The 72,089-nt window shown below is 35.3% G+C and overlaps 1 long non-coding RNA gene across 1 annotated transcript; it reads left to right on the forward strand.

Annotated features, from left to right (window-relative positions):
* The first annotated feature begins 48,665 nt into the window (after positions 1–48,665).
* On the forward strand, positions 48,666–59,682 carry LOC132693341 (uncharacterized). The gene is made up of 3 exons (XR_009616738.2): positions 48,666–48,744; positions 51,992–52,073; positions 59,520–59,682. It is a non-coding gene; the product is annotated as an uncharacterized LOC132693341 (long non-coding RNA).
* Positions 59,683–72,089: the final 12,407 nt, after the last annotated feature.

A 72,089-nucleotide genomic window follows, 5' to 3' on the forward strand; every position in this document is an offset into this window, starting at 1 on the left:
GGCAAGACTCTGATAAAGAATTGTCTATATAATGTGTGTAAGCAAGCTGATCCTTATAAATGGTGTTTTCTATTTGTTAGACTGTTCAGGGGGCAAAAGGATTCAAACACAGCCAGTTGGAGCAAGGTAGTAATCAAGGTACCTACAATCCTGTAAGAGCTAGAAAAAAAATATGAATAGAGAGCATCTTTACAGCATTTTGGGTGGATCAATGGCCAGTGACTAGAGACCATTATGGATATCTTAGTATAAATATTTTTTTTTATTTTTTTTTATTTTTTTTTTTAGTATAAATATTATATTGCGGATATTTGACTTAGAAAACAAGATTTACTACCTTCCTTACTGATCCCATGACACAGTCTACACATCCAGAAGTAACACTAAGAGAAAAAAATTGATTTCAAATTAAAAATGTATTTCCACTGTGGCAGTGAGATGAGGATTAAAGATGAGTTTTGAAGTAAGACTTCTACTCACCACATATACTAAGTATTTTTTTTTTGCAACTTAACCCAATGAGATCTCAAGATGAAAGAACATTTATGCCTTGTTTAATTTCAGCATAAACAGATAAAACCACATTTTCAAAACAAAGATAAAGGAGCACCTTGGGAATGGTATGGTTGGCATTCTGTGTTTAAATCAGAACTATTGGGCATCACTACATGTATTGTAGTTATAATAATGGCTAAAAATGGCTTAGTTAACTCCGAATTTTCTGATCATAAGTCTCTGTAGGAAGACTGGAAAGAAATCTTTAATTCTGAAGAAATAAGAAGTTAAGGATTTCACTGTTTCAGTGAAATAATTATCTAGAATAAGATCATGAAAGATGCCAGGTTTTCTGAGAACAATCGAGATTTTATAAATATTATCATTTTCTTCTAATCAAGTAACACACACAAACTCCTGACACATAATTGTTCCAAATACCCCAAGCATCAGCAAAATTGCAGATAGCGACACACTCCTATTAGTTCCAAGATGTGTTTGCCTAGTTTGCTTCCTTGTGCAAATGAAAGAAGTTAGGCCTTTTCATGCAACTAATTTGTGTCTAAAGGACAGTCTTCCATGCATTCTTAAATTAGTTTAAGTTTTCCCTCGAAACCGCTACCATTGCTCAGCGCTGGCAGATCAAGTTACCACTGCAGCAACCACCATTATCCTTTTGTTTCAACTTTCAACCATATGCTTTGCCCTGCTGTTTGCTAAAAATTAAGTTCTTCTATGAGTTTTCCTATTTGTTGCCTCCCAGATCTCATTTTTGAGGCTATTGAGAAGAACTTTGTTCTTTTGAGACAATGTAATTCAAGGGTTTTCAGTCCATCTTCATAATTTTACTCTATTATCTCACCCTCCAACACTTCACTCACCATGACCTATGCCTCTATGTATCTGAACACCACTTGTGGCACTGATTTTGATTATTTTATGTGAAGACTGTTTAACCATTATGCATTTCAATCGATATATATATGGTAAAGTCAAAGAGGAAATAATCAACATAAGATGGGTGATTATGTATTCTAGCTCGAGCCAACCTAGTGACCCTTTTTGTATGTATGCTTTAGCTGTCCTGTGTTATAGTCACAAAAAATATAAAATATCTTTGTGAATATAATTCACTCTAATTTCAATTTATTTCACTTCTATTAAAAAGAACTAGTCATACAATATATCATTAAAACTGAGTTGAGGTAAAAGTTTGAGGATACAGATGCTATGAATTGATAAATGCCTGTATGTAATATTAAAAAGATTGAAAATAAGTTTATTTCTGAATCTCTGAGATGTTCACTAACCCAAGCAATGTACAAATTTCAATCTCATATATGTTTCAAACCTGAAAGATTCCTTGAGTAGACAACTTATAAATCAACAGGAAAAGGCATTTAGTACAATAGAGTGCTTAAAAGGGACAATCTAAACTCATTTTAAACTTATAGATGATATAGATATAGATGACATAGATACAAATGTAGATGATAGATTATAGAGATAGAGATATATAAAATTATTTGCATAAAAAGAATGGTCTTTAAAAGCTAGTTGACACTTTCAGATGTTTTGGTTCATAACATTTGGGTAACAAACGTACTCAAAGTTAGCACCAGTTAGCAAGAAACAAACAGATTTGAATTTCCTTAACAAAGTCTCCCAAGATTCATATATCCTGTTTCTTTGGCTATTTCTGATTGTTGGTGACTTTTAATGTATGTTCTGAGTTATTCCTTCTGTACCTTTTCCCCAAATTCACTTAACCTTCATTGTTCACGATGACCATGTCTTTAGCTTACAACCTGAATCCGATCCCTGATTGCTACCGAAAGACTTCAATGTTCCAATAGTTATGATGACATAAAGTGGAATATTTGTACATGCTATATTTTGAAACCATGAAAGACAAAACAACCCCCCACAGCAATATTTTTCTAGGATAACAGTAGTGACGTATTGATAGAGATAAATTATATGAAAGTTCAAATCCTGTAAATTTATTATTTATTTACATAACAATAAATTTAATGTAATAAACTATATTTATTATTATTACATTTCAAGTTATCTATACACTAAAGCTTTAATATAATAATTCGGTGCATTTGATATTGTTGCTTTATTGCTCAGTCTGAAACCAGATACTTTTAATGTTAGCTAAAAATTTAATAATTGTATTGATTTACGCTACAATTCTTAATATTGCAATATGGTAAGCTATTCTTTTGTTCAATATATTCTTTTTGGGTAAACAGTATAGGTGTTTGTTTTTTTGTTTTTTGTTTTTTGTTTTTGCTTATTTTTGTACCTCAGTCTCAGAGATTTGAACATCTTTCACATTAGAAATATTTTGAGTTAATTCTAGGCACCAGAAGCGGAAAGTAGCTCTCAACTCCGTGTCCCAACTTTTAGCAAACCTATGCTAAAGGTCACTGCCTTGGAGAAGCTAATTTGCCCTGTGGCTGCTCTGCAGACTTGCCCTGTGACATTGGAGTCACTTTTATATTCATGATCTTGCCATTCAAGAAACTCACAAGTATTCCTTTGTCACATAATGCAGTATGACAAATGTGAGGTATAATTATTAATTCTTCTTCAGGAAGCACTCATTGTTTATAGTCATCCATGATAGAAAAAGTGTTGCACATGCAGAATTTGCCACTGACTCTTCCCCAAGGAAAGTCTAACACTTACCCTTCTGGTGTCCTCAGTCATTAGGACATTCTTTAAGTCTTTTCCCACTGAAAATTTTGAAAGACTCAAGCCTTCAAAAGTGTCCTATGCTTATTATGGGTAAAGGATACATTATTTTATATTCCCAATGCAATAGATATTATGGAATATTTTAGGCTTAAAGTGAGAAAACTTTTCCATACCAATTTTCTTTTCCATTTATATGAAGTACAAAGTACAATTGCCTGAATTCAGAACACTTGTTTTTTTTCATTTAGTTTATGAAGTTCCATAGTTTTTCTTAATGTGAACTTACACATTGGACACACACGAATTGTCTTTAAACAATAAAATAAGACCTTTTCTTTGAAGTAAACTAAAGATAAATGATCACTGGGTCAGTTTCAAGAACAATAGAATTTTTCCATGAATCTCAGCTTCAGATCTGGACTGTCTTATACTCACAGGCTTTATTATCTTTTTCTCAGGTTAACAAAGATCAGCCAGTTGAATCCATAAATAGGATTTCCATCCATATCATTTCAAATGCACTGTCAAAGAATGTTTGCAACTGTACTCTTTAGTAAAGCAGTACAGATAAACAATGAGGCATCTGCTATTCTCTTTATCAATTCTATTTATCATCACTCTCTTGCTTCCTGTGCTGTAGCATTAAATCAAAACCCAAACTCACTGAATCATTTTAGCAATTATTAGAAAAAAAATTCCAAGGTCTAGGTTCAATTTATTTAATATATACTCAGAATTTTGATTTGTGATTTATTTTAGTCATAAAATGACTTTAATCTATCTAGTAAAATATATATTCTGATGGATATTATATACCAGTTTATATAGGTTTCAGACATTTCTGTATTTTAACATGGGCTGGCTAGTAGGGTATTAAAAGTGAATTTTCAATTATGTTTAGACAAAAAATATTAGCAACTAAGTCTTACTTCTCTACTGACGAAAATGACATAGACTACTTTAAATAATTGAGAGATTGTGTGTATGTAATGTATATGACAAAATTATCCCCCATTTGTGTCAGTAATGTTGTCTGAGATGTACCTTAAATAGGGTGACACACAAAAAAGCTATCTGCCAAAAATTCACGAATGTGCTAGCCAAAAAAAGAAGTTCCTAGTGTATTATTGAATTATTTATTTAATGCATATGATTAGGAGATTAGGATGATAACCTATTTAACTATAGCAGTATATAGTTAAATATGGAATTTCTACTATACTATTTGGTAGAAGATAACAATAGCAATTAAAAATGCCATGATTTTAAGGCAAAAATAAATAACTAGATGTGCTTAGTTTATACATGATTTCATTTTCTCAGGAAAAACTAACGGTGATTTCAGGATCCGTACTAAGTTTTAAAACATAATTTTAACATCGATAGAGTTATCAAATTTTTCTTTTATTCTAAGTAGAAAAGAGCTTACGGAAACAATTTTGTAAGACCTAAATTAATGTAATTAGTTAAATAAAATAATTTCAGAATTTCAAATCATTTGGGCTCTCTTTCTTGTAATAAATGTCTATATATGTATATAAAATTTTAATACCTTTAGTTATGCTGTACAATAAATATTCATGTATATGATTATATGAAATAAGATGTTTTCCTTTTATAAATAAATTAATGTGAATAGTTCTAACCAAATTGTTATGAGGCCCTCTCTGTATTCTTTGTGGTCCTTAACTATTCTATAATTCAATAAACATGCTTGGCTTGCATGAACATTGGTCCCCACCACCACACTACAGAATTCATGAGCCAGAAAATCAGTTACACTTGATTGCCACCTGCCAAGTGATTACACTTGGTGCCATGTCCCATGCCTGCCTCATAATAGGTGCTCGACAATCATTGGTTAAATAAATGAATACAAAAAACTATGTTAAACATGCATTGTACAGTACAAGGTACATTCGTGTGTGTGTATGTATGTGGGAGTGTATTCAGACTCCTGTGTAAATAAGTATGATCCAGCTAAACTTATTCGCTGTCTTTTCAAATACAGAATAATGGCCATTCCCAAAGATGAAACTTAATGCAATTTTACTCAAGAAATTAATTGACTACCTGCAATGCATGCTACTGTGATGGCCACTCAAAGATTTGGGAGCCAGTAAGACAGCTAGGATTTCAAAGTGTTTTACTCCAGGCACAGGGATCAGGGTAAACAACAAAAAGAAGTAAAACGAAAATCTCAGAAACTATAATTATGTTTCTAAGAATGGTATAGAGAGGTCTATAATTTTTTTAAATGGCCTAAAGTTCTCTGACCCTCTTTTGATCTAGAAGTAGGATGTTACTGTCTGCGCCTTGAATCTCAACTGGCCTTAGATAACACTATTAGCCAAGCTATAGTGCATAACTTCTGAAACAAGACAAAACACACTATTCACCTTTCACTTTGATACCACAATCACTCTTGGAGCCCTGAGTTGCAAGGTAACGTCTGATTATCCTGACGATAGCATCTTTGAGGAAGACGCTGGCACATGAAGTGCTCTCATGTAGATGCTTAGGTCAACAGTCTCAATTGAGCCCGATCTTTGAGCTTTCTAAGCTCAGGCTGTAGACGAGTAAATAAAATCACGTCAAAATGATTCTAGCCCCACCTTTTGAATCATTTTTAGTCATTCAGGTCTCCATCCTGAAGCCCCAGACACTGAGAAACAGAGATAAGCCATATTCACTGTGACTTGTCATAATTCCTCACCCACAAAATCTGCAAGTTTGTTTTTTATGCCCGTAAGTATGTAGATGCTTGTTATACCTTAATAGAAACATGAAAAAAAGAGTTCAAATGAATGAGATATATCAACTAATTTGAGGAAGTCCTGAAAGGCTTCATGAACACAGTTACCCAAATTTGTCATCTGTAGTTTCTGTTGAAGAATTTTTAGTAGTGGGAATAGAAAGTGATCAATTCAAGAGGACAGAGCAACTTTCACCCAAACCGTGGCAATCCAGTCTGGCTACAAGATAGGACACACGTAGATACTAGTGAAGAATCAGGTCAGCACAGTAGGTTGTGACAAAGTTATGAAGGACTTTGATAGCAGGAGTCTGGAATTAATGTAGTACGCACTGGAATGTCACAAGAGATATTTGAATAGTGAGTAACGATACGAAACACACACCCATATATTTACATATATCTCTGTAAATGTATCTATATATTTGACAAAACATATATATGCACACATGGCATATTTATATATAAAATGTATATATAAAAACAAATATGCATCGCATTAAGTAAAACTAGAAAACTAATAACATAATTAATGTTTAAAAATTCCAGTTAAAGTGTGTTCCTATGTAAATTTTACTGTGTTGGTTTCAAACAACTAAATTTATTTATTTATCTACTTGTTTATTTATTTATTTATGTATTTTTCAAGGAGAGAAGCAGAGAGCGAGGAGGGGAGGAGCAGAGAGCGAGGGAGACACAGAATCTGAAGCAGGCTCCAGGCTCCGAGCTCTCAGCACAGAGCCCTATGTGGGGCTCGAACCCACGAACTGTGAGATCATGACCTGAGAGGAAGTCAGATGCTCAACTGACTGAGCCACCTAGGAGCCCCTCAAACAACTAAAGTTTTAAAGAATAGATTTTTTCCTTTTGCCATCTTCATTGAACTTTATTGGTATGCATGCATTTAAGCTCATCTTAATATTTGACCAAGTCAATTTTTTACAGCTGAGACATAAAATTAGTTATGTAAGAATGATTTTAGATTTTGCGACTTTATTCTAAATATTTTCTTTATTAATATTGCCATATAAATTTTAAGTATGCCTTTAAAGATATGCAGCATGAATTCAGGCACCTGAATCAAACATTCGATTATCAACTCTTTGCTTCTTTTGTCTTCCCATGCATAAGTAATTGGAGAGCGTTGCTAAGATTTTCTTATAAAAATTTTGAGAAAAGCTAATAGATCAGTCATTTCATCATATAAACAAAACTGAAGCTTGACAGAAAACATTATTATAGTCTCAAGATCCATGGAATTTTTTTTAATGTTTATGAAAAATAAAAATGTGTTCATTCTTCAGTTTAGTGGACTGGATATAGTCCACCATCCCTGAAGCACTAAATACAATAGAAATGCAGTCTTGGGGCGCCTGGGTGGCTCAGTTGGTTAAGCATCCGACTTCAGCTCAGGTCACGATCTCGCAGTCCGCAAGTTCGAGCCCCGCATCGGGCTCTGGCCTGATGGCTCAGAGCCTGGAGCCTGCTTCCGATTCTGTGTCTCCCTCTCTCTCTGCCCCTACCCCGTTCATGCTGTGTCTCTCTCTGTCTCAAAAATAAATAAAACGTTAAAAAAAAAAAAAAGAAATGCAGTCTTGTTTGTAATTACCCTAAAAAAGTACATGACAACAACAATAGAGAAAGTTAGTTGAGATAAAAAAAAAAATCTTTGAGAAATATAACTTTAAAAATATATAACTTTCACTTTAATAGAATTTACTAAATTCCTTTTTAAAAATTTTTTAATGGTTATTTATTCTTTGAGAGAGAGAGACAGAGACAGAGAGAGACAGAGAGACAGAGCATGAATGGGGGAGGAGCAGAGAGAGGGAGACACAGAATCTGAAGCAGGTTCCAGGCTCTGAACTGAGCACAGAGCCCGATGCAGGGCTTGAACTCACAAGCTGTGAGATCATGACCTGAGCCAAAGTCAGTCACTCAACCAACTGAGCCACCAGGTGCCCCAGAATTTACTAAATTCTTATCATTTTTATTTTAAATACTCCCACAAACAGGCCATAAATTTATAAATAATAGCATACATCATGCTAGATTTTAAATTTTTGTTTGTTTAATTTCTTTCCCCATCTTACAGATAATAAATTCTTTATGGACAGCAATTTTGTCATCTTCAGTGTTATATCCTTGGAACCATATTGTATTGTTATTAAAGTTATAAACAAGGATCTGCTATTCAATTTCCAATGCAATGGGATTTTAAACACTGAGAGAATCTTTTATTCCTGTAGTTCTCCTCTGCCTCCATTCTCTGCCTGAAATTTCAGGAATCCTTGTATTTATCTTAAGCCTTTAATGCAGGGTAAAATCAAAATACTTTATAATCTTCATGGGGACAGAGATGATTCAACTTTTTCATTTTAATTTCCAGTGTATAAGGTAGGGACTGACAAACGTTAATTAATGTTTGTTGCATAAACGGATGGATGGATGGATGAATGAATACAAAAATGAGTGAAAGACTTTATACTTTTCCTCTTATCTTCTGCCACATTTGATATAAAAAGATTTGTAATTACCATGGATTGGATTGCACATTGAAATATTAAAAAAAATAAAGGCTAAAAACAAAAGAGAGAAATATGAATAATATTAAAATGAAAATTTTTCAAATAAAAATGCATTTATTAATAATGCATGGACAGGGAGACATAGTATGGAGACACTGAGTGTGGGTTAGTTTTAAGTATGTTGAAACCATTATAAAGAATGCAAGGAAAAAAACTGATCTGTATTCATTAATGACTAAGTAGCCAGAATGGTGCTCGATATCCTTCAACAAATTGTTACATTAAGTGGTAAGTGATAGTCTTTCTATTTTACAGGTAAGAAAACTTTAATAAAACCAGGATTCCAAACATGTTTGTATGACATGGGTCTTTGTTAAACCACATATTCAATCATACACAATTTAAATTTTATAAATGACTACTCCTTCAGAAACAATGCTGTGATTCTTCTCAGTCATGCTGGAATGCCCGGGAAACTTGTCTGTAGATATCTTTATTTGACCTACCAGATGAACGCGTTACAAAGTGTAATCCATCTTTATTTTCTGAAAGATTTTATACTTCAATTTCCTAGCTCTCTTATTTTACATTCTATTTCAATTCTATTATTACTCAAAACTGATCTTGTAGATTTACTTAGTTAATTAGGACTGTCAACTACTCAAAGTATAGAAAAATGGGAGCAAGTAAGACATTAATACCAGAAAAGAATAGCTACTATTTGGGGAATAAAATATAATTCTTATGTAAGCTAGTGGGAAAATGGTTTAATATTTTAAAAAATACCTACTTTAGATCATAAAAATTTGAATTAAGATACTAGAACTTTTTATAATTAGATAAGAGGTATTTTAAACCTAATTGAAAATTAATAAATATTTTCAAGACTATCCATCAATTGTAGTATAAACCTTACTTTAAATGGGTCCGAAGTAATATGAAAACAGGAATACAGTACTTTTATTATCAAATGGTATAAGGGAAAAAAAAACAAAAACAAAAACAAAAACTACAGCACATGGTTATTTTGAAATAATTCAGTTAAAATCATCATGATAGTATAAGAACACTTAAAAAGAAACCTAATAAATTGTGTAGACGTCCCCCCCCCCCTTTTTAGAGAGAGAAAGCATGGGTGAGGGAGAGGGGAAAAGGGAGAGAGACAGAACCTTAAGCAGGCTCCTCACTGAGCAATGCTAGGCTTGATCCCATGGCCTATGTCTCATGAATTGAACCGAAAACAAGAGTTGTATGCTCAATCAACTGAGCCATCCAGGTGCCCCTTAAGTAAACATGTTTATCATTATTGTGACAATATGGCCACAAAATTAGATCTTATAAAAATATCAGGCTGGACTATTATGCTGGATCATTAGTTACCATGACCCTAGAAATAGTAGGATAGATAACTTTTTTATCCAGATATTTCCAGTGTTATATGACTGTAACTGGTCACATGAAATCTTAACATTTGTTGTAATATTGTTTTTTTCTGCCTATGTAAAAATGCTTATTAGTACCAGAGAAAACTTTCTATTTAGATTAAAAACAATCTGTTTTATGGGCATAAGAGATGAAGGAAAGCCCTACTGAATTTACATAAAGTTATCATGAAATAAATAATTGAACATATCAAATAGATTTATGCAAATAGTATTGGTTTTATTTTATCTTTAAACATTGTTTTAAGTCTTGCATTATATAACAGGGTTATTAAAACCTGAAATAAATATTGACAATATAACATTGCAAAAGTTAGATTCTAATAGTTCTAAGTGTAGCTTTTAGATCTTACAGTGCAAACTTCATTTTATGTCTACTGCAGAATAAGGTGAATGAATTTAGAGAAATAGAACTAGCACTTGTTTTGAAATGAATTGATGTTAGTTTAGAAAAAAAGGCTACCCATATCCTGAAAGCTTAGTAATTCCACCAAGATATACCTTAATATTAATATTTTATTTTTAATAAGGCATGTCGTATTGATTTATAAATTCAAATCTATACATCTTAAACATATTTCTGTATGTCCTCTTTCTTGGGATAACCTTCTATTTTTACATTGAATTTTTATCATCTATGTTGTATGGCAATAATCTTATTTACTATCATTTTTATATCCATTTCTTACAATTTCTGGAGGGAAAGGATGGGTTTCTAAAATCTAACCACGAAGCTTTTCAGTTTAAAGTAATGTGTATTCTATCCCATTGCTCAAACAGTAAATTTTATATTTCTCTTTCAATTATTTCCTAAAGTTGGCTTTATTTGTTAAAAATAGTGAAACTGATGTCAAGGAATTAAGAGTTTATTTTAAAGTTAACTATCATTAGGAAATAATTAGTAAGTACCTCATTAGCTAAAAGGTCATTCTAAAAGAAGCACAAAAATATGCATCCATTTATTCACTCAAAAAAAATTATTGAGCTGGTCTAACACAAAGATGGAGAATAACAGCTACTAAAACACATGCTGGGGATATAATAATATATAAAGATATGGACTTGCTTTCAAGAAAGGGATAAAATACTAATAAAATAAAGGCTTTCAATCATTATAGTCCAAGGAGATCTCAACAAGTAGCGAACATCTAAAATCTAGAAAGTGGTTACAAAACTTATGGTATTTTCAGTGTTGAAATTTTAAAATACTTTTTACATTTCTATCCCAGCTATGGAATATACACTTAAGAGATAAATATCAATTTTTAATTTTGACCAACTTCAGCTTCCCTGATCTCATACTTAGAAACGTGACTTAGGGCAAGGTAGTTACCCTTCTTAATCTTCAATTTCATCTTTTGCAAACAATAATGATGGTCAACTTTTCTGAAGTGCTTATATGTGGCTGGAATGTTATTAAGCATTGGATCATTTAATTCTTTCAATTGCAAGGTAAGTGTGTGTGTGAATTGAAACACAATAGATAAGATATAAAAACACCACAACTGAAAAGTGGTGAAGTTGAAATTTGAATCTATTCTTGTCTAGATACACGACTTACGATCATAATAACTCTACATGGCTCCTACTGAAAAATATTTATGACAATTCAATGAAATAACAAAAATTAAGTGTTTAACATAGTGTCTAGCATGTAGAAAATTCTCAGTTAATTAGCTGCAATTATGCTTATCTTAATATATGGTTTATTATTGATATATATTATTTATATTATGTGATTATATGTATTAAATATATAAATATAACAGCAAAACAATAATTTTGCATATTAATTTTAGAGTTTTCTTTAGGCTGCCATAAGTACTTAGCAATATTATCATGAAAACTAATGCGATCCAGATATAATGCCTATACCAGAGTTCTAGTAAGTGTTGAGTGAGTAACCAAAGAGGCATTCAAAACAACTCATTGAAATACAAATTAGAATATTCTGGATCCCAGTGTCCAAAAATATAGAGGGATTGGATAGGTACTGAAGATAGTGGATATGGGATATTGTTTTGTTTGAACAAATATATAAATTAATTGAACAAAAGAAATAAATGTGTTGAAGATAATTGAAGCCATTTCTCATTGCCAAAGAATATATTTTAAAACATCACAAGGAGAGGGGCATCTGGGTAGCTCGGTTGATAAAGCATTTGACACTTGATTTCAGTTCAGGTCATGATCTCATGGTCCTGAGATCAAGTCCTGAGTCAGGCTCTGTGCTGAGTGTGGATCCTACTTGGATTTTCTTTCTTCCTCTCCCTATGCCCCTCCCCCACTTGCTCTCTCTCTCTCTCTCTCTCTTTCTCTCCCTCAAAAAATAAATATTAAAAAAAATTACAAAAAGAAAGAATAAAACCGGAAATATTGAATTAAAATTATAGATATTATTTCATTATGGGTAGAAAATAGAGAAAAATGCAGAGGTATATAAATATGTATACATACTTAACACACTTGTGTATAAATACATTCCAAGATGTATTTTCTAGTTTTGCCCACTGAGAGAGTGTAGAGGCCCTTAAAACCCCGTAACGATGAGCATTTTGAGAGCCCTGGTCCTGATTTCAAAGTGACATCTTCCATTAAATGGAATTAAGGATACTTGGCAAAAACATTAATTCTGGATGGAGGCATTAAGACAAGGGAGTAGTAAGAGGGCCCTTGGTTTGTCTCATCCCTTAAAGATAGCTAGATCAACATCAAATCATTTTGAACATCTACGAAATTGATCTGAGGATTAAGAGAACAATCTGCATAATTTGAGTGAGAAACCATGACAGGCATGCAGTGCAGAGAGGGGATATGGGGGAAAGAAAATTCATGATACCAAAGAGGGGTGGGAGTCCTTTTCACAGAGAGGACAAAGAGAGAATAGAGAGAATAGCACATCAGGTTCATGAAAAACAAAACAAAACAAAACAAAAACACTCCCCCCAAACCTTTGATGAGGGAACAGTGAGGACATGAAAATCACAAGTTTTTCCAAACCATGGAGCTGAAATTTTGAGTTTTTGAAACTCTGTGCCATCTGCTAGAGTAGATCTGTGAGGGTGGGGATGCTCCCGGGGATGGGGGGAGGTTCAGGGACAGACAGTAGACAGCATGGTATGAGGATACCCTGGGTGACACTGGGAGAGAAAGTTCCATTTCCTGAAGTGCATTTGGAAGAGGATGTATTGACTCTCCATGGTCAGAAGACCGAGCTGGCACCTTTGAGCAGCCATTCAACAGCAGAGGACAAGGGTGCACATTGAGCGTAGATAAGGTAGTTAAAGCTTTTCGCTATGCGTCACTATAAACTCCAGGTGCAGCCACGTGACTGTTTTTCCTGGACAGAACTGGACCAGAAGCAGTGCTGGGAGGCTTTTCTCAGGAGGAGGGGAGTGGGTCTACGCCTTGCTGGGTTCTTTAAGATTTGGAGTTTTGAATCCCAGTCGCACATCAAAGTAAAATACAGAAGAGCTAAGGCGCTAGACATGTGGATGGCCCAGGCACAGAAGGATTGAGAGCAGGGATCTGATGGAAGCCTGGGGCACAGGAAGGAAGATTTTTCACTTGTCTATGAGGGCTCCCTGAACTGCAGTGCACACAAGTTCCCCCTACCTGCAGACAAGAGAGCAGGCTGATGCCATCTTCTCCCCCTCCCCCCACACCCACCCCCCAGCAAGACTGGACTTCAGTGAACAGCATAGAGACCCCAGTGGAGGTTGGAGCAGCTTACACAGACTCCACCCACCTGTGCCCTAAAGGGATATTTTTCAAAAGTAGGTCTGATTGTGAGCCAGTGCAACAGACCTCTCCCCCAGACGACCAACACAGGACCCCGGTATGGACCAAATCTACTGATCATAGAGGGCTCCAAAGTGCCCGCTTCGGTTCTGGTGGAAATAGGAACAGACTTTCTTCTTTCTTTTCTTTCTTTCTTTCTTTCTTTCTTTCTTTCTTTCTTTCTTTCGTTTTAATTCAGGCTTATAGTTTTTTGTTCATTTGGTTTTGTTGTTGTTTCTTTTCTTTTGGATCAGGCCTCTTTTCTTTCCGCCTTCATTTTCTTTGGCATCAGGCTTTTAGTTTTTTTGTTCATCTGTTTGGTTGTTTGGTTTTTTATTTGTTCCTTTTTATTTTCTCTTTTTTTGGATCAGCACCCCCCCTTTTTTTTTAATCAGGCATATTTTAAAAACAAATCATAACACACCTACTTAAAGTCCAAATACTCCCCACTGCAATCAAGGAGGAACTCTGCAGAGGACTGACCTGGGGAAAAGACTAGCCAAATAACAACAGCAGAGTGCATATAAAATACACCAGAAACACTCCCTGAAGTGCCAGGTCCTGGACAGTGTAAAATTATTTCTTAATGTAGCATTACACTCAGGAGCAAGAAACATAACAATCTTTCATAATATGCAAAAGACAAACTTAGACAAAATGACAAGATGGAGGAATTCTCCCTCAAAGAAAGATCAAGAAGAAACCAGGGACAGGGATCTGCTGAAAACAGATATAAGTAATATAGCTGAATAATAATTTAGAACAAAAGTCATAAAAATATGAACAGGGCTTGAAAAAACATAGAAAATTCCAGAGAAACTCTTGCTGAAGATAAGTGACTGAAAAACTAGTCAGGCCAAATGTGGAAAGTGCTATAGCTGAGATGCAAAACCAACTGGATGTAATTACAATGAGGATGGAAAAAAGCAGAGAAATAAATAGGTGACATAGAAAATAAAATTATGGGAAAAAATGAAGCTGAACAGGAGAGGGAAAGAAAACTATTAGATCATGAATATAGACTTAGGGAAATCAGTGATTCTATGAGGTGCAAAAATATCTGTAGCATAGGGTTCCCAGAAGCAGAGCATGAAATAGGGACAGGAGGTTTATTGGAACAAATTAAAGCTGAGACCTTCCCTAATCTGGGGAAGGAAACAGGCATTCAAGTCCACGAGGCACAGAGTACTACCCTCAAAAATCAAAACAGGTCCACAACAAGACATATCATAGTGAAACTTTCAAAATAGAAAGATAAAGAGAGAATTCTAAAAGCACCTAGGAGCAAAAGGTCCTTAACCTATAAGGACAGGCACATAAGATTAGCAGCAGGCTGTCAAGAGAAACTTGACAGAACAGGAGGGAGTAGCATAATATATTCAACATGCTAAACTGAAAAATATGCAGCCAAGAATACTTTATAAAGCAAGGCTGTCATTCAGGATAGAAGGAGACATAAAAATGTTCTAAGGTAAGAAAACACTAGAGGAATTTTAAACCCCAAACCAGCTCTGCAAAAAATTGTTAAGGGGAAATTTGAGTGGAGAAAAAAAAAAAAAGATCAAAGCAACAAAGACTAGAGAAGACCAAAAAACATCACCAGAAACACCTAGTCTATAGGTATCACAATGGCACTAAATTCTTATCTTTCAATAATCACTCTGAATGTAAATGGACTAAATGGTCCAAGAAGAAGACATAGGATATCAGAATGTAAACAAACAAACACACAAACAGTAAGACCTGCTTACAAGAGACTCATTTTAGATAAAGACACCTCCAGATTGAAATTGAGTGGTTAGAGAACCATGTATCATGTTAATGGACATCAAAAGAAAGCTGCAGTAGTCATACTTATATCAGAAAAACAAGATTTTAAGCCAAAGACTGTAATAAAATATGAAGAACACCATGTTATAATCAAAAGGTTTATTGAAATAGAAGATCTAAATTTTGTAAATATTTATGACCCCAACTTTGAGAAGCCAAATATATAAATCAATAACAAAGTTAAAGAAACTCATTGATAACAATACAATAACAGTAGGGGACTCTAATGCCCTACTTACAACAATGGATAGATCATCTAAGAAGGAGAAAGATCAACAAGAAAACAATGGCTTTAAATGACGCACTGAATCAGATGGACTTAAAAGATATAATCAGAGCATTTCACCATAAAGCAGCAGAAAACACGTTCTTTTCAAGAGCACATGGAACATTCTCTAGAATAGATCACATCTTAGGTCACAAATCAGTCCTCAACTGGTACAAAAAAAAAATTGAGATCATACCATACATATTTTCCAGGAAATCAATCACAAGAAAAATTTTCAAGGGTCCTCCAATACATGGAGGTTGAAGAACATTCTATTAAAGAATAAATAGGTTAACCAGGAAATTAAAGAAGATATAAAAAAAAAAAATACATGGAAACCAATGAAAATGAAAACACAACAGCCCAAAACCTTTGGTGTGCAGAAAAGGTGGTCATAAAAGGGAAGTATATAGCAAGACAGGCCCTCCTTGAGCTAAAAGAAGTCTCACACCTATAAGACTGGGAAAAGGACATCAAATAAAGCCTGACACAGGCAGAAGAAGGGAAATAATGAAGATTAGAGCAGAAATAAATGATATAGAAATTTCAAAAAATAATAGAACACATCAATCAAAGTTACTTCTTTTAAAGAAGTAACAAATTTGATAAAACCCTGGCCAGACTTCTCAAAAAGAAAAGAGAAAGGGCCCACATAAATAAAATCATGAATGATAAGGGAGTGATCACAACCAATATCACAGAAATACAATTATAACACAATGTTATGAGCAATTAATTATATACCAACAAATTTGGCAATCTTGAAGAAATGGATAAATTCTTAGAAACATATAAACTCCCAAAACTGAAATGGGAAGAAAGAGAAATTTTGAATAGACCCATAACCAGCAAAGAAATTGGGTCAGTAATCAGAAATCTCCCAACAAACATGATGGCTAAGACCAGATCTATGAATCTAAGACTGGCTGGCTTTCAAGTGGAACTCTACCAAACATTTAAATAAGAATTGATACTTAGGCATTAATAGTGGGTGGCTCAACTGGTTAAGCATCTGACTTCAGCTCAGTTCATGATCTCACCGTTTGTGAGTTCTAGCCCCATGTTGGGCTCTGCGCTGACAGCTCTGAGCCTGGAGCCTGCTTCAGATTCTTGTGTCTTCCTCTCTCTCTCTGTCCCTCCCCTGCTTGTTCTCTCTCTCTCTCTCTCTCTCTCTCTCAGAAATAAATTTAAAAAGTCTAACTTTTTTAAATAAATAAATAAATAAATAAATAAGAATATCGATTCTTTTGAAACTGTTCCAAAAAACAGAAATGGAGGCAAGACTTCCAAACTCATTCTATGAAGCCAGCATTACCTTGAATCCAAAACCAGACAAAAACCCCATTGAAAAGAAAAATTCAAAACCAATATACCCAATGAACATTGATGCAAAAATTTTCAACAAGATAATAGCGAATTGAATCCAACAGTACATTAAAAGAATTATTCACCATGATCAAATGGGATTTATTCCTGGGATGCAGGATTAGTTCAATATCTGCAATTTGATCAACACGATACATCACATTAATATAAGAAAGGAGAAGAACCATCTGATCCTCTAAATAGATGCAGAAAAAGTATTTGACAAAACACATATCCTTTCTTGATAAAAATCCTCAAGAAAGTAGGGATAGAAGGAACATACCTCAACATCATAAGGGCCATATATGAAAGACCCATAGCTAATATCATCCTCAATGGGGAAAAATAAAGAGCTTTCCCCTAAAGGTCAGAAACACTACAGGGATGTCCACTCTCACCACTGTTGCTCAACATAGTACTGGAAGTCCTAGCCTTAGCAATCAGACAACAAAAAGAAATAAAAGGATTCCAAATCAGCAAGGAAGAAGTCAAACTTTCAGTACTTGCAGAAGACATGACACTCTACATGGAAAATCTGAAAAACCCTAACAAAAAATTACTAGAAGTGATACATGAATTCATCAAAGTCACAGGATATAAAATCAACTTACAGAAATCTGTTACATTTCTATACAAGACAGCAGAGAGAGAAATCCATTCCATTTATAATTGCACCAAAAACCATAAGATACCTAGGAACAAACCTAGCCAAAGAGGTTAAAGAACTGTCCTCTGCAAACTATAGAACACTTAATGAAAGAAATTGAAGAAGACACAAAGAAATGGAAAAACATTCCATGCTCATGGACTGGAAGAACAAATATTATTAAAATGTCTACCCAAAAGCAATCTACACATTCAATGAAATCCCTATCAAAATAACACCAGCATTCTTCACAGAGCCAAAACATACAATCCTAAAATTTTTATGGAACCAGAAAAGACTGAATAGCTAAAGTAATGTTGAAAAAGAAAGCCAAAGTTGTAGGCATCACAATTCCGGACTCCAAGCTATATTACAAAGTTCTAATCATCAAGACAGTATGGTGCTGGCACAAAAACAGATGCACAGATCAATGGAACAGAATAGAGGACCTAGAAATGGACCCACAACTATGTGGTCCAGTCATCTTTGACAAAGCAGAAAAGACTATCCAATGGAAGAAAGTCTCTTCAACAAGTGGTGTTGGGAAAACTGGACAGCAACATGCAGAAGAATGAAACTGGACTACTTTTCACACCATACACAAAAGTAAACCCAAAATGGATGAAATACCTAAATGTGAGACAGTAAACTATCAAAATCCTAGAGGATAGCAAAAGTAGCAACCTCTTTGACCTTGGCCACTTCTTACTAGACATGTCTCTGGAGGCAAGGGAAACAAAAACAAACATGAACTATTGGGGATTCGTCAAGATAAAAAGCTCCTGCATAACAAAGGAAATAACAAAATTAAGAGCAAATTCTGGAATGGGAGAAGATATTTGCAAATGACATATCAGATAAAGATCCAAAATCTATAAGGAACTTATCAAATTCAACACCCAAAAAACAAATAATCCAGGGAGGAAATGGGCAGAAGACATGAAGAGACACTCCTCCAAAAAAGACATACCAATAGCTAATAGACACAGAAAAAGTGCTCAATAACAATCATCAATAGGGAAATACAAATCAAAACCACAAGAGATATCACCTCACACCAGTCAGAATGGCTAAAATTAACAACTCAAGAAACAACAGGTGTTGGTGAGGATGCATAGAAAGGGGAATAATGTTAGTTACACTTTGGTAGGAATGCAAACTGATGCAGGCACTCTGGAAAACAGTGTGGAATTTCTTGAGAAAGTCAAAGATCGAGCTACCATACACCCCTTCAATTACACTACTAGGTATTTATCCAAAGGGTATAAAAATACTGATTTGAAAAGGCGCATGCTCCCTGATGTTTATGGTAGCACTATCATCAATGGCCAAATTATGGAAAGAGCCCAAATGTCCATCAACTGATGAATGGATAAAGAAGTGGTATATATATACGATGGGGTATTACTTAGCCATCAAGAAGAATGAATTATTGCCATTTCCAAAAACATGTTTCAACCTAGAATGTATTATGTTAAGTGAAATAGTCAGAGAAATACAAATACCATATGATTTCACTCATAGGTGGAATTTAAGAAACAAAGCAGATTATTATAGGGGAAGAGAAGAGAAAATAAAATGAGATATAAACTAGAGGGGGGAAAAACCACAAAATATCCTTAACTATAGAGAACAAACTGAGGGTGGCTGGAGAAGAGGTGGGTGAGGAAGATGGGCTAAATGGGTGATGGGCATTAAGGAGGGCATTTTTTGAGATGAGAACTGGGAGTTATTGTAAGTAATGAATCACTAAATTCTACTCCTGAAACTAGTGCTACCCTATATGTCAACTAACTTGAATTTAAATAAAATCTTGGAATAAAAAGCAACAACACAATAACAAAGTTCATTCCAGAGCTGGTTGGAGGAAAGTGCAAGACGAGCCCGGAACATTGTTTTGAGCTAGAGAGTAGGAAAATTCTCAATGCATTGTGTGAACATATCAAGTCACAAGCTTTCCAGCCTACATTATTAGGGTTCTTGGGTTCCTGCACTAAGCCAATGCAAATATTTCCATGTGCAATACACCATTCCAGTAATAAACTGTATTTTTGGCATGATAGTCTCCACTTGAAGATCACACAACATACCTGTAGTTTAAATCATAAGTTAACTTGTCTCCCATTTAAATATCTAGAAGTAGATAGTCCAAGGGTATAGTGTCAGAACCCTGGATCTTTCAATCACATCCCTCTGTTGTTGAAGCCTACATTTGCAGAATCATTTCATGTTCCCAGATATCAAGTCAACCAGCTATTTGAGCTGACCAAAAACAAAACAAAACAAAACAAAACAAAACAAAACAAAACAAAACAAAACAAAAAGAAGGGTTTATCTTTTGAACGGCATTGTCCAATAGTTGAACTTATCACCGCCTACAGGCATCTTTGCAACAACCTGGTCACCTACTAGTGTGAGTGGGAAACACATATATTTCATGGAACCATATGCTGAGCTAAAATACACATATTTTATTATTCTAGAACAATGATAAGAATTGATATTGGAGGAGTACAATTATTCTTAATTCACTCACACACTCCTGTGCCCCCAATTATTCTAAATCATTTTCAATACACTCAAATCCATAAGATGGCGCTGAATTTCCTTGTCTTGTAGAAATGCTATCCAATCTACTCTAATTGGGTTTCTAATTGGTTTTCTCTGTATACCTATTGCACAGATGCCCTTCTGGGATCTTCAGTCCCAATTATCCTATTTATTTTATTGGATCAGGTTGGTGGTTTCATTAGGAAATGTCTGTTGTCTGTATCATTGCAACTTTTTCATGGGCTGATCAAATTCCTAAGAGAAATAATATGTTTCTTAACTGCCTTTGAAATTTTATTCTAATCAAGATATCTATCTTTATTTTCTTTATGCCTTTTGGAGAATAGATCTTCCTGTTTTCTGACACTGTGCTGGAGGGACACAATAACCACATATTTGGGATTTTAACTTTTTATTACCGAGATTTTCAGTGAATGCTTTTCTCCTAATCCCCAGAAATTCTCTTCACTTTTATTTTCATATATTCGAAATACCATTAATTCCTGGGCTATATACAGGTATTGGTGAACACATTAGATTCTTTCTGTTTTCATCATTTTGGGCTAAGAATTTAATTTTCCTGAGATGGCTAAATCAGGAATAATTTGTAGTACCTTGCATGTTCTGAAATACTGTTGCTATTATTTTTTTCTGTTGTTACTTTTTTTTTTCTTGAAGATTTATCTTTAAAACATTCCTTAATTTTATTTTGGTGGGGTTTAGGACAATCATAAAGATAAATGTTCAATCCACCATCTTCAATCTGAATTTAGTTTTACATTATTTTTTGAAATAAAAATACAAAAAAAAATAAACCTTATTCATGTTTAATATACATATTAACACAAGGACCCTTATTTTGGTCTATCATAGTTATAAATTACATACATTACATGAGTTACCTGAACAAAAAATAATGTGCCCGAGGTTGGGTGAAGTCTGAGAACAGAACTTTTAATCCTTATTTTATTAAAGAAGATTGTAACATATTTCTATTTACTCATGTCCTATTAAGTCAGTAGCAGACTATACTATCATAGATGGCAAGCATATTACTATATTGTAATTTCTCTTTAAATGGGGAATGATCGAAACTCTTTTTGTAAACTAAGCTAAGATTTACTAACAATTACCTGGTAATCCAGTTGGTGAAAAGATGTCAAAGATGGGGCGCCTGGGTGGCTCAGTCGGTTAAATGTCAGACTTCGGCTCAGGTCATGATCTCAGGGAGCGTGAGTTACAGCCTCGCGTGGGGCTCTGTGGTCAGAGCTCAGAGCCTGGAGCTTGCTTTGGATTATGTGTCTCCTTCTCTCTCTGCCCTCCTCCACTTGTGCTCTGTCTCTCAAAAATAAATAAATGTAAAAACAATCAAAATAAAAAACGATGCCAAAGAAGATGAGTCGTTACAGTTGTCCTTTATTAAAAAAAAAAAAAAAAGACAAGTATACCAAATGTAGTGATCTACTCTATGAAGACAAGTGTCCCTTAGTGGTGCATTCTCCATTACTTATAAATGCTTTTGATTCCAAGGCAATAAAATCAGACTTTTAGTGATATAAATAAAATAGAGCTTGTTGTGGGAATATGTTTTGGCACACTTTAGCTACTCCATGAAGCCATCTGGGACATGGGCACTTTCTATTTTTCTATTGTCATTAAGGTGGACATTATTGTCCTTTTTCCCGGCTGAAGCACCATAATCACAAGATATATGTTGTGCGTTGAGTCTTTCACATCTGTTTCCAGGTCTAAAGAATAAGCAAAAACAATAATTATTTCTTTAGGAAGCCTTTATTTATTAACTTGATTATCTTTTATCTATTTAATCTATAAATTTATTATTTTTAATCATAAAGAAGCAAGTAAAAGAACACTTGTTGTCATATCTCATTATAAGATCCAAAATTGGTCACATATCTAACTTAGGACCAATAAAAAAAATAAATGACATTGCCATAACTCTTTCTGAAGTATCATGGTTTATCCACTACAGAATAAGAATCAAATTCTCTAATATCAAGTGGATGACACCCACTCTCAAAGCAAACTGTGATTATATAAGAAGAAAACAAATAAGAGATTATGTACTGAGAAAATATAATGTATGTTATGACTACCTAACATAGTTTTGAAAACTGAACTTAATCTATTTATCCAAACAAAGCAAAACTTAATAGTGACTTAAATTTCATTGAAAATGGATGTTTTAATTTTATTTAATTAATTAATTAATTTATTTTTTAGAGAGAGAGAGAGAGAGTGCATGAGTGGAGAAGGGAAAGAGGGAGCGAGAGATTCTCAGGCAGGCTCCACACTGTCAGTGCACAGCCTAACGTGGGGCTCGATCTCACAAACTGTCAGATCGGGACCTGAGCTGAAATCAATAGTCAGATACTTAACAGATTAAGCCACCCAGGGACCTCAAAAATGGGTGTTTTAAATAATTATTTCATTATGGGATTTTGTTGCTAAAGTTACGTGCCTTCCATTTATCAGCATCTCAAAAGATATTATATTGTCATCAGCATCTCAAAAAATATTATATTATCATCAGAACTATATGTGCTATTGCCCTGATTTTAAACTTTCTAGTCTCCATTGCTGTCAGAAATAAATTCCTATGGTTTACAAACCACTCAGTCTGTGGTATTCTGTTATAGTCCAAACATACTAAGACAGAAATTATGGAAAATAAGTAACCAAATATTAAAACAAAGACAATACCTGCATAATTGGAATTTATGCCATCCTGATTTGAGAAGAACCCTAGTTTAATAAGTATACCAAATACTGAACTTTTGTTCATATCAATATATCTTTATAAATTATATTTTCAGCTGTGACATCTATTAAGTGAAATATTGAAATAATTGATCTTAGATTTAGATTTTTAATTATTGTACCCAAAGAATTAAAATAATATTATGTATAATAATGAGATCTATTCAGCCAAAATGATGCTCTAAAATGCATTAAAATACTAATGAATAATCACAAACTATCAATATAGTGAGATTATAAGAAAGATTTTATTTCATTGAAAGTATTATAAAATTTTATTTCAAAAGTATTATAAAATTTGTTTTATTTTAGAAATGGTACATTACATGGCACGTGTTAATAATTTCAGCGTTGGCTAAAAGGGGAAAAAAAAAGTATATGAAGCCAAAAGTATCTTGAAGTCTTAAAGTTTTAATGAATACTCTTGAAAGAAGAGGAAACAGTCCCTGGAAATGAAAAAAGCAGTAACCTTATGTTCTATACAATTTGCTGTCTAAATAAAACTTCTCTTTACATTACTGCAAGAATTTTTCTAAATCAGCTAAGAAGAACAAAAAGTTTTTTGAAAGAAAAATAAGTTAGAAATGTGATTTTAGCAATAGTTGATTGTTGTTGACCTGTTATCCTGAATCTAAAATCAATCTTAATCCTTATTATGAGGATTATTTTAGGAGGCATTTCACTTAAATTATTACCTATGATTTCCTTAAGAATTATTTTTATGAATAAACTATGAACTCATTTACTTATTAAGAATTCTATTAATATTAAAATAATTATTCAGAATCTAATAAATTTTAAAATAAAATGTACAATCTTTGATGCATAACATATAAGTCATTTATTTTTCATTGAAAATATTTTAATAATATATTGGCACAATAGTACATGCAAATGTTTCTACTTGAAGTACACTTTCATTTTGGACAATTCATCATTTTTGCCTGATGGAATGTACATCCCAAATTCTAAATGAAACCATAGAACTCGAAAAACATCATCCTTCATTTAATAAAATAAAAGCAAAGCAGAAAAGAGATTTAAAAATTGCACGATGATATACATGCTAAATACTGGATTTGATGCCTTTTCAATGTTTTTTCCAATTAGTAACCCTGGTAAAAAGGAGGTAGGAAACTGTGATACAGTTCTTCAAGTAAAGAGAGAATGCAAATAATTTCAATCTTACCTCTCTAAAACAGCTGATAATTAAACGTATAGAAACAAGCTGATGATAATTTGCTGGAACGGGGATTTTCAGAGTACTTCTGTGTACATCTACGGCTTTATCCAACCAATTTTAAAGATATATGAAGTCAAACTATTTTTATAAAAATACTAGGGCATCGTTTGTCTTTTTCATTATGTGAACACTTGCACTTCTGCTACAAAAATAATGCTGATTAACTTGCTAACACCTGAGAATGAATCAAGTCAGTGGCATCAGGTTGTATTAGCAGTCATTGTATCTTACACTTCTATGAACTGAGAGGAAAAATAAAGCCAGTGCATTTAAGAATGTCTTTGCTGAATGTAATGGTTAAATTGCAAGTGTCAGCTTGTGTAGCTTATAGTGTCAAAGGCATAGACCCTGATCAAACACTAGTCTAGATGTTAATGTTAAGATACTTTGTAGATGTAATTAATGTCTACAATCAGTTGACATCGAATAAAATAGATTACCCTCAACAGTGCAAGTGGATGTCATTTAATCAGATGAAGGTCTTACGAACAAAAACTGAGGTTTCCCAGAGAAGAAAGAATACTGTGTCAAGACTATAACAGAAATCCTCCTTAAGTTTCTGATCTGTGTTATGGGTTTTGTGTCGGGGCTTGTATTATGGATTTTGAACTCAGGAATGCAACCATCAACTCTTGTCTGAGGTTTCAGTCTACCAGCCTCCTGTATAGATTTTGGACTTGCCAGCCCCATAAATACATGAGCCAATTCCTTAAAATAAATACATTTAAATACATAAATATAAATAAATATAAATGTGTGTGTGTGTGTGTGTGTGTGTGTGTGTCCTATTGGTTTTTGCCTGTCTGGAGAACTTTGTCTGTTACAGATTTTGCTACTGAGAGTGGTTTCAGAGGGACATAATCTTAAGGATGAGTTCTCTGAATTAGTTCTGGGGTTTGTGAAATTGACTCACTAATCTAGTTCTAATTAAAGATACTAATTATTCTATTTCCAGTGGTAAAGAGGGCACTGATGATCCATGACAAGAGGTGGCAGTAGAGATATGTAAATTATCACTGTTAGATACTCCTCACTAAATACTTATAAGAGGCAAGGTTCTGAATAACCATATATTTGCTATCATAAAATATTTTTTATCAAATTAATAATTACAATGAGATTGCTGGTTGCTCCTAATAGTGCTGTACAAAGTACAGAAACAGAATGAGCTCAGGGCTTTGAATTCCCTGTGTGAAAAACCTAGAAGTTTCTATGTCTGCCCTGAATGAAACTTTTATCTTCTGTAGCCACGAAGATGAAATTTCTAAAACCAAACCAAGAGCCTCATCCTGTGGGTGGTTGAATTATAGCCAGAAATTGAATTCCCAACTTCATAGGGTAGGCATTTTTTAAATGAATGTGCTAATTGGAAAGGGATGGAATCCTGAAAATTGGAATTGGACATATGAACTGATCCTGGTGCAGATGGGAACATTAACCTATACATTCTACCAAGTCCTTGTCTGAAGAAGTTGACTAAGAAAGTTCTAATGGCTTCCTTTTAGGTAGTTAGCTGGTAAGACACTGTCAAGGCTTTTATCAGGACCTACCCTACTCCTCTCTGCTTCCGGGCCTATAACTAAGCTCATGTATCAGTAAGGTCGAAAGATGAGGTACAAAGTGTGACCCATAAAGAGAAGTGCTTTACTCCAAAAGAATTACATGACTATTCCAATTTAAATAGACATAAATTCTAAGGATAGGTGTAGAAATGGATGTTAAGAGTACAGGATAATGGCATAAAGAACATTAATTTGAATCTAACCAAATTTGTTGATACGGACCCACTACGAAGTGATTTTGGACCCAGTGTTGAAGCATAAAGGGTTGAAATGTCTCTAACAGTGTGTTTCATTGGCTTGTTGAAACGTAGACCAAAAAGGGGCCAATTCAAAATTATTTTGAAATGTGTTAACCTTGATATCCTGCAGAAGAAGGTATTAAAAGTTTAGGAAGATTTGAATGTTAAAGTGGATTTATCATTTAAGACCTGTTCATCCACCCAGAGGTACATACCTTTTAAAAACCCTGTGAGAGATATATTTGTAAAGGTAGTCCCAGCATCCTTGAAGAACTCTGTAGCTGTTCTTTTCTACAGATCAGAGACTGCTGCCACAGAACTGAGATTCTTAAATTCAATGAGAATAGATGCCGAGGGGTCAAGTGGCAGCATTTAATTGCAAAAGACAAGGTGTACATGGTTACTGTAATGAACAGCAAAGTCAAGCAGTAAACAGAAAAGTCTGACTTGTGGAAATCATGGTGACCCTAGAAGAGAAATAGATGAGCAGTCTAATAAATTCTTACTTGATCAATATAAGCGTAAGAGTTCCAGTTCAAGTAAACTGAATTGTAACTTCAATTACCGAAACAGAGAATCAGAGTCCCTCAATCAATTCCTAGACTTGAGACTGTTCACAAGCCCAGAACCCCTTGAACAAAGGGGGACCAGATCCCTTAAAGGAAGTACCCCAGTACACTGCTAAAAATTTATACTGTTACTCTTTCTCTCAAACTTCCCCAAAGGGACCTACTACCAAGTGATTGTGCTTTGTGGAAAAAGGAGTGATCAGCTTTTCTGGGGATTGCTGGGCACTTGCTCTGAACTGGCACTTACTGCAAGAGACTCAAAATACCACTGTGGCCCACCAGTCAGAGGAAGGACTCAAGGTTCGTAGAAGAATTTTAGCTCAGCTTCATCTCGTGGTAGGTCCAGAGGCTCCTCAAACACACTTCTTTAGTTATTTCTCCAGTTCCAAAATGTATAATTGGAATAGACATACTCAGCAACTGGCAGAATCCCGGGACTGATTCCCTGACCTGTGAAATGAGGGCAATGGTGAAAAAGCCAAATAGAAGCCACTAGAACTGCCTTTACTTAGGAAAATATTAAACCAAAAACAGTACCATATTACTGAAAGGATTGCAGATTAGTTCCAGCATCAAGGACTTGAAGGACACAGGGCCAGTATTCCTGTCATATCTCCATTCAATGTACTTATTTGACCTGTGCAATGGGTAGTTGTATAAAGGGAGAGAAGGAAATGAAGTAAGATGAATATGTTGGGCAAATATTACTGCGAGTGTGCAATTGTTTTCCTTGGCACACATCAAATCACTTTCAATTTAGCAACTTAAAACAACATATATTTTTCATCTCACAGTTTGCATGCATGGGGAGTCCAGTACATTTTTATTGCATTCTGTGTTCAAGGTCTCATCATGGTGAAATCCAGGTGTAAGCCAGGGCTGTGATCTCAGCTGAGGTTCATGGTCCTTTTTGATCCTCAATGGTTATTGACAGAATTTAATTCCTTTTGGTTATGGGACTGAGGGTTATGCTTTCTTTCTAGCCATCAAGCAGGGTTATTCTGAGCTCCTAGAATCTTCTAACAATTCCTGCCATGTGTCCCTCACCACATATCATGGAAAGTTGCTCCTTCAAGGCCAGGAAAATGATTTCATTCCCTTCGATTCTCTCTGACATTTTTTTAAGGGCTCACCAGGAAAATGGCCGTTTTGAGTAACTCTACATCGACTGATTAAGGACATTGTTTGCTTCAACAAAAACTCTCAGTCATATGAATTGATGTAATTATGCTAGTGATGTCTCATCATATTCACAAGCCAGATTCACAATCAATAGGAAGGAATTATACAGATTATGTGCATCAGGAAGTAGGAATCTCAGGGCCTTCTAGGAGCTGCCTATCACAGAGGCTTTGAGTACCGGGCTGAGTATTTAAAGCAAAATGGGCAATTAATAAAAATTAATTTACATTTCACAAATAGGAATAAAATTAAAACAAAGAGAAAGTACTCTAGCAATATCTTGAAGACAGATTCAGAAGCATGAAATACCTGAGACATTGAGTTTGGAATGATTTACTAATATTAAATAAATTAATAAGTCATTGATTAAAAAATCCTTGAAATGAATAAAGTAATATTGACATGAATTAAGATGATTTACCTTATGTACTTCGAAATCATACAAATTAATTAAGGAATATCAACAGCATTGGTAATAAAAAGTGTGTGTAAAGGGAAAGAAAGAAAGATAAACAAGTTACCCAATCCTGAGTGCCCAGGAGAAGGCAATCTAGAAAGGAATTCTACTTTTGAATGTTGAATTCATAAGGAAGAGACTTGGCACAGTAATTTTCTATGGGTGATGTAAAAATTACCATAAAAGTATGAATTAAATCAATATAAATTATTTCATAGTTTCTGGAGGTCAAATGTCCAAAATGGGTCTCACTAGGCTAAAAGCAAGTGTCAACACAACTGTGCCTTCTGGAGGCTTTTTGGGAGAATTGATTCTCTTGTTTTCCAGATTCTTTCTTTCTTTATTTTTAAAGTTTATTTATTTATTTTGAGAGAGAGAGAGGGTGGGGAGAGGGAGAGAGAGAGAGAGAGAGAGAGAGAGAGAGAGAGAGGAGCAGGGCAGGAGCAGAGAGAGAGAGGGAGAGAGAGAGAGAATCCCAAGCTTGGGGCTCAATCTCAGGAACCTTGACATATGACCCAAGAGTCGGACACTTAACCAACTGAGCCACGCTGGTGTCCCTTCCAGCTTCTTTACGTGCCCAGATTCCTGGACTTAGGCTCTGCTCGTCTTTCTTCAAAGTCAGCATTTACGGTTTGAGTTTTTACTATATCCATTATTTCTGACCTCCTCTTCTGCTTCTCTCTTTCATTTTAAAGGCTCTTTATAATTACATTGAGTCCACCTGAATAAATCCAGATAATCTCATCACAAAATCCATTGATTAGCAATCTTGATTTCATCTGCAACCTTAATTCCCTTCTTCCATATAACATAGCAATCACAGCTTCAGGGAATTAGGATGTAGACTTCTTTGTGAATCCATTATTCTTCCCATCACACTTGGATAGCAGAAAAGCCATTCAAATTATGAATATTTTAGGTTATTTCACTTATCTTAGTTTCTTTAATAAAGTACTTTTTCTTTTTCTATTTTAACCCCATGGAACCATAAACTTCAATGCCACTTTTCTTAACTCTAGTAGTCTGCTTGACTTGTTTTGTTTCTATTTTAATAGATCTAATATCTATCCTAGATAAACCATTATAATATCAGTTCCTTAATATTAAATCCAAGTTAAGAAGAAAACATTACAAGGTTAAGTTACTGAGTGCTTGCTGAATAACAGAATAAACTTCAACTCCAGTACTCAATGGCCTTCACCACATGATCTGATTCTTTTACTTATTCTCACAAAATCCTTATTTAAACAGTCAAATTTGTCAACAATTTTGTGTCTAATTTAGATTTTTCATTGTCTTTTATTTTGACAATTGAGGTGTTGGAGCGACAAGTTTATATTTTGTCAACATAGGGATATTTTTGTGCATCATTGAGAGTAAAGCATTCAACTCTTTGCACAAGGTCTGTGGGCACCGCAGATGTTAGCAGGTGAATTTTTAATGTTTTGTTTTTTGTGTGTTTGTTTTTTTTGCATGTGAACAACTCCACACACAAAAATAAGAGTGCCTCATTAACATTTATTGTTTCTGCAAGGTCAGAAGGAAAAGACAGTTAACTCTAATTATAACTACTGTATACTAAATAACTCTTAACATCCTCAGTTTTATTTTTCTGGTTTTTATTGGAGGTGAGAAAAATGCTTGTATCTATGAAAGCATCACTTTAAGGAAATTAAACTGTAAATGGATTGCTTTCATTTTAGGTAAAAAGTGAGAATACCTTTGTTTACCATCAAAATAATTTACTACTATTATTTTTCATATTATTATTGAACTAGAGAAAAATCTTGTGTAGTAAATTTCAGGGAACTTATTCTTTCTCATTAGGTCTTTTTGTGTCAAGAACGGGAAATCCACTTTTCAAATGTTTGGGAAAACGTGATTTATTGTATTTAGATACAAGAGTGTCTTAGAGAACTCCTTAGCAATTTGGGAAGATAAACAATTAAGGACCATAGGAATAAAAACTAAAAGAGCTCTAAAGATGAGTTAATCCTCTACTCCTCATTTTTCCCTCTTCCTATTTTTCTCTTCCTCATTCCTATCAGTTCCTCTTTCCTCTCCCCCCTCCCTGTTCTCTTATGTCTTTTCTTCTCTCTCTCCATCTCTCTCTCTGCTTCTTTACTTCTATAATTCATATAAACACAAACTCTTAACCTCATCTAGGATCCCCATAATTTCATTCCACACATGGTACCTAATGATTGCAGACTGTAACATAACAGTTGCCTTGAACACATTCACTCATTCATTCAACATTTTCGTGTACCTACTACATACTTTTCACTAATAAATGGATTTATTATAAATGAATAAAGCAAGACTAGGTGCCTATTTTTGTGTGTCTTATATTCTAATGATGAAAGACAGGCAGTAAACAATAAGCAATGAAAAGTAAATTATATACTATGTTAGGATGTAATAAGAATTATGAAAAAAAATAAAGCAGATTAGAATGGTCAAAAATGAGTTTGGAAATAAGATACAATTTTAAACCAAGTGATTAGAAAAATTGTACTTCATTGCCAACTTCTTGGTGTGCTTCTTGACTATAATTCCCCAAGAGTGAAAATGTGATTGACCTTATTCAGGTTACTTTACATTTCCATTTTTATATTCAAATAGTTGAATAGTGTATGTGGCATTTTCCAACTAGTCATGCTCCCCCGTAAATCTGTAGAGTATGATTTGTTTACCACAAAAAATACTAAAGTAGAGATGTCTTAATAAAATTATTCCTTCTGGGGCACCTGGATGGTTCAGTCGGTTAAGTGTCTGACATCAGCTCAGGTCATAATCTCGTGGGTGGGTTTGGGCCCCACCGTGGGGCTCTGTGCTGACAGCTCAGGGCCTTGAGCCTCCTTCAGATTCTGTGTCTCCCTCTCTCTCTGCCCTTCCCCCACTCACACTGTGTTTCTCTCAAAAATAAATAAACATAAAAAATGTAAAAAAAAATATTCTTTTTTGTAGATTATGATTTATTTATGACAAAAAGACACTAAACCAGAGATGTCCTAATAAGATTATGCCTTAGGTGAAGAATCTATCAAATATCATTAGAGTATTTTTCACGAGGTCAATTTTCAGCCTATTTACGAGATTACACTGGATCACCTGTCTTCTTCCCCAACCCCATCCCGGATCTTCTCCTGTATATGAATCACTGGACAGCTGCTTAATTTATCACCGTTCAGCAATTGAAAGCCCCACTCCTCAGCATCCTTTATCATTGGTAAATTGTTTCCTCAGGTCAAATGAAAACCTACCATAATGGTAAATATAACCGGAAAACCACAAACAGGGAGTTACAGTCAGCTTCCTATATAAGGACTCATTGGCTGTCACAGGTTCACTTCTTTTGTTCAGGTTATACACAGGGAAGATTTAGGGAGTTTTTATAAGCCGACAAGGGTCCAATCTCCTTTCTACAAAGAACTCAATATGGAAATTTCTTCTAAAAGCAGTCATTACTAAATGACAGATAATAAAATAGGTAAGAGTTGTCTTGCCCTGACCTGGTCACATAGGACTATCATGATGGCATCTTTTCCTGGGGATTGGTATCTACTAATGACCATCCGCCATCTGCTATGACATCTGCCTGTTTCCTTATTTTATCCGTTTGACGCTCACTATTACCTGCTATGGTTAAGCTTTCGCACTATCGATCCACAGAGCAAGTAATAATAACAAACATCCTCATTATTTTACTCAATCCTTTACTGAAGCAGAGGTCATGGAGTTGGACTTTTCCCTGATACTTGATCATGGGGCTGCATTCACAGTTTGCCCAAAGTTGGCTCCATGGGGTAAATCATTCTCCATCTCCAAGTGACTTTAGGATTATACACTGTAAAGTCCAATGATACTGCACCTTTTCCATTAATATAAGACTCTGTGGGTACACACAAATTTAAATGTCACCCAATACTTCTGAATAAGGCAAAATGAAAAAATAAAGGCTTCTATGTGGCAAAGAGATTTAGTTGTGTATTTGCATCCCCTCCTATTCCTTTTTTTTTTTTTTTTTTTTTACGTTTTTTATTTATTTTTGAGACAGGGAGAGACAGAGCATGAACAGGGGAGGGTCAGAGAGAGGGAGACACAGAATCTGAAACAGGCTCCAGGCTCTGAGCTGTCAGCACAGAGCCTGACGCGGGGCTCGAACTCACGGACCGCGAGATCACGACCTGAGCCGAAGTCGGCCGTTCAACCGACTGAGCCACCCAGGCGCCCCCCTCCTATTCCTTTATTCACACTTCCTTTTCTAGAAACTTTTTCAGAGTAGTAGCCCCCCAGACACATTTCCTCTACATTCGATTTGTTACTCGCTTAACTATGCCTTTGAATCACCTACTTGGAGTAACAATCATTTTATTAGTTCTGTAGATGGCAAAGGATAAAGAATATCATTTAATAGTGTCTCCTTACCCATTTCTGTACATAGGTAGCAGTGAATGTATATTTTGATCAGAAGAAATATATCTTGGGTTAGGGGCTGAATTAATAATTTGCTGTTACAAAGCCTTAAGTCCATTCTCTAAGATTTCTTCTGTTACAGGATGAGTAACATCTAGAGTATATTAGCTATAAATCTCAGTTAATAGACACTTGTAGCTACCATTAGTGTTCTGACTTAATTCATATGCTGTTTATGCACGGATCTATATCCTTTGATAATTTTAACTCCCTCTATTTTCAAATTATTCTTTCTTCTTGACACTGAGTTTATCCTTTACATTGGTTATTTGGTCTAGTCCAAAATGAATTAGTCATCTCTTTGATGATAGGTGCACAGCCTAGGCATAGCATGTCCACCTATATTATGAATCCAGGAATTGCTAAGGAATTGGACTCAGACATCAATATTAGCATTCCGATCTTTGTCTGAGCTTGAAAGTGGATTCTATTTATTTTTGGCCTACTTTTTATATGATCGTTACCCATCCCGATAACTTACTCTGTCTTCCTGTAAATGTCCAGAAAAAAAATTTACAAATGAGTACCTATAGGGGGTGCACTTTTGCCCAATCATTGAGGCTTATATGCCTGGTAATATAGCAAATCCATTTACTAGAGTCCAAGAGTGTATAAAAATCCAAGTGATTCCCTTAAAATTAGTGCCATTTTTTTCTTCTATTATTAAATAAAGATTTTATATCCTTGCTCACTGCATAGACTTGCCCTTATCTTCTTCCATCTAGTTTCACAGCATGCGGTCATAATACCTCTGATTACAAAGGACAAACTGGTCTTCAATACGGCACTTCTATCTGTGAGTCAGGTAGAATGTTTTGACTTGGATGGGATAGAGTCATCAAATTCAGACCACATAGCAATGGCATTGGGGACGCCTTGGATAGCTCTGTGGTTGACCTCACAGGTAGTGATGCTGCCTTCTCATTTATGCAGTGCACTATTCCCACGATTCACTCTTTAGAATGCTATGTAATATGCCATTTCCACATTGTTGGAGAGCTTTGATGCTCCGCTCCCGGATTATTTACATGTTTCTCAGACCTCCGTCAAATACGATTGAATATGTCTGTGCTCAGAATTAGCCAATGCCTTTCGGAAGCGAAGAGAGTTTTGACCAACCCCCACAACAAACCATCACTTGTCTTTCAAACGGCAAACCTCAAAAGTAGCACTATTGTTCTTAAGTCCTTTCTGCCCGTGTTCTAAATGCTGATACTTCTAATACTATGTGAACCTCCAGACCACAAGGTCACAGTCAGACGCCTGTGCCACCTCTTGCGTGAATCATTTAATGCTCACTTCCGCCACATTCAGGTTTAGATGTCCTTCTGGCAACTTTGCAAATGGGATTCAACAGGATTTCCATTTGAGGAATATGATTTTACCCAAAAACAAAGACACCTAGGAGCCTCTGAGCTTTTCACTTATTGACAATGCCTATGCAAGGTAGTAAATTGCTCCCAGTTTGGAAACTATCTCTGGTTGCCCAGTCCCTAGTTTTTGTCATAAATTGGGTTGGGCTTTGAACTTACCCAACATTTTCCATAGGCCTCTACTTGTCATTTGGATGACTAAGGCACTTCAATTTTCCTAAGCCTCTTCCTGTAACGAGGCAATTACCATGATCTCTTGCCTGGTAGGAAAGTTAAGCCTGTATTGATGGTTATCAAGTCCAAATCCTGCTTTCATGGATTATGGCAATGTGCTGATGAATTTACATACCTCTGTGGCAAAACTGAACGTATAAATTTTTTTTATTTCATGAGAACGCAATCTCTACCTGGTTGTATTGCAGGATTAGATTAGAAAGATGGCAAAAGTTCCAAGATTAAGGTATCTGAAAATTGTTTAGATTATAAATTCATTATATCCTCAGTTGAAAAGAAAGTAATATGATTTTATAACAGAAGAACAGGAGATTCACCAGCATATCTCTTATAAAAACATAAAAGTCAAATAAAAGCCTGTATGTAAGTAGGAAAACAAAATCTATTCACTCCATAAAGATGTAAACCAGGAGGACTTTTAAAGAAAACATAGATGTTTAATGGTAAATGCTATGTATCATATAACTTTGCAAAGCTAGAACCTAACATTGTGTCTTGTATACATTCAGTACTTACAGAGTACCTTTGCACTACTTGAACAAAATTATCATTTTAACTAGTAAATTTGGGAATTACCATTTGGCTGCTGTGGTGGGGAAGAGAAGAAATCACAAAATTGTATGCCTTTTTAACAGTCTACATTTTATAGAATCTTTCTACTTTACTATGCCCCCCTCTCATGAATACCGAAGCATGAATCCTTCTGTTCTAAGCAATAACAGGGCTTGATGTACTAATAAAGATGTGCTGAGCTGTATAAAACCTAAGTTGAGCTGTCAAACTGAAGAGAACACATGCCAACTGCTGTCTCCTGTGTACTCAGGATTTAAACTATGCTCCGTCCACAGCAAAACAGTCTTCAAAAGGAATATATTACCATACTAGAGGCAACATTGCATTTCTGGCATGTTGTTGCTTTCCTTATTGAGATAAAAAGCCTCCGTGTTTTCTTTATTAAAAAAAAATTAACATTCTAAAAAAACCAAGTGAATACTGCAAATCTGGAAATTATCTTCTTTGAGTTTTGTAGAAACCTTCTATTTATAGTTTCATAATGCTAACATTAAACTACGTGAATTTATTAGTGGGTGTCTACTGATAAGTAAAATGTATTCTTTTATAGTAAATAAGAATTGTATTTAAAATTTGTAACTATATTAATGCATGTGCATTATATGTTTATTGAATATATTAATAGGTATATATTTACCTATATAGGTATACATTATATTCTGCATATATTTAATCTCACGTTGAGACTATATGTAGTATATATAAATATGTAAGTATAGATTTGTATAGTTAAATCGATATATTTAAATCTTCTCCTAGTAAGATAGCACCGTTAATGGTCCTTTTTGAATTTCATTCAGGCTGAAAGTAACAGAGTACTCCTCAGCTTTCTTTCTACTGAAGACCATGAATAATCTCAGTTTGAGGAGACCAGGTGGCTTCATTATAAAAATTGGATTGCCATTGGATGAAGCCACACACACAGTGAAAGAAAGGAAAGGTAGGTGCAAAGTTTAAGGCATCTCTCTTAGGCGTATTCTCTAAAAGTAGACCCTAAAACAGAGATTATTGTGTAAGTGATAACCAAAATGATAGGCTCAGAAGAAACTTGGGATAGGATGAGGAATGAGAATGAGCGAGATCAGGGCATCAGCTAAGACTGGCTTTATCCTGATCTCGAGGAGAGCTTAGAAGCATAAAGAGCATCAACTAAAAGCTCTGACTTGGGACGCAGACGTTTTTATATGTCCACGTGACTCACTGAAAGGGATGACCTCTTGCAGGAGTGGGGTAGTTCCAAGGCAAGTTTGGCAAAGCAGCTCCAGGTGAATCAGGGTAATGTCTGTGGACTTGTCCAGCTGTGAGCTGTTTGCAGACAATGACACCCCCACAGGCTGGTAGGTGGGGGCGTTGGCCCCCGAAAGGAAATCTCAGCCGGCACCAAATTAATTGACTGCTCTATCGTAGGCTAATGTAAGTAATACCCATCACATCCATACTGGCCATATATGTGATGTCAAAATTTTCCTCTAAAAACAATCTTTCCAGACTCCAGCCCAGGTTCTTCCTTCTTTTGTGGTTTCTAGATGTCAGACTTTTGTCATTTTATGTCTTTATCACTTCTTCTCCATTCCTACTTCAGAGAATGCAAAGGCAGCAAAGTGAAATCCTGTGAATGACTAAAAGGTAAAAGAGGTTGGGGCACCTGGGTGGCTCAGTCGGTTAACGACCGACATGGCTCAGGGCTCATGAATTTGAGCCCTGCATGGGGCTCTGTGCTGACAGCTCAGGGCCAGGAGCCTGCTTCAGATTCCACGTCTCCCTCTCTCTTTCCCATCCCCCACTCACACTGTGTGTCTCTCTCAAAAATAAATACACATTAAAAAAATTTAAAGGTAAGAGAGGTCGAAGTAGAGGACTCACCCTTTCCTCTAACAGGGATAAGAGAGGGAGGAAACTTGGAATTGGCTGGGAAAATTCAGCTTTTGATATCATACTTATCTATAAGTTTTGTTTTTTTTTTCATTGTATGCTATTTTTTTTTAATTTTTTAACGTTTATTTATTTTTGAGACAGAGCATGAACGGGGGAGGGTCAGAGAGAGGGAGACACAGAATCTGAAACAGGCTTCAGGCTCTGAGCTGTCAGCACAGAATCCGATGCGGGGCTCGAACTCACGCGTTGTGAGATCATGACCTGAGCCGAAGTTGGTTGCTTAACCGACTGAGCCACCCAGGCGCCCCATTGTATGTTATTTTTAATTGACTTTATTCTTTAGAAAAATTTGAGATTTATTAAAACAAAATGAGGAGTTCCAACAGTTTATTTTTGCTTTTGTTTCCCTTGTCTTAGGAGACCTATCTAGAAGGAAATTTCTATGCATGATGTGAAGGAGGATAGTGCTTACATTCTCCTCTAGGATTTTGCTAGTTCCAGGTCTCACATTTAGGTCTTTCACCCACTTTGAATTTATTTGTGCATTTGGTATAAGAAAGCGGTCCACTTTCATTCTTTTGCATGTCACTGTCCAGTTTTCCCAACACCATTTGTTGAAGAGTTTTTCCCATTGCATGTTCTTGCCTCCTTTGTTGAAGGTTAATTGACCATATAATCTTGGGTTCGTTTCTGGGTTTTCTTTTTAATATTTATTTATTTAGAGAGTGAGAGAGAGTGCAAGCAGATGGAGTTGCAGAAAGAGAGGAGAGAGTGAATGCCAAGCAGAATCTGTGCCATCATCATGGAGCCCTACATGGACTTTGATCCCATAAACCTCATATGAGATCGTGACCTGAGATGAAATCAAGAGTTTGTTGCTCAACTGACTGAGCCACCTAGGCGCCCCTCATTTCTGGATTTTCTATTCCATTCCATTGATCTATGTGTCTATTTTCATGCTGGTACCAAACTATTTTGAGAACCACAAATCTAGAATTGTGATGACTCCAGCTTTGATTGTATAGAGAGTTCCCCTATCTACCACACCCAATTTTCTCCTATTATTACCCTCTTATTTTAGCATGATGCATTTACTATAGTCAATGAGCCAATACTGATAGATTGTTATTAACAGGAGTCCACACTTTTTTGAAATTTTCTAGATTTTACCGCATCTACTTTTTTCTCCTCATGGTATCATTATATGTCTCCTTGAAAATGTCTGTTGTGTCTTCTTAGTCTCCACTTGTCTTGACAGTTTCTTAAACATTTATTTTTTTCCTTTTGATGACCTGGACATTTTTTATTGTTTGTTCATTTATTTTGAGAGAGAGAAAGAAAGAGTGCAAGCACACAGGGGCAGAGAGAGAGAGAGAGAGAGAGAAAGAGAGAGAGAAAGAATCGCAAGCAGGCTCCTCATTCTCAGCACAGAGCCTGAGGCAAGATTCTATCTCACTTAGTGTAAGATCATGACCTGAGCCAAAATCCAGAGTTAGGGAGTTAACCAACTGAGTTACCCAGGTGACTCAGTGACCTTGACATTTTTGAATAAAACTAGCCAGTTTGGTTTTTAGTTTTTTGAAGTGTTTTCTTTCTTTCTCTCTCTCTCTCTCTTCTTCTTCTTTCTTTCTTTCTTTCTTCTTTCTTTCTTTCTTTCTTTCTTTCTTTCTTTCTTTCTTTCTTCTTTTTGTAAGGTGCCCCTACAAAATCAGAATTTTTCCAGTGTTTTTTGTCATAATTAGGACAGGGTTTTGGTTTACAGAGAGAAAGATCACAAAGGTAAATTGCCATTTTAATCTTATTGTATAAAGAATAAATATTATCAACATGGTTCCTCTCACTGGATGTTGACCTTTATCCCTTGCCTGATGTGGTGTTGGTCCGCTTTCTCTGCTATAAAGCCATTATTTTTTCACCCTTTTCATACTGTACTCTTTGGAAGGAAGTCATTATGCATAGCTCACAGTTAAGGAGAGGGAGTTATGCCACCCTCCCTGAGGGCAGAGTACTTGCATAAATTATGTAGAATACTGCATGGGAGCATTTTTCTATTCTTACCCCTTTATTGTTTCAGTCATGCTTTTATATCAGTATGGACTCATGGATACTTATTTTATATTTTGGCTTACAAACTAATCCTACTTTGTCTATTTTGTTGCTCAAATTTTTCCAATTTTAGCCATTCAAATTCTTTTACTTTGGCTCTTGTGTGCCCTTGACCTACCTTTATACAGTGTTCATTTTTCTTCCTTTCTTTCTTCCTTCCCACTTCTCTCCTCTCATTGCACATCTTGCTCTCTGACACTACAATATGACCCAGGTTCATCTTGTATGTCATATTACCCAATCCTGGAATCATCCATTTGTTCAAGGAACTCCAACTCATTTCACTGAAGAATGGTATGAGGAACCAAGATCAGAGTGCTTTGTGTCCTTCTTTCTACTGAGGTGTCATCACTTCAGGGATTTTCAATTGGCAGAGAAAGGCAATATACGTGTGTGTGTAAACCAACCTATGGATATACACACATATATAAATATTTCTAATGTAACCATCTGTACCTATAGGAAGCCAAACACGAGTTCATACTAACATCTTCATCTCTAATTCATTGCCACGTGGATCATTGTAGTCTCCTTCCCTTGCAGAACGGTAAACACCCACTCCAACAGTAACAAACCTGGATATTATCAACCACTCTCCACTTAGTTAATTTTTCAATTTCAGCACACGTTTATGGCAGTATTCGACTGATTAACCTCTACTTCCAAGGGGAATAAGTTTACCAATCAGAATACAGTGCTTATACATACATCCTTTCTCCATTAGTATCACGGATTCTAGACATTTCTAAAATTATATATATTGGCTTCATTTCTCTCCATCTGCTTCAGTAGTTGTTGCATATATTTGTAATACAATTAGAGTCTCTTGTCACAATCTAAATCCCTTCCGGGATTGCCCCAAAATCCTAAGATTTTTTTTTTTTTGATTAACAGGCATTAAGGTTCACTTCTTTGCCATAAAATTCTTGGGATTTTGACAAACGCGAATTGTCGTATATCCACCATTATAGTATCACATAGAATAGTTCCACCAACCTAAAAAGTCCCCCTCACTTCGCATAGTTCAACTTACCTATATCCCATCACCCCTGACACCAAAACACTGATCTGATTACTATATTTATAGCTTTGGCTCTTCCAAAATGTCCTGTAATTGGAATCAGATTGGCTTCTTTCACTCACCAAAGTTTGTTTAAAGTCTGTCCACGTCCTTTCATATTTTAATGCCCCATTTGTTTTCAGTTTTTGAAAATATTCTATTGTATAAATGTACATAGGTATTTTATCCATTCACCTATTACATGACATCTGGGTTGCTTCCATTCATGTTCAGGTTTTTGTGTCAACATAGATTTTCAAATCAGTTTGGTAAATACATAGAGGCACTATTAGTGAATTATATGGTAAGGCTATGTTTAGATTGAGAAAAAGCTACCAAATTTTCTTCCCAAGTGGACTGTATCACTTGTCATACCTGCCAGAAATGCGTGAGAGTTCCTGTTGCTCTGCATTCTTGCTAGCAGTTGGCATTGTCAGATATTATTATTATTATTATTATTATTATTATTATTATTAATTCTAATAGGTTTGCAGTGGTATTTCATTTTCCCGTGAATTAATTTCCTGGGAGTCTTTAACTGTCACAGGTGTCAATACACAAGGCATCCAGCAATTCGTAAATTACAGTTCGGGTTTCCCTATCTCTGGCACTAGTTCCCACAGCAGCTCCTACTTGTGACTTCTCCAGCCTTGCAGGCAGTTTTCTCCAGCCTTGCAGGAGAAAGGCTTCTCCTTTCTGCTTCTCCAGCCTTGCAGGCAGTTTTTGCCTTGTCTCCTCACCTCTCTAAAGGATCCAGTAAGAGTTGTTGGTATTTCAGTCTGTTCAGCTTCTTCTTTGTTGTTAAGATAGATTGATGACTTCCAAACTCCTTACATGTGGAGCTGGAAGACAGATGTGTGCTTTTCTCATTTTTTTTTTTTAACGTTTATTTGTTTTTGAGAGAAAGACGGAGTGCGAGGGGGGGAGGGACAGGGAGAGAGGAGGAGACACAGAATCTGAAGCCGACTCCAGGCTCTGGGCGGTCAGCACAAAGCCCCATGCAGGGTTCAAACCCACAGACCAGGATCCCGAGATCGTGACCTGAGCCAAAGTCCGATGCTTAACTGACTGAACCACCCGGGTGCCCAATATAACTGTGTTTTGTTTTGTTTTGTTTTTGAATTTTTTAAAATGTTTATTTATTTTTGAGAGAGAGAGACACAGAATCTGAAGCAGACTCCCGGCTCTGAGCTGTCAGCATGGAGACCGACCTGGGGCTCAAACTCACAAACCGCGAGATCATGAACCGAGGATGGACACTTAACCGACTGAGCCACCTAGGAGCCCCTCATTTTTTTAATGTAATTTTTTGAAGGATAATTGCGAACATTTTGAAATGTAATTTAAAATTTTTTTAAAAAAATTATTATTTTACATTTATTTATCTTTGAGAGGCAGAGCACAAGCAGGGGAGGAGCAGAGAGAGGAAACACAGAATCTGAAGCAGGCTCCAGGCTCCCAGCTGTTAGCACAGAGCCTGTTGTGGGGTTCGAACCCATGAACCATGAGATCATGACCTGAGCTGAAGTCAGACGCTTAACTGACTGAGCCACCCAGGTGTCCCTAAAATGTATTTTTTTTTTTCATTTGGTTACATACAGGTGTTGATCTTTTTAAAGGTTTTTGGGTTTGGTTTTGTTTTTACTTTAGTTTATGTTGGTTTGGGTGATCCAGTGGTTTTCAACTTATCTTGTTACTTAATAGTCTTAATAAGTTGTCACCAAATTTTCTTCAATTATTTAACTGCAAATATATTCTACCTCCTGGATTTCTGTTTTGTGCTTGTTTTCTCTCTCTAATCGTTTAAATTTATGTATTTTCCTTTTAGATTTAAAAGTTTTTCTTTAGACTTTCTTTACATAAAAACTTGAACACTAAGAAATTGCTGTCTCTTTATAGTGCCTTTAAATAATGCCAATATATTCTGCAGGTTTTAATTTGATATCCATATTTTCAGCTTATTTTCAAATCCTTCAAGTTTAATTTTTGCTTCATTTGGTAGTTTTGTTTTAATCTAACAGATTTTTTTCAAGACTGCTTATTATTGTTATATATATTGTATGCCCATTTATTAGGTAATTTATGTAATGAGAAGATTTTTATTCGTATCCTTAAATGTGACTCATTTTGAATTTTATCATGTCCTCATACTTCTTCTGAGGTTTATCATGGTTTCTTCAGTTGATCACTTTTGCTATTTTCTCAACAATGTAGGGCAAGTCTATTTGTGAATTTCCTCCCCAATAATGAATATTAACTGGGTCTCAACAGTGATTTCCTGAGTATCTTTTATGCCTAATCAAGAAGAAAAGTAAAGGCTTAGGTTTGTTTTTAAAGCTATCTGATATCATTTTTTAGTTAACATTTATTACATTTATTAGAAATTTAAACATGGAGCGCCTGGATGGCTCAGTCAGTCAAACGTCCCACTTAAGCTCAGGTCATGATCTCAAGGTCCATGAGTTTGAGCCCCGCGTGGGACTCTGTGGTGACAGCTCAGAGCCTGGAGCCTGCTTTGGAATCTGCGTCTCCCATTCTCTCTCTGCCCTCCCCCCACTCACACTCTGTCTCTCCCTCCCTTTCTCTCTCTCTCTCTTAAAAATAAATAAGCATTAAAAAAATTTAAAATAGTAAACGTAAAAATCAGTATGATGACAAAAGTGTATAAATAATGAAACATAAAGGATGATTATATGCATATTATAATATGTATGATTTAATACTTTAAAAATCTAGCTCTAATACTTAGAAAATATATTGGATATGTCAACAGAAAGGTTTCACTATTTTCTTTTTTTTTTAATTTTTTTTTCAACGTTTTTTATTTATTTTTTTGGGGGACAGAGAGAGACAGAGCATGAACGGGGGAGGGGCAGAGAGAGAGGGAGACACAGAATCGGAAACAGGCTCCAGGCTCCGAGCCATCAGCCCAGAGCCTGACGCGGGGCTCGAACTCACGGACCGCGAGATCGTGACCTGGCTGAAGTCGGACGTTTAACCGACTGCGCCACCCAGGCGCCCCTAGGTTTCACTATTTTCAAAATACTGTGGACATATGCCAAAGAGAGAATTTTAGACTACAATGGAGCAGGTGTTATAAAATAGAAAAGCATAATCAATATTACAATAACTTTAACTAAAAAGGAAGAGTACTGAATCAATGGTAAGCAATTAGTAAAATATAAGAAAATAGGCCTTACATACAAGAACTGAGTATATGCTAAATAAGATTCTGATACAAGCAGGCAATATGTTGTTGATTAACGTATTCTGGAAAGAAACTGATCATTATATGATCCAAACATATACCAGCCGAATTGAAGGGTTAATGTAAAATTGAAAGCATAAAACAACCAGGATCAAATTCTAATTATAACTTACCATCAGTTTGAGAAAATATTTCGTAAGTAAGAAAAACATAGAGAAAGTTTTAGGAACAAAATGTACATATATTGTTACCTTTTTTAAAGGTGTAAATAAAAATTCAAAGAAATAAAGGTGACACATTATTTGAACAATTAAGAAGTCAAAATTGTTAATTATGTATTTTAAAACTTCAAATGATTGTTAATAATGATTTAAAAACTGGGAAATGAAATAAACAGGTACTTCCCCAAAAAACTGCTAATAGAAAAATAATACTAGCAATTAAAAAATGAATAAATAATATATTATTCACAATAAATGTGCTAATTTTTTATTGTTTTTTATTTTAATTTCATTATAGTTAGCATACAGTGTTATGTTAGTTTCAGATGTACAATATAGTCGTTCAACAATTCTATACATTATTCATTGCCTATCATGATAATTGTATGCTAATTTTTAAAAATAATTGATAAATTATACTGCTGAGAGGTAGTGATTAGACGAACCACCTTATTAAAAGTAAATTAACAATATATAAGGATGTTTTAAATTTTTCACAAGAAAATTAGAGATGTTTATTGCTGTCTAAATACAAACATAAATAACTGGGACTAATGTCACATACAAAAATTCTAGGGGAATGGAAACACTGTACATTGTAAAGATCTTATTTGCCAAAGCAAATGTACTAGCATATGATAAAAACTGATGACACGTGAAAATAACAGTATACAAACTCTATATAAGTTATTATCAAAATTCTGGGCAGGAGAAAGAAAAAATCTACATACATATAGAAATTTTTATGAACACATTGAAAAACAAGCCACTCTGGTCCTAATAAGTACATTGGAAACTAACAGGAAATGAGAGCAGAAAGTTAATGGAGTGAAGACAGATCATGTAGTACTTCTAATTCTTTGAAGAATTTTTGAGGACGCGAAAAAGAAAATTACTAATTAATCACTTCATATTTTACAATGTCACTAATCAATGAAATGCAGAAAAAATAATTACATATTTGATCAACTTAGCAATATTTTCAAAAATACTGAGATCAACATAGATAAGAATAATGAATGGGCTGTCTCTTCAAATTCTGTTTAAATTATAATTAAAAAAATAATTTTATACTATTTATCAAGAAACTTGCGAATCCTAATGCTTCTTGACATAATATACCTTTCCTGGAATTCTCATTTAAAATAATTTCTCATATAGGCAATAATTTATTTGCAAAATTTTATCATATTAACTTAGAGTAATTGAACATTAGAACCAATAAATATTTCACAAAATAAATTTATAAGTACATTGTGTTGTTAGATGTTTTAAAAAGCTTAATAAATGACTTACTCTTTCCTGCACCAGAATTTAGAACCAACAGAGAAATGGAAAAGAAGGCAGGCGAATGAAAATCAAAATGATCTCTTATTAGAAGTAAAATCATTAGGGGCTCCTGGGTGGCTTAGTCAATTGGTGGCCCAACTTTGGCTCAGGTCATGATCTCACGGTTTGTGAGTTCTAGCCCAGCGTCAGACTCTGTGCTGACAGCTCAGAGCCTGGAGCCTGTTTCAGATTCTGTGTCTCCCTCTCTCTCTGCCCCTTTCCTGCTCACTCGCTCTCTCTCTCTCTCAAAATTAAATAAACATTAAAAAATAAAATCATTGGACAATCAATAGGCCTTAGATCTGCAGGAAACTTGAATTAGGCAAGTTCAGCCACTCAGGCACTGTCTTTGCAAGCCTCTGTAGAAAAGGGACTGACCTTTTCACTGCATGCAAAAGAGAAGACAACACATAATACGTGTAGGCAGGTAGATATCAAAAGATATCCCATAAGTTGCTGAGACACAGAGCTCTGTTTTTCTCTCAAATTCATGAATATGGAGAAACACTGAGGAAAGGTATCATAACAAGATCTCCTCCTGCAAAGAAACATGAAGCCAGGGGAAAACAGCATACTCCAAGATAATGGTACATCATTGAATGAAACCTGCCATAAGTCATAATTAAATTTATGGAACATTGTTAATCCCATGTGAATATAATGCAGAGGAAATATAAGGCATGGTGACAATTCTGGATACTAAATTGAAACTGCAATTTGAGTTTTGTTTGTAAACATATATCTACAAAGGAATTATTCATAAATATCCAAAAACACAACACTTATTTTCTCTTTGTAGTGGAATTGCCTTAAATTTTGTTCACTTCTTTACATTTTTATTATTTAAAAATAAATACATATGCATTCGGAAGCCCAACAATATTCTGGTAGCCTAACAAAATATGTTAAATAGAATTCGTTTGTTCTTCTTTACTATTTCTCTGAGAAATTTTCTCTGCTTATATCTCTATATTTTAGGAAATGATGTATTTTGTTCATTTAGTAGTGTACCTTATTTTTCATTGATTACGTATTTCTTCATAAAACGTTTCCATTTACGTTGTGCCAACTGCTTGCCTGTGACTCAAAATGAAACTCTGAAAGAGAGTTACTCTTGACCGAAATATATAAAAGAAAAACCTGAAAATCTAAATTCCAATGAACCATCAAGGAAGGCAGTAGTTAAGTGGCTTTTTGTAAAGCACATTCAAATCCGAAATAATCTCTGTAATTCTAGTAAAGAAAAAAAGCATATAAAAGCAAGGACGATCTAGAAAAAAAGTAATTTCAATTTTCTAGATGATTGGGGATAGTAAGAAACTGTTGAAGCAGAACAAAGAAAACTATCAGGGCACTTCAATTTGGAGAGACTAAAGTGGAAGTGGATTAATTGAATGTGAATAGATATTATTTGGCCAAGGCGATCGGGATTAAATCCGTGTGCAGCCCTGAGCCAGCTGAGAAAAACTGAATTAATTCAGATCTAACACAGATCTCTGTGTTATAGCATGGTGCTTTACTTTAACTAAATAACATCTAAGCTCTCTTCTACCTTTAAAATTCCATTTCTGGTATTTCAGTACATCCAAAGAAGGGAATCTTTGCTATTTTTCTCTCTCTTCCTTTGCCTTGTACAGCTTGCGATAGTTAGAAGCCTTCAACAAATCCAAGGTGATGTAACATGAAAATTCACATATTAGTTTCACACATTCCAGACATCTAGAGTCAGCCACTGAATCTTGAGAAAGCTATATTCACAAACGTAAAGACAAGTGATTTTCCTAACAAGAAAATTGGTTTCAACAAAATATTATTGTTTTCTTGTATTATAAATGCATATGAAACTAAGTTTGAAAAAAATCAGAAATTTTGATAATAATTTACTGACAGGAATTAAGAAATAATGTGAAGAAGGTCAGCTCCGATATTCAAAATTTATTCATTAATGAATGCAACCATTCATCCATTATTTGATAGGCTATAAACGAAATTCTGGAGATATATCCCCTGCTGTTAGAGAGTTTGTTGTTTAGGTGACATTAAACTGAGGCATTCTTCGAGATGGGATCATTGTCTTCAAATTATCTTGAATTATTCAAATTATCTTAAATTAGCAAGCAAACGTTTGCGCTAATATGTAACCTCATCACATCAGTAGTTGGACAAAAACCCAGGTAAGTATTCCCTTCTCAAGCTCTGCTAAAAATGTCTTCAAATAGGTTTACAAGCATTGTGAGAATGAGAAAAACATAACAAGGAGTTTATCATTATTATAAATGCTAAGAAATGTTGTAGACCATGGTGATGAGGATTATTTTAATAGTCCAGTAAAGGAAAACATGCCCTGGTCAATGACTCCATTCCAGGGTTAAATATTCAACAAGATATTATATTCATAAGGAAATATAGAGCATTATAACCACATATTTTAAAAAAAGGAAGAAACAATGTAGGAAGGAAGATAAGTTTTCTTTGTCCTATTCTCCTGCAACACTTTTTTTTTATTTTATCTCTCCTTTTCCACTTAGCCTTTTGTCCTGTAACATTTTTTTTAACATATCAATAATGTGAGACCAGCGTATATGCAGCATTTCTTTCTTTATCTTCTACTTCTAGCCTGGGGCTAACCAGAAAGTACTCAATAATTTTTTATTGACTCTGCTGCCCACAGTAATTATAATTTTAGCTTACTTTTGTACACCATTTTTAGTTTACATGTTCTATTCACTGCTATAGTAATAAACAATCTAAACTCTTTGGTAAGTAGGATACTCACAGAATGAAATTATTTATGAGCTTATACATTAAAATGTGAAGAAATTTAAGGAAGGATATATTGTGGGACCAAAAGCAGTATTTATGAAGTTGTTGAGAAATACTGTCCTTGCTGAAAATAGGGTTATACTTCGAACCTCCACTAAAATTAAGGAACATGTATTTTAATTTTTCTGGGTCACAAATAAGATTATAAGTAGATAGAGAGACAGAAAAGGAAAGAATAAACCACACATACTTTTAAGTTACTTCCACAGCCAAACTGCTTTCAGAAAACTACAACTCACTCAAAATTACCTTACTCTTAGCAAATGTTTAAACCTTCAAAATCAGTAGAATTCTTAGGTGGTAAGGTACCAGCATATATTGAGACTGTAATTTATCATAAAAAAGATGCGTAGAATAAAATTTAACTCTGGGAAAACAATGCAAACATAATAGAACAAAATAATAATCAAATCTCCAATTTTTAAAGTTTTATAAATATATTAAAATACTAACCAAAGTTTAATTGCAGACACAAATGACAAGGGCACATTATAACTATTTTTAATAACCTAAGAAATGGACATTTGTTATGCTATTATAAGGTTGATATAGATTTTTTTCCTCATGTACTTAACTATATCAAAACATCTTAGGTGATTTCAGTATGTAGAAAAGTCATACATTGTGAATAAGATAGGAAAAGATACATAGAAGGGAATGCTAGCCCTTGACAAAAATTCTGGTCAGATGTTATTTGGTCTATTTCTCTTTCTGTTTTTAAATTTGTTGAAGAGGATCAGTGAATTTGTGTATATTTACACAAAATTTAGAGTTAGAAAAATTTTAACACGTATTTTTAAAAATCTTTAATTTTTTTTTTTTTTTTTAACATTTATTTATTTTTCAGACAGAGAGAGACACAGCATGAACGGGGGAGGGGCAGGGAGAGAGGGAGACACAGAATCGGAAGCAGGCTCCAGGCTCCGAGCCATCAGCCCAGAGCCCCACGCAGGGCCCGAACCCGCAGACCGCGAGATCGTGACCTGAGCCGAAGTCGGACGCTCAACCGACTGAGCCACCCAGGCGCCCCTAAAAATCTTTAAAGGACATGCATGTATTGAAGTATGTTGTCTGAAAAGGGTAAAGGTGTCCTCCTGGGTTATGACATGAAAGATGAGATATCGTTTTCTTTGACACTGATAACACCAGCAGAGATACTTTTTTTATGATTTTAAATGGCTTCCTAAAGCAGTGCTTATGAGCGATATGTTCATCTTCTAAAATCACCTGAATCCATAATTTCAGAATCAAGTCATCATGAATTTTAATGTCCGCAATCAGGTTTCTTACAAAGATGGAAGTTCTTAATAAGGAACTTCTTACCACAAACAGTTTGGTTCTGGAGTCCAACCCTTTTCTAATTTATTTTCTTTATTTTTTAGACCAAGAAACCAAAGACAGGTTATGAGGCATATTAACAATGATGTGCAAATTCTTCAGCAGGACAGGAAAACTCAGTCCACAAGTCAAATGCATCCAGCGATTGCATTAGGATGCATCCATTCATGGATTCTCCCCGGCTGAAATGTTCACCTTTCTCACTGCTGATTAAACTGTTGGTATTGATTTAGCAGCAACCAGGCCATATAAAGAACACTTCAGTGTGAATCTCATCAAAATTTCTGGATCCAGTGGCGCCTGGGTGGCTCAGTCGGTTGGGCGGCCGACTTCAGCTCAGGTCAGGATCTCGCGGTCCGTGAGTTCGAGCCCCGCGTCGGGCTCTGGGCTGATGGCTCAGAGCCTGGAGCCTGCTTCCGATTCTGTGTCTCCCTCTCTCTCTGCCCCTCCCCCGTTCATGCTCTGTCTCTCTCTGTCTCAAAAATAAATAAAACGTTAAAAAAAATAAAAAAAAAAATTTCTGGATCCATATTCAATCTGAATACAGGAAACTATTCAATACCACCAAGTACTACCGTAAACATCTAACTGAGCACAAATTTTTCTTTTTCTTTTTCTTTTTCTTTTTTTCTTTTTCTTTTTTTTCTTTTTCTTTTTCTGTTTCTGTTTCTTTTTCTTTTCTTTCTTTTTTTTTTTTTTTTAGAAAAAGAGAGAGTGAGCAAAGGAGGGGCAGAGAGAGAGAGTCTCAAGCAGGTTCCACGACCAGTGTGGAGCCCCAGGGGGGCTCCATCTGCAACCTCGAGATCATGACCTGAGCCAAAATCCAGAGTTGGATGCTTAACCAACTGAGCCACCCAGGAGCCTCTGGACATTAGCTTTTCTAATGTAGAAAAAGGGGGAAAGAATGATTGCATGTGGAACTTGACTTATATGTAAAGTTAGCTGTAATTAATTGGATATAAATATTCTGACAGTTTGGGTGACACGGGAAGTAATTAGGAGTGCAAAGGATTTTGAGGACGAAACAACTGTAACTATTAAAGGGCAAAGGGTACAGCAGTGGACAAGGAAAGCCTGGAAGAGAAGAGGGTTCAGTAAAGGAGCTTCAGACTGCAGTTCATTTCCGAGAATTTCTCAACTAGGTCAGTGGAATACTTCAAGGCAAAGACTGCCCATTAGAAGAGCCCATCACCTACTTGGATGGAAGTAACCTGGAGTCTGGTACCCCTGCTATGCTTTGTCAGTGAAAATCTCATACATGCATTAGACTTGGCTTTAGCTCTATAGTGTAAGGCAGTCAGGTAACCACATGGCTCTCAGCACGTTCTCTCTTGAAAGAAGATGTAGGTGGCACACTTCCATGGCTGCTACAGTCACCTTGCTTGAAATACAAAATTACTTCTTTTTGGATATTTGGAAATTTTTAACATTATTGCATATATAATGATTTATGCTTATTTAAAACTATGAGTTATGAATTTTTAATATTGTTACTCTACTCATGAGTAATCTTTGGATTTCAATGTTTTTTAACTTTAACCTAGGACATATTAGCCGTTCTCAGGGCCTTCCCACCCCCAGTGAGTCCCCCAGTGATATGATTAACGCTTTATATATTAAAAACATGTCAGCAGTCTCACAATCACATTTGAGTGGTGAGTACATTCACTGTGATTCTTTTCACAGTATTTGAGCTGTTAATTCCACCCCCCTGCCAAAAAAAAAAAAAAAAAAAAAAAAAAAAGCAAACCCTGCCAGTTATAATACAAGAGAAGAACACCAATTAGGTCCTTCTGATGAGATCAGATCATAGAAGGCAATAACAAACATACTATTGGACACTGGAGGAAAGGAGATCCTTGACAGAGAACGTGGACAAATAATGTCCTAGTTTCTAATGGAAAGCAAAACTTATAAGTGATTAACTTGGATATTTCATGGAGGAGATTTTGATACAAAGTGTGGAAGGAGCAACCTGTTTTCCCCTTATTGCTTATAGAAAAAAGTATGAGAAGAAAGGTACAAATTGAAGAATAAAGTATTAAGCAAATAAAAACCGCCTCTTGGTGATTTAGAAAATTCTCAGCCTATTCCTATCATAAAAAAACAACAAAATGTGCTCTGAAGAGAACACGAAGATTGAGGCCAGGCAATTGTTGGCAAAGAGATTAGGTGTGTAACTTATGGATCCAATCAACCATTTCTGCAGAAGCCAGAAATAGAAATGCAGTTATCTGGGAAAGATCTGTAGAATACCTTCTTAGCTGATCGCTTCGACTCTCATGAATTGTACAAGAGAAAGACAAAATTTGGTGAGTTTTATACCAATAGAAATACCACCACCCTGGAAGGAAAGGGTCAGAGTTGGAGTGAAAGATGCAAGAAAGGCCCTGAGAGCAGAACCATGCATGTAGAGGCATGGTCAGTGGTGGACCCCAGAGGATGAGGATATACCTGAAAAGTACACACTTTATTGCAGTAGGTAATGAGTAAAGATTTGTTTATTACAAGGAGAATAGGGACGGGACGCCTGGCTGGACCAGTAAGAAGAGTGTGCCACTCTTGACCTCAGGGTCCTGAGTTTGAGCCCCATGTTGGGTTTAGAGAAAGCATAAAATAAACCATGAAACTTCTTTTAAAAAAGGAGAATAGATGCTTTGATAAATACTGTGATATTCCAAATATGTCCCTTAAATGCAAATATTTTTGCCTTCCAACTTATTTTAATAAGCTAAAGCATCAATAGATCCACCAAAAGTTGTTTCCAAACTAAACCAATATTCTTCCTGACATGTATGTTATAAAACTTAATGCTACATAAAATCTATTTTGGTTGACAAAATGCATATCTAATATTCAGGCACTAATAGTAGCTCTTATCATTTTTGCATTTTTTACAAATCCTGAAAACAGTTTCCTCTTATCTGCTTGAAGTCTGAACTTATTATTCTTGCTTTTACTTTTAAAATAGGTGCCTGGACATGGAAAAACTTGGGGACACAAATACTAGAGACCACAGGATGACACGTTGAATGCAAAAATGACAAAGGTGGGTTGCCTCTCTTGGCCATATGAAAACCTCTTTAGGTCCACGTTTGAGAAAACTTGATTTCAAGTAACATCGTTTTTTGACTGAGACGGTCGGTGTAAACATACATCCACAAGTAGTTGTTCCTGCCAAACTTTTTTGGATGAGATTAGTTAACCTACTACATTTAAGCACTGATGAACTTCTTACCGAAACAGTAATAATTTTGGCTGCCTCTTAAGCATACCCTGACTCATAAAAACTAAAAGCATACTATCAGCAATGAAGAAATTAGTATAATTTGCTCTTTGTCATGCTAAATGTATACATACATCTAAATTAATTTAAAATCTTAATAAAATTTGGAAATATCATCCGTCATAAATTAATTTGCAGGGAAGATTAAGAGATAACATTATTATTATTATTACTATTATTATTATTATTATTATTATTATGTTTCAATGGAAGAGGTCAGTTCTTCCTATATGCAGCCTTTGGAGATAAGTGATAACATAAGATTCATAGATTTATATGAGATAACAGTGTGAGATTAGATAGTACACAATTCTCTGTAATGTTTTAAGTCTCACCAATTTTTAATGAGAGTAAATATAAGAGTAATGGAAGACAAAATATTTTATTTTTGTTGATTGTTTTCAAAGAAAAAAGTTTTCAATGGAATTAGGGATAAATTAAGCAACCTGTGGACCAAGTAATGGATCTAAAAGTAATGAATCTGTACAGTCTCAGATGTTTTCCACCTTCTGGTGATATGGCACCCCCAATTTGCTAAGGGCTTCATTTCTCTTTATTGTATGAATTTCTTAGTCCCTGAACATACATCAGTTTGCAACTTGGACAAAACCTTGCTTGTATAACTCAGCAAGAGAGGACTGACACACCGTCATCGGCTTTCACTCACTGGACTGTATTTTTCTTCCAAGTTTGAAAGGATGTCCATTTCATTAATAACATTGTAACCTGGGAAAATAAAGATTATAGTTTTTAAAGTCACGACATACTGAAGCTGAAGAAATCACACTCAAAAACACTCTAAGAGAACAAAGCTGACGAGCTAATCCCTATAAACAAGCAAGAATTGGAGATTATCACTCGTGACAAATTTTGCAATCGATTTGAATCTTTTCCAGTTTTTGCTCTCCCTTCAGATAATTCAGAATGGATGAGGACACTGGAATGCAGTTGGAGAAATTTCTAAAAGTTACTACATGCAGACATGTAATATACAGAGGATAAATGTGTTAATCAAAGTAAGTGTATGATTCAAAAATGTCCTTTTGCAAATATTTTATTCTTGGGATCAATATGCTGGAAATTGCCTTTGTTATTTTCTGAAACATGAAATTAAAGTCCAACGAAATCCATTTTAATGCAGTGTTGTTTGAAATATGTTGTTTACAAAAGCATTTGATCTGGAAGTATTGAATACCTTTCTCTGAATCAATCTTAAAATGTTATCTCTGAACTTTGCCTAATACCTTTATTAGTAATGGTTTATAACTTCCTGGCAGTCTTCCTCGTTTTCTTTTTTTTTTTTTTTTATTTGTTAAGATGTTATTTAAATTCCAGCTAGTTCCCATACAATGTAACATTAGCTTTAGGTGTACAATATAGTGATTAAACTGTTTCATACAACACCTGTTGCTCATCACAACAAGTGCCCTCCTTAATCCCTGTCACCTATTTCACCCATCTCCCCACCCTCCTCCTCTCTGGCAACCATCAGTTTGTTCTCTATAGTTAAGAGTCCATTTCTTGGTTCCTGGAAGTGTTTTTCAAGCCAAGATCAAGAATGGCAAGCCCCCCAGTATGGGCCAGTTTTAATTTTTCTGGTCTAAAGAATGTATTCAAAGCACTGTGGTTTTACGGATATTTATTGCAAGGCATTGCTTGAACCAGGACAAATAGGGGATAAGATCACTGAACACAAGCAATGATGGCAGGAGCAACATAGATTAATAACGCCACGAGGCAGAGTCTACTGCTGTTATCTTGGCCCTACTGATAGACTGAGATGCCTCACAGGTCAGGGGCATTTGATATCATGTGCCCACATTTCATGACCAAAGACAGAACAGAGAATTATCTTGATGGCTTCACTCTTGATGTATAGAGATGTTTTCTTTCTTGTTAGTTCCTCTTTTACTTCTATAGCATATTCTTAAGTAGCTTTGAGATATTAGACTTCTGTCATTAACTGTGATTGTTGGTGTTGTGGTTGTCTTTTGAGCACAAAGCATATGGTCCGAGGTGGCACTTCAGCCATTTGTCCTCCTGATGCCTGAATATCTCTACATTTCAAGTGTCGGTTTGGCTCCTAACTCATCCCCTGCAGCTTGCTGCTGAACAGAACCATTAACTTAGGGGTTTCATGTCCACCTAGTGGTTTTTCCATAGAAAGTCATGACTCATGTTTGCAAATTCATAGTAAGTGATTTCGGGCTAAGATGTTCTTAAACTTTCTTTTCCTTGATACTCTCCTTCCGCTTTAAATACATGACAATGATAAAGTAAGATAAAGATAAAGTAAGAAAAGAAACTAAGTAGCTAAAGCAATACAAAGAACAAGGTGAAACATATTTACGAGCAGAAGGTGAAATAACACTATAAAGCGGGAGGAAGGACTGAAGCCGATGTATTGTCAGGTTCAGGTCAAGGGATAGACAGACAGTGGGAGCTTAAAATTTAGCATCTGCAGGGTAAAGGAATTAAAACTTCAAAGGTGAAAATAAATCAGAAAAGATATTTATAGGGTGTGGGTATGTGCTCCCATTGTGAAAAAGAAGTCTAATGGGGAAACGAAACAAAAAGAAACAAAACAAAACAAAACGAAACAAAACAACTGTTTCCAACTACCAGTTCATGCAGATTTTAGCAAGCTGTTGGCTTTGTGAAGCTGGCGGACCCATGCTTAGCCATACTTAGGAAGTGAACCAAACTGTCCACTAGCTTTTTGATTGGGCCTGTATTCTCTCCAACGTCCCCATAGGCAGGAGCTGTCAAATGCCATTTGAAATGGCAGAGAAGAGCACAGGAGTGCGGGGGGTGACTGTGGAACTATTGGCCATGGAAGGATGAGGAGAACAAAAAGAAACAAATAAAACAAAAGGAATAAATAATTGATCAAAAAGTAAATGATTTGAAAGTATTGCTCAGGATGTAGTGAATCAACCATCATTCAAAGAGTGGGAGAGTGGATATAGGACTCTTACATGGGCTACGTTGTCTAAAAAGGGTCTCAAGCATCAAAGGAGCGACCAGATTAAATGATGTTGGCCCTTAAACTATAGCAACAGAAATGATCCCAAAAAGTAATTTCAAAACATGAAACATTGTCTTATTTAGGAAAATAGCCAACAATCCTGACAATGAAATGAAATGTACGAGGCTTTTCAAAGTCTTTGAAGAAACATATTTAAGTTACTCAACAAAGCAGGCGAAGGCATAGTTCCACCAACAAAAGAATAATAAGTTGTAAAGCAAAATGAGCAGAAATTTTAAAAGGCAGTATAAAAATCAGTTAGATTAAGGGATATAGTCATTGGGAAAAAACAAAATCGCTTCAAAGGTATCCAGTCTAGACCAAACATAGACTAAGAGAGAATTTGTGACAGAATATTACTAACAAATTTACTGAGTTGTCAATCCGTAGCAGAGGGAAACAAAAACATAATGGGCGTTTTAATCAACACAAGTGAACATGAAATGCACAAATAACCGATAGTTTTTTAAAAAGTTTATCTGCATGCCCCATAAACAGGGTTCGTGTTTTGAACCATTGATTATGTATTTACCACACTACTGCAACACTGTTCTGCAAGAAAGTGTTAGTTCCAGGAAGAATGGGACAAGAAATCTCTTTCCCTTAATTCTGGCCCATCTCTGGGAGAGTGTAGTGTTAGGAAGAAGGGAGGACTGTGTTTTTATTACCCTTGGAGATCAGATGTATGGTACACGCTAGATAGTTTGTGCAAACACACGCTAGATGCTCCTGGTAATCACTCTCTTGAAAATGTGGAGATCCAGTCCTCTTTGTAGGTTGCCATCAAATACAATGTGCAAAAATACATGTTCAGTGTTTAAGGTCAGGGGTTCTGGGGATGGCCAACCTGGAGTGTTTCCCTTATAACAAAGAATGTCCAGGTTTCCGGTGTTGATCCCCTGGAAACGCTGGCCAGGTAAGGAGCGGAAGGACCACTGATAGTGGCCAGGGTAAATTGTCCTGATAGAAAATCTTACTGCATGTAGATCTCAGCAGCAGAATCTTTGTCCAGTTGGCGGCTTTTGGATTTATTCAGTTCCCTCAATAAATTTATGTGTCAATTGCCTTTGAGTCTTTTCTTTGGCCCCATCGCACCATCACCTACGCTAGCCTTAGAGCCTGCTGGGGTGCAGCTGACCCTCAGGGGAGCCAAGATTTTTACATTATTATTATTACATTTACATTTTTACAGTATTGACCACTTTGACACAGGGTGGGGGTAGGGGAGCAATTATGTCTTTACATCAATTGGATTTAATATTGGCAGCATCATTGTCTTTTTTTTAATGTTTATTTATTTTTGAAACAGAGAGAGAGAGAGAGACAGTGTGAGCCGGGGAGGGGCAGAAAGAGAGGGAGACACAGAAGCAGGCTCCAGGCTCTGAGCTGTCAGCGCAGAGTCCCATGCTCCCTGCCGTGAGATCCTGAGCTGGGCAGAAGTCGGGTGTTTAACCGATTGAGCCATCCAGGGACCCACATCACTGGCCTTTTTCAAAGGTGCAAATACAGCCAAAACTTAGAGAAAACTGTATTTCATATCAATTGTTCCAATCACCCCATGGTTCACAATCACGTGGGGGGCTTGCTAAACCCCCATGGACCTCACCACGTGAGTTCTGGATTAGGTGTGATTACTGAGAGGCTTGAGAATTTGTGTTCCTCCAAGTTCCCAGGTGATGCTAATACTGCTGGTTCAGGAACCACGCGTTTTAAAACCACCGGTCTATGCAGTTACCTAAAGCTAGTATTGTGAGAAAATAATCTTTCCCAGGGTAATTTCAGTGACTAGTCTAATGTATGTGCCCACGTTGTCCCCTAATCAAGTCATTAGGTTGTGCTTACCTTGTATCCCTATTGTGAATATAGGAATCACTTGAGAACTTTTGTTTGTGTGGTTGGCAATTGCATTAGTTACTTAGTTCAGCGAATTTTAATAAGACGAGTTCAGTTTATTTTGTCACTTTCCCCAAATTTTTATCCATATCACACAGAGCCCGAATGAGTATGTATATCCTTGAAAAACCTTTGTGAGGTTTTTAAGATGTATTTGGTATACACGGTATTCATTACCTTCAAAAGACTTGAAAATTCTTAACATTTTTTTGTCTCACATATTTCTTCCTTTTTGCTGGTTAATTTGACTTTCTTTAAATATTTGGAGAGCCATCAGGTAAAAATAATCAATTTATTTGGCTCAAAGGAATAGAAGTAACAAGGAGATAAATAATATCTCAGGAAAAAAAAAATGAGAATATATTACTTAGGATTTACTGAGTTCCTCATCACTGAAATGTTATAAGCATGAAGATAAAAATACTCTCTGGCTAGAAAGTTTAGAAATCAAAGGAGTGGTGGCGCCTGGGTGGTTCAGTGGGTTAAACATCTGACTTTGGCTCAGGTCGTGATCGCATGGTTCCTGGGTTTGAGCAGGCTCTCTGCTGTTTTGGATTCTGTGTCTCCCTCTCTCTCTGCCCCTCCCCTGCTTGTGACCTTTCTTTCTCTCTCTCTCTCTTTCTCTCTCTCTCTCTCTCCCTCAAAATAAATAAATATTTAAAAAAATTCAAAGGAGAGGTCAGATTAAATTATTTTGCCTGAAAAAATCTCCTAAGGAAGAAAGTTTAAATGTTATCCATTTAAGCATTCCAGGAAATTACACCATTATTGTAAATCACCTATGTTTCTCTGAAACCGAGTGTCTGTCACCATAATAAACACAGCAAAAAACAAACAAAGAAACAAAAATACTATGCTATTAAATATACTTTGGACAAACAAAATAGGTGATTCTTCATACTTTCAACTCTGTAAGTGATGTTTCTGGAGCCTTCTTCTTTTAATCATGTATTGTCCTTTCGCAGCAAAATATCAACTTTTTTTTTTTCTATAAACAATTGTACATTAAAAACCCTAGTACAGAAATGTCATAAAATAAGGCTGAATTAGTTGTTTTTGGTTTTGTTTTCTACATCGCAGCTTACTAACTGCATTCCAAACTAACACAGAACACAGCAGTCTTAGCATAAGACAGGGTATTATCTCATTTATGTGCTCTCTTGGTGTAGATAGGAATTTTGGAAATATCCTAACTTAGGCAATAAAAAGAGGAGAAGTTTACACCTTAATTGAGCAAATCCACAGCAGATGCACACACACATATAATACACACAAAGGCCTCTGACAATATATCAGAGAATACTTGCGAATTTCCAGCTCCCAAAGAAACTCTCAATAAAGTCAGGTACATTTAATACACTCTACATGCTGTTAATTACAGAGGTTGTGCAACCTTAACCTTAGTAAAAATAAATAAATAAATAAATAAACATATTTTTAAAAATTATCACTATTGTAAAAACTGGGAATGCTACCCTAAATTAAATATCCAGAGGATATATGTAAAACATGACGTAAACAGTAGCATGCATGTATTTGAATTACTTAGTGTCAATCAGGAAAACATCGATCCATCTACATATTTCAAACAGAAGAAGTTGAATACGAGGGATGGATTCACCCATTCCTAAACTACTGAGAGAAAAAAGAATGAGTTTATCTATAGTTCACCTACAGGAGTTATAGAGGTTGTACTATATCTTGACCCACGCTAACTTTTCTTTGATGTGTGCTTAGTACCATATATCAGAGATTGTCCTCAGATGACCTACCCAGGCATTCTGCACTCTGATTCTGCATTTCTGCAAAAGTCTTTCTTCGGACCTAAATAAAAGAGAATGATTTCTTGGCTATTTGTAGAATTCCTGGGTCTTGTGGGTACCTACAGCACTCACCATGGACACGAGTCTTGAAATGCAGCAAGTATTTTTGAGACAGCATTCTGATCAGAATTCTGATTCAGCATTCGGATCTTCTTTCTTGTGGAAGTATAAACGTTGAACACAAGGGGAAAGAGTGAGCTAGACATACTCTTGCACAGAGGACTTCAATAAGGATGTGGGGATAGAAAACAGAAATATGGATGGAAAGACAAAGAGGCACAATAAAAAAAAAGAAATCTGTATTCCCATAGTTACGGTAGCCAGTGAGAAAGGCCTGGTGATAGTGTAGCTGAAAAACAGGACGTCAGTAATGAAATTCATATTTGGAGGGGTGACTTTTCAATCTTTTTTTTTTAAATCCTCTATATCACCTATCATTTTATATACTCGTTTTGTTTGTTATGGAGAGAATAAAGACATAAGGGAGATGTTTAACGTGAATACTGCAGGAAAAGAGGATGGCCGCATAAAAGGAGAAAATATTCCATAAACTAAACAATTTCAATAGAAGTAACTCAGAGTCAGAGAAAAATTGAAGAAATTTAAGCAAATCTCTATCCCATGTATATGCCTCATTACCAATAACAAATTCTGAGATAATGGGAAGCATATGCGTGTCTTCATTTAGAATTGGTTTTGTTCAAATTCCATGTAATTCCTAAAAGACAGAGGAATCTGTGTTACATATTTATAATCCCTATCTGCACCCATCTAAATTAATATCCAACCCTCTATAAAAGAAGCATATATCTGACTTTTTGGTATTTATTTACACAAATATTTAGAATGTTTTTTAAATATTTGAAAATTTATCACCTGTGCCTACATTAGTTTAAAATGATAGCAAATATAATTGATAATCAGGATCCCAGGTGTACTCAGAATTAAAATCAACTCATAGATTGTTGAAAATTACTTTTGGTGGTTCTAATAACAACAGCTAAAGAAGAACATAACTGGCCAATCTATGTGGGTTCCTCTTATAGAAAGTGATTATTACTTTACAATTTTAGTTCTGTTCGTGAATTTTATTTTGCATGACATGTTAAGCCATTGTCTCAGTACATGTGACAGTAATTTTAATTCAGGAAAGAAAAAAAAAAAGAACTTTTTACCAAACTTAGTGAAAGAGGTTAGGAGTCATATATTTATATGCTGAATCTGTATACTTCATGCTTATTTTAAGTGTCATAACACAGAGAATAGAAAATTTAGGAACTATCAGAACAGAGTCTATTAAAAAAACATCTAAGAGCAAAACAATCCTAGTAATGTTTATTTTTAATTGAAGGAATAAGCTATGTAATGTCTGCTCAACCATCAGCACCTTTAGAACGTAAATGTAAACCTTTTCAGACACAGACATCTGTCTTAGAATATTTTAATACTGCTCATGCATTACCCTCTGAAAGACATCAAAGGATCACATTATCTGTAAATCAGTAGAAATACAAAAGAGCCTAATAGCTTCCTTTGGTTTAAAAACAACAACAACAACAACAACTACTCGGCCAATATGTGAAAGAAGCATACATAAAAGATTAAGTGAACATCTCATAAACAATTAGTCAAATACTATTGAGTGAACACATTCAAATGCAAAAAAGGTATATGAGGAACAGAGTACATAAGCCTATTATGGGGATTAATTTCATACTTAAAGTTGTTTGGTAAGGATGTGATGCATCTAAGCTGGAAAAGTTCTTTCAAGTCTAGAAAAACCATTTGGTTGCCTTGGAGATGGAAGGTCATTTGAGAGGTTGACTCTGTGGGAGATGGTTTGTTACACATTCTTCAAGTTTGCAAAAATGCAGAACTAATCATTCTCTTGATTCTCACACCCAAAGACAGAGTAGGAGAATGTTCCATATATATGTCCCTATCCTAAATAATTCTGACCATCCTACGGGTGATACTTTTGAGGCTGTTTTAAAGTCAGTCATATTCACCGGTATGTCCCTAGTGACTGGCAGAGGTGGTGGTACTTAGTAGACTATTAGTTTCTATTGGCCTACAGAATGCCTACAGAAAGGAATGACTTCAGAAAAAAGCGAATAAAGGCAAAGAAAGAGCAATTTGTTTCGTGGTTGGGTAAATTAAACTGATAAGAAAGTGATTAGAGCAGGCCAAATTGCTGAAGGAATTCTTTTTTTTTTTTTTTTTTAATTTTTCTTAATGTTTATTTTCTAGAGAGATACACAGAGTGCGAGCAGGGGAGGGCCAGAGAGAGAGGGAGACACAGAATCCAAAGCAGGCTCCAGGCTCCGAGCTGTCAGCACAGAGCCCGAACCAGGACTCGCACTCACTAACCGCGGGGTCATGACCTGAGCGGAAGTCAGCCGCTTAACCAACTGACCCCCCAGGCGCCCCATTGCTGAAGGAATTCATGAAAAAATGACAAACAAGAGTGAACTGGGCACTTGGCATTAATCATAGTCTGACAGCATGACAATCTACATACCTATTGATTATGTATTGTTCAGTCAACAAACAATTAATGAGAACTTTTTTTTTTTTTTTTTTAAATGTACGGGGCACATAACTTGTCATTCAGAAAATATTTCCCAGATTTGAATTTTAAACAAAATGGCAGTGGGTCAGGTTCTCAAAGATCTGGAGTCCAATCTTGACAGTGTGAAATGATTTTGGGATATCACGGAATTTCATCTTCAATCTGTGTTTTGCCTGCTACAGAAAAAAATCATTCTAATCACAGAAAATATTGAAATATAACATTTTTCTTGGGCACAATATTAGGATAATGCAGGATGCACTATGAGAAAATACTCTCCCAATACATACACATACACACACGTATGTTACATTTATCATTTAAATAGTGAATTAAGGGGTGCCTGGGTGACTCAGTCGGTTAAGCGTCTGACTTCAGCTCAGGTCGTGATCTCACAGTTCGTGAGTTTGAGCCCCGCGTCGGGCTCTGTGCTGACAGCTAGAGCCTGGAGACTGCTTCAGATTCTTTGTCTCCCTCTCTCCGCCCCTCCCCTGCTCGTGCTCTGTTTCTCTCTCACAAAAATAAATAAACATTAAAAAAGGGTTTTAAAAGTGAATTAATAATGATTATTAATAATAATATTAATAAATCATGTAATTTGAAATAATTATTTTTAATGCATCTGTCATTACAAAACCTTCATGTGCATTTTTTTTTGATGAAACTATCTTAGAACATCTTCCCCAGAAAGAAATCTCAGGTTCAGTGTGATCCCAGGGGAAGCTCAAGGGCGCAGATTCTAATTCAAGGTTGTTGTCACCTCGAGGCAAGGAGGCCAGTTTCTCTGCCCCTTCATTTCCCTGGTTATGTGTTTTGGGAAGGGAGGTGGTGAGGTATTTGTGACAGAAACGGAGGTGGGGGGGAGGAGGTGAAATATTTCCGTGCGTGGTAGCCTCTATTGTCCAAAGGCACCAATAGCATCCACCAAAAATACATAATGAAATTTCACCTCCTTTGGGCTCAAAACAAGAAAGCAGATCTCAGCATTTTCTTTCAGTTCTGAGCTATCCTGACAGCAAGGAGCTCGACAGCATCATCGGTTTTGCTACTATAAATTGACCCAAAAGAGTGGAATGCATAGAAGGTAGCTCTCTTGTCATAGAGAGGGTTTACTTTTCAAGAAAAAAGCCCATTCAGAGCAGATCCGAGAAAAGAGTTCAGGGGACATCCTGTTGAATCTCATGAAATTCAAAGAAACAATCAGAATGTTTTAGATTAATTAACTTCTAGAAATTTCATTTCTTAGAAGTGGAATCAGGCTAACTTGTTGAAACCTGCAAGCCTTGCCCGTTCCTATGTGATAAAATTAGTGGACTTAATTTTGCAAAAAACTATGGTCCCACACTCAAAATCATTTATAAACTCTCTGAGAAATGTTCCCAGATTTTATACTACATGATATGTAATATTGACCCATAAGTTTAGTCTCTGCATATAAAATATACATATGAAAAACAGAAATAATTTCAAAATTATCTAACTTTTTTGTGTATATTTTCTTCTCCATGAGGAGACTCTCTGCAGACACCTTATTCCACTTTCCTTTTCTTTTCCTCTTTCCTTAGAGAACAGATACATCTAAGCCTCTCTCATTTCAAAATCCCCTAATCCCCTATCCTGTCTTAACCATCATCATTCAAAACCTTCTCTTTTTACTTGTTCTACACTTATTCTCTCCTTACTCCTTGTTTTATGGTACAAACTTTAAAGTAACTAGTCTGACAAGATAAGAAATTCCACAGAAAGCAGGCCATTAGTAGAAAGTGGATCTAGGGAGTGTTGAGCATTCCAAAATAGAATCTCCATTTGAAGGTGAGAGGGAGGGGGGCTGGAAGCACTATTTCCTTAATGAGTATATGGGCCAGACAAACATGAGATGTTTGAAACTAAAAATAAGTAAAACAGGGGGTGCCTGGGTGCCTCAATTAAGCGTCCACCTCTTGAACTTGACTCATGTCATGATCTCACGGCTGGTGAGATGAAACCTAACGTCGTGCTCTGAACTGACGGTGTGGAGCCTGCTTGGGATTGTATCTAACTCTTTCTCTCTCTGCCACTTAACCACCCCCCCCAAAATAGAAATCCACTTAAAAAAAAGAAGTAAAACATAACATTTTGATTAGTCATGAAAAGAATTTAAACAGTAATCAGAAGAAGTTACTTAACTAATAATTTCTGGCTATCAATGATTAAATGCCTCACCCTCCGTTTTTTTTTTTTTTTTTAAATTGTATTATGAGGAGAAAAGTATAGGGAGATCCCATATGCATACCTTGAGAAGAGCAGAAATAGCCTGATATATATCCAAGAAGCTAAAATCAAGAAGCATTGTAAAATATGATATATGGGTGTATACACATAGGTTTCTGACACTTTTTAAACTATTTTTTGAGAAGAGGCACAATAAGCATGAAAAACAAATGTTTCTTTACACTATGTAAATATATATTTCAATCAGCCTAAAATCATTGACTGTTTCTATTTTATTGTGTTCTTGATTGATCAGGGGATAAAGGATATTAGCTGCAAATAATTATAAAAGAAGGTGAAGTGAAAACTTTTCCTTCAAGCAGAAGACAGTGCAATATTAAGAAACCAGACTAGACTATTAAAGTTTAATGTATGATTTTATTTATGATTGAATATTTCAAAGTTACTGGTGGCTTCATGCGGTATAGTATAATTTTTCTGTTTTATCTAGAGGAGATATGACATCATTGAAAGTGGTGGTTCAAGAGAGTGGGCATTTCTGAGAAGGAACTTGGTGATATGTATGTGAGAGCAAAGGAAGCAGGTAATAACTTTTCTCCTGGGGACTTCTGAAAATGTGGCCTGCATAGAATCTTAAGACATTTTTATACCCTCTTTGTGGTGGACGTAAGCTTGGATCCTGCCACGAAGAGATTCATCAGAATCTGGATTTAACACACGGACCCGTAGGTTATGAAAAAAGTTACTACAGTGATGCCTTAGGTATAGGACAGACCAAATCCATATTTGTAAATTAATTTTCAAGGAAATGAAAAATAATTGGTCTGTGAATAGAAATTGTAGCCACATGGTAACATGGCAGTAAAAGATAATAGACATAACTGCTGTGTAAGGAAACTACAGTTTTCATATGAGTCTTTGTTTCCTCCTCAGCTGAACACAATTCTCAATGAATAATATTGGATTCTGCCAAGGATTGCTTCAGCTGAATAAACAGATAATGGTGTCTGTTGGAGATGTTGACATACAAATGGAGACATTTCTATTTCATCAGAAATATAATCTTTTGTAGTGGTAAAGTCTATCATTCCAACTTTTGTGAAGTTGTGTTTATTATTTTAGATTTAAATATTGTTATTTGTCTTCGATTTACACTAACATTTCAGTCTAAACTTTAGTCTGATGGCCTGTCAAAAGGATGCCCCATTATAGATGAAATGCTTGTATTCCTCTTTTGTAGAGCCCCAAAAGTGCCAAAATTCGCTTCTTTTTTTTTAATTTTAACATTTATTTTTATTATTATTATTATTATTATTATTTTGAGACCCAGAGGGTGAGCGGGGCAGGAGCAGAAAGAGAGGGGGCCACAGAATTCAAAGCAGGCTTCAGGCTCTGAGGTGTCAGCACAGAGTCCAATGCAGGGCTCAAACCCACGTACCAGGAGATACGACCTGAGCTGAATTCAGACGCTTAACCGACTGAGCCACCCAGGCATCCCATTAAAACTCACTTCTAATCACAGACAGAATGCAACATGGATGAGGAAATGTAGGGCTTCCCAAAGTCAGGTTAGCAATTATGTGAGGAACCTAACTGACATTGGAAAAGGAATATAGCGAAAGCTTCTGTGTTAGAAAGGTTCAAAATATAAACCGACCTTTTATTCAAGATTTGATCCCAGGACGGTCTTGGTTTATTAATGACTCTGGGATGCTCTGTTTGATGATATTAGAACCAATTATTATTCAGTGCTCTTCCATTTAGTTGACACTTCTAGAACTGCATGTAATTTGAAAACTAACATCATAAGCTCTGAGCTTGAGAACCCTTAGGAGAAAAAACCTTGTTCAAATTTATCATTGAAGAAGGTGGATATTTTGCTTGAAGAAAATATGGTAATTTAGATAAAGGCTTGGCAGTGGTGAGCATTATCTGTAGAACTATTGGGGTCTTGTCTTTGGGACTGAGACTATGTGTCAATGGTCAATGACATACAGAATAATGTTATACTCTGAATCAAATTCTCATCATTCAGTTGGACAACAAAAGCCAATGGGATTTTTAAATATTTGAAATTTGTAGATTTCAAAATAGGTATTGCATTTCCTGCTAATATGGAATATGGGTTTCTTTTAATCTTATTATTTTTTTATTTTTTTAAGTTTATTAATTTTCAACAGAGACAGAGTGCGAGCATGAGCTGGGGAGGGGCAGAGAGAGAGAGACAGGCTCCAGGCTCCAAGCGGTCAGCACAGAGCCTGGTGCAAGGCTCAAACCCATGAACCATGAGATCATGACCTGGGCCGAAGTAGGACGCTTAACTGACTGAGCCACCCAGGCGCCCCTGGAGTATGGGTTTCTAAGTAACTAATTAGAATATATTCTCTTCATTCAAGGATTTCTTTACATTTGTTGATGAATTTGGGCTTCAGTTTTATTTGAGGAATAAAATTCTCTTCAATTTAAATATAAAAATCTTCATTAAATATATGATAAACTGTTTGTGAAATTAATCTCATATGAATATACAATCAATTTGAAAAGAATGTGCATCACACATTTTATTTAAGTTTATTTTCAGAGTAGAATGTATAGTTGATAATTACAAAAGTAAACGAACTACACAATAAATTACAATATTCTGTCTTTTGTAAAAGTAAAAGAAAAAAATCACAAAATTTAATAAAAAAGTGATAGATACAAACAGAGAGGGATGGAGGCTAACCGCAAGAGACTATTAAATACAGAGAACAGAGGGCGGATGGGTGGGGGAGAGGGAAAATGGGTGATGGGCACTGAGGAGGGCACTTATTGGGATGAGCACTGGGTGTTGTATGTAAGCCAATTTGACAATAAATTATATTCATAAGAAAATAAATATCTTGTTTTCAATTGAAGACATTTCTTCTGGATGTTTTTCTTTAGGACAGCAGGTTAATTCTGCTTCTGTCAATTTATTGTCACCTTTTCCTTGGATTTTATTTATTTTTTTTATTTCAAGTTTTTATTTAAATTCCATTTAGTTAACATATATAGTAAAATTAGTTTCAGGTGGAGAATTCAGTGACTCATCGTTCCCTGGGTGTTATTACCTTTACCCTTTTTTCATGTTTAAACTCCAATTTCTGGCTTCCCATTGTTGGCATTCTTCCCATCTCTGGTGATATTTAACTGACTAATCATACCAACAAATAAGACACTAAAAAGCTAATCAGGTCACCATGGCACAGGAAGAGCTTGCAGAGTAGGTTGCTACTCTATCGTGGTATCTAACAGAATTAATTCATTGAAAAGTCTTTTTTTTTTTTAAATTTATTAAGTGTTTATTTATTTATTTTGAGAGAGTGACAGAGCTCGAGATAGGGCAGGGGCAGAGAGAGAGGGAGAAAGAGACAATCCCATGCAGGCTCTGCACTGTCAGCATGGAGCCCAACGCGGGACTCCCTGCCACAAACCATGAAATCATGACCTGAGCCGAAGTCAAGAGTCTGATGCTTAACCAACTGAGCCACCAGGTGCCCCTGGGGGATCTTTCAACTAGTTTCTATATGTCTCTGTTATTATTATTATTATTATTGATGGTTTAAATCCAGCTCAAGTACTCTTGGAACAAAATTGGGGTAGTAGCTCACAAGGGTTATCTCTTGCTTTTGGTTTGTTTTTCGTGTCGACTTATATTAACTTCTCACTCTCTCGGTGCCTTATTCCTACCCTTGTCCTGGAGTCCAGAGCCGTTCAGTCCTACTTCTCTAGAGAAAGAGTCATATTCATTATTTTATTATCTCTAAGTCAGCTTGCATATTATGAATATTCCTAAAACACAGCCTATGTCCTAGAGGGGCTGCAGATCTTTTTATAAAAGCTTTTTAAAAAGGTTTTAAGTGAAAACACAGAATGAAGCAATGAGAGAGTTTGAGGACACTTTGGACGCAAGATTAGCATGAAATAACCATCTTACTTGGCATCAGAGTAAAGCTGGCTTCACAGAATGAATTTGGAAGTTTTTTTTCCTTTTGTCTTTCTTTTGCCATATGCTCTGTGAGAAAGAACCTCTAAGTAATCTTAAAATGATAAGTAATAAATGTTACTGCAGAGAGCATATGAACAGCCTGTACATGATATACTCAAAAAGTTTTCAGTGTATGTGATTAAATTGATGGGATTGAGTCTATATTGAAATATTTTACTTACACTGTAGTATAAGTCTTTCTTCCTGTGTGAGAACATACTGAGTTGGGGTTTTTCTCCTTGGTGGGTGAAGCACTAAAATATATTAAATAAGGAAAACTGTTGTATGTTTCCTATTTTGTTATTATGCAAATTAAACTGTTAAACTCACTGGATTTCAGAATATAAACAAAGATTTTCTTAAACACTTAAAAGAATCTCTGTCAGGTCCCCATTATATTTTGTAGAAGTGAAAGTATAAACAACGTTTTAAGGTATGTTTTATTCCTAAATCCCAAGGAATAGTCTTGAAACTCCGTTTTGTCAGTTATAAAGATGGAAATCAACATGACGTGTCAAATAAATACAACATTTTGATGAATGCTCTTACAAAAATACCAATATATCACAAGATGAAAACTTTTCCTAGTTATTTAACATATTCTTGATATTGATAATAGTAAATTTGAAATCCAATAAGATTAATGCCAGTAGAGTTTAATTTATATGAATCTGTTATTCAGCAATTCCTTTTCAAGAGATTAAAAATTATTAGAAGTTGTAAAAACTTATGTTTTATGTCTTTGAAGCTGTGGAATTCACTCAACATATATTTATTGAATGATTACTATGAATCAAACACTTTTTTGAGGCTAAGAATATTTGATTCAGCTTTTGCTAACTGCTGTAATAAACTATGTAAAGTACACCTTTGAGTTTCATTATGTTAAATTGGAAAGTCATTTGTCTATCAAATGTTCAGGACTAATTCGTAGTGCTGGTTTGGGTGCAGGAAAAAATCTTCATACCATGATTCAAAATTAAAAATGAAATACGACAACATATACCCAAATCTTTACAAATTGTTTATCTCCTTTGGCACAGTACTTCCTTTCTTAGAAATTCATCCTAAACAAATTGTCATCAGTGTGTGACATTTATATACAAAAGATATTCTGAATTACTACTTATGACACTGAAAAAATAGGTATTCCAAAAGTCTAATGATTGACTACTGAGCAAATAAAAATTGATAATAGCAGAATACTCTATAGCTATTAAAAATTATTTTTAGTCTAGTTACTATGAGAACATTGAAGATATATGGAGAAGAATCATTCCAGATTGTTAAGAAAATGTATGTCTTTGTATAAAAATACTTTACCAAAAGTAGAAAATAAACACCAAATTGTGAACAGTATTTCTTTCTGAGTACAATTTTAATGTTTGTTCCTTAAAACATACTTGGAGTATCTTTGGACGAATCAAATGCCCCATGATGAGTTTTCATTCCTTTTGAAATCAGATTTCATGTCATGTGAAATAATATATAGGCAATTTAAATTATGTTGTTCAGGTTTAAAGAAAATTTGGTTAAAATAGTTTATGATATAATAGTAGCTAGTATTTATTGCAAATTTACTGTAGACAAATAACCCCACTAATAAACTTTACGGATTCATAATCCTTTAAAATATGTCAAATGAGAGGCTCCTGAGTGGCTCAGTTAGTTAAGTGCCCAACTTCGGCTCACGTCATGATCTTGCAGTCTGTGAGTTCGAGCCCTGTGTCGGGCTCTATGCTGACAGCTGAGAGCCTGGGGCTGCTTCAGATTCTGTATCTCTCTCTCTCTCTGCTCCTCCCCCGCTCACACTCTGTCTGTCTCTCTCAAAAAAATAAAAAAATAAAAAATAAAGAAAGAAAATGAATAAACATTAAACAAATTTTAAATATGTCAAATGAGAAAAGTAAGGCTTATAGATGTCCAATTAAATGTAATAATATTTTAACTTTGTTTAAAATAAATTCGTTCTGAGGGGATAAAATATGCCATAAGTAAAAAATACCAACTTTATATTCCAATGGACAGTTGTATGCATTTTTTCAGTAGTTGTAATTTAGCTTCTCAAATTGACCTCAGGCCAACGTACATTAGTTGGCCAGTAGCTACTTCTTATCTCCAAATTTCGTTTTTCTAACTAAACTAAAATACTGATATAAAAACTACAATAATTGTTTCACATAGTCAAATTTGCATAAATTCCATTTTTATATTCAGGCATGAAATGTCATCCTGTAAGTTTTAACTAAATATCAACAAACCACATCTAGTCAAAATATTCAACTACAAATTTATCACTGTCCTTATGCCATATATTTATTTTGTTTGTTTGAAGGACTTTTTGTGTCCAAGCAGACATTACTCAAGAACCTGAAACGTTTGGATATAATTTTTCATCTAACACCCTATAATATGTTTTAATTACTCTGATTTTTAACATCAAACTTTTCTCTATCAAACACAAAACTGAATGTAATTTTACAAGTTAAAATGGAGCTCCTTATCAATCCATATATTTACATGTATTTGTCTGTTTTTACCAACTGATTTTCTTCTTTTTTTATGTTTATTTATTCATTTTGAGAGAAAAAGAGAGAGAGAAAGCACAAACGGGGTGGCGTGCAGAGAAGGAGAGACAGAATCCCAAGCAGTCTCCGGGCCATCAAAGCAGAGCCTGATGCTAGACTTGAACTCACAGACCCTGAGATCATTACCTGAGCCAAGATCAAGAGTTGGATGCTTAACCAACTGAGCCACCAAGGTGCCTTCCTCTCTTTTTTACTTGGGTATAGATGATACACAAAGATATATTAATTTCAGGTGTAGAGCTTAGTGGTTTGACAAGTGCACACGTTATGCTATGTTTACTACAAATATAGTTGCCATCTGTCCCATTACATTGTTCTTACAATATCATTGTCTGTATTCCTTACGCTGTGCCTTTTGTGCCCCTGACTTCCTCATTCTGGACCTGGAGGCCTGTATCTTCCTCTAGCCTTCACACGTTTTGCCAATCCCCCTCACCCCTCACTCCCCTCCCCTCTGGCAATCATCAATTTTGTAGGTCTGATTCTGGTTTTGTTTGTTTGTTTATTCATTTCCTGAGATCTCATTTACGAGTGGAATCATATGGAATTTGTTTTTCTTGGTCTAACTTATTTCACTTAGCATAATACCCTCTAGTCCATCCATATATTTAATTTTTTTTAAATATTTATTTATTTTTGAGGTGGAGAGAGACAGAGCGTGAGTAGAGGAGGAGCGGAGGAGAGGGAGACATAGAATCCAAAACAGGCTCCAGGCTCTGAACTGTCAGCACAGAGCCCCATGTGGGCTCGGACTCATGAACTGTGAAATCAGGACCTGAGCCCAAGTTGGACGCTTAACCAACTGAGCCACCCAGGCACCCCATCCATATATTTATATTTAGCATCTTTTTAATGTTTCTTGCTAAACATTCTTTTTATCCAAATGGTTCTTCTTTATATAAATTAATCTGAGAGAATGGAGTTACCCTAATTGGTTTTCAACGCAATATTTAGCCATTAAGGAGTTAATAACAGTAAATGAACTTTTCCCGTGAAAGAGTTTTTTTCACTTAATAAAAGTGAATAGCACCCAATGGGCATTATATCTACAATATGCTTCTCAAAAGTTTCTGAGGAAAGTAGGGGTCGTTTTGAGAGCTTAATTTCACATTAAGGCAATCTGATAGACAATTTCCTTGCATTCTACAAGAAAGGAAATATAAAATCAGGTCCCAAGTATACTGTGGTGTCAGTGCTCTGGTGAGAGCTTTTCTTTCCTTTGTTTCTCAATTTTATAATTTCCCTACATGATCTAGTGGAAGGATCAGAGCCTGCAACATCTCTAAGGGTGTTTCGGTTTGACTTTTAACTTTTTGGGGTATATGGGGGAAAGGGCTCAAAAAAGTTAAAAACTAAAGGAGAAGTGTGAATTTTTCTCTCTCAAGATACTGTAATTTTTGCATCCTGATTTAAGTAGATTTAAGGGAAGCAGTTAAAGGATTTTGTCTGCTTTTAGGCCTCATTTTTCCACCCTGGAGAGGTGTTTTTTTGTTTGTTTGTTTTGTTTTGTTTTGTTGGGTTTTTGTTTGTTTGTTTTTGTTTTTGTTTTTAAGTTTTCTCTTAGGTGATTCAGGACGTAGTGATCCGGGGAGCCATCCACAAACAGTTACTTTTGATCCATCTCTCGAATACCAAATAAAATACTGCATAACATTTTAT

This window comes from Panthera onca, chromosome B1 (assembly GCF_046562875.1).
Source record: "Panthera onca isolate mPanOnc1 chromosome B1, mPanOnc1 haplotype 2, whole genome shotgun sequence".
NCBI classification, from domain to species: Eukaryota; Metazoa; Chordata; class Mammalia; order Carnivora; family Felidae; genus Panthera; species Panthera onca.